This window comes from Oryza sativa, chromosome 4 (assembly GCF_034140825.1).
Source record: "Oryza sativa Japonica Group chromosome 4, ASM3414082v1".
Taxonomy (NCBI): domain Eukaryota; kingdom Viridiplantae; phylum Streptophyta; class Magnoliopsida; order Poales; family Poaceae; genus Oryza; species Oryza sativa.
The window spans coordinates 27,373,442-27,443,108 of record NC_089038.1 but is presented as its reverse complement, the minus strand read 5'-3'; the positions used below and the strand labels follow the sequence as shown (position 1 = coordinate 27,443,108).

Sequence of the window (69,667 nt, the reverse complement as noted above, 5' to 3'; positions counted from 1 at the left end):
TAGTTGGAACCACACAAAGGTATTGGTTTTCTCAACCGGCATCCAAGCAGATGGCACTGATGACTAAAGGCATCGGTGTCGGTTACATAACCGGCACATATAACAATATATAGGTGTCGGTTGTAAAGAAAACATGCACCTATAAGGTTTGAACAACTAACACCAATGACCCTACAGGAGAAAAAAAAACCATCGAGACAGGCTCGAGACAATGAGCCTATGATTAAAATCCCTAAAGAATGAAACAGATATCCAACGAAATTCACAAATTTATAGGATTAAAAGTCACATAATCCATCAACACATCACATAATATTACAATTTTCATCACATGGATTTGAATTTAGAAATTCTAGACAACTCGCGACTGTTGTCCACCATGGAGGAGTCTGCCCACCTGTTGTCCTGTAGACAATTGCCGACAACAAGATCAACAAGAGAGAGGAGGGCGAGAGGAGGGCGAGAGAAGGAGGAGGAGAGTGAAGGAGAGGGGAGTATGGAGTAGGGAGAGGACAAGGGACACTGACCTTTGATGTCGGCGGTGGAGCCGAGGACGAAGGGACTACCCGGCGTTGCCAGGTGCCTCTAGATCTGGCGGAGTGGGCAGCACAGGGGCTACTATCATCATCGTCGCTATTGCCGATGAGGACATTACCTCTGTCGGCGAGGAGAGGTCGACGCCAAGTACCAGGGTCACCAAATCCAGCGCCCATTGAGCTAGAACCAAGGAGGGGGTCAGGCAACGACGACAACGCCGCAGTGATGAGCAATGTCCAGAGGTGGATCCACAACATGGACAACGGGGATGACGTGGCCATCGGTGACGAGGACGGCAGGGATGAGGCGGACGGCTTGGGGAGCCCGTCGCCTCCCTTTTCGTCGGATCTGGCAGAGGGGAGGGCGCCAGCGCCGTCGCGTAGCCACCGTCATCGTGCTGTCGTGCCACCGTCGTCGTCGCTGTCATCGTGTATTCGCGCTGCCATCACCTGGATCCCTCGACAGGGAGAGTAAGAGTGGGAGAAAGGAGGAGCGTAGCAGAAGCATGTGGGGGGAGGCGGCGGTGAGGACGGGTGGGAGTGGGGCGGTAGTGTGGAGGAGGAGAGAGGAGGAAGGAGGAGGGACAGGAGTGGGGTAGCAGTGTGGATGATAAGGATGACTAGGAGTGGGAGTAGATAAGGTTGGTCGGTTCAGTCGGCTCCGACCAATTTTTTTAATAGGTGTCTGTTTATTTAAAATTCTGACACCTATATGATTGTAGGTGTTGGTTCTTAAAAACCAGAACCTATAATATATTATAGGTTCTGGTTCTTTTGAATAAACCAATACTAATATTTTACGTGTTGGTTTTTATATAGAACCGGCACCTATCTATTCACAAAGGTGTCGGTTTTTGCTGCTCCCCCCCCCCAATGAGCACGTGTAAGTGTGAAAAAATACTATCGATGTCGGTTTTAGCTATTCTAGCACCTATAGTGTCTTTCTATAGTAGTGTAACAGAGTAACCACGAGCATCTAACTATCGATGGGTATATCGCCTACGACTGAATGAATAATTAGCCGTAAATACGAGCAGCAACTATGTCAAGTTTAGGACTTGAATCCGAGTAGACTGCTTTCATCACAATGAACCTAATCAGTGAGCTACGCTTGCGAAAAGAAAACCCACGAATTTTGTTACGGTCAACACTATTCATGGTCGAATTTGGTACAGCTTTTTTATTATCAGTATCTGAAAAATAAGAAACAAACGAGCGCACATGCATAGAGTTGTAAAAATTCTTTTCTTTGAAAAGGTGCAAAATCATAGAGGTATAGCCTTATACTCCCTCTGCCCCTAAATACAAGGGATTTTGGTGGGATGTCACACATGTGATGTGTGACATCCCACCAAAATCCCTTATTTTAGAGATGGAGGGAGCAGTACAATCTAAAGTGGATTATTGGCAATTTGGCACGGAAGGGGGGAAGACCGGATCGGAGGGGGGATGGCGGCGGCGGCTGGCTTGCAAGATGAAGCCCGTCGTGCAGCGCTGCGGACACTGGACAGTGCTCCACGCCTCGATTCACGGGCGCGCGCGCGCGTGGCCTCTACTCCGTCGACCGGGCACACCCACAGCATCATCGATGATCGATAAAACAGTGCCCGGACGTTTCCCCGCTGTTACACTACCGCACGCCCCCGGTCACGTAACCCTGCTGCACTCGCAGAGTCGCAGGGCACCGGCACGCCACAGCCCACACCCATACTCCGCCCCTGCTGCCAGCCTAGCTACTCTCACGCGTTGCCCGCCCCGTCCAGGCTGCTACACCCACACCACCCGCCCGCGGCCTCGCCCGCGCGTGCATGTGCCGCGCGCGCGCGAGGCGTCCAAACTACGTCTTCTCGCGTAAAAGAACCGAGACACGCATGAGGCCTGAGGCGCGCGGTGGCGCACAGCTCGTGCGAGCGCGTTGGGGCTTTGCGGGCTATCCTAGATCGGTGCCGCCTGATCGATGCCCACGGTCTCGTTGGTGACTATGTAAGACAACTAGACGTGTCTAGAAAAGCGAGCTTAGCTCCTCTCGCCGGCCGAGCCAATCTGGCCACGCCTTGCTCCACAACTCGCCGGACCGACCAAGCGCAAACGGCCGGACTGATTGAGCTCGCAAACGTCAGACGAGCGCTGCACCACTACGGACGTACGCGCACACTAGCTTTAGGATATGATCGGTGCGAAACTGCATGCTATTCATTTCATTCCTAGAGAAGGATGGATGGAACTAGAAGCGCTATGTATAAATCTATATTATAATGTATTCGTAGATGAAATTCTAGCTAAAACTACTGCTGCCCAGCTTGCGATTCTCGGCACCGTAGTGCTGATTGGTGGATCGAGCACGCAAACAATTTCTCGGCATCGCGCTGCTATTATTGAATCCGTCTGACGTTTCAGACATGCGTACGTGTACGTGGTGTACTCCGTGTTGGTTTATGCTCAACTGAATATCTTTCTTTAACCAAACCTGTTATCGCAGTGACGTCGACGTGGTTGAATTATAGCTATACGGCCGGTTCTTAATTAACTACTCTGTCATATTTACCTTGAGGTCGTATGGAATTTTGCTGGGGAAATATTCATATACAAGGTGCTTGAATTGGAAGACACAATATAAAAGTTCGAGACAATACAAGTCCTTCCAATAAACTTATTAATTAAGTACTCTTCACCAAATCACGCACATGATGACATGAAGGCATCCAACTGAAGCATTTCCTCCAACCTTTTTCTATCATTCCTTTGGAAGTTCCAATACGTTTTCCCTCCATGTCCCTCTCAATCTAACTAAAGGATCATTTTCCTTTCAGCTTCCTCCAATTTCCTAGTGGAGCACCCAATAACCTCTTTTCTCTGATCCATATGTGCTAATTTTATTGATGTGTACCACTAATACCCAACAAAGCAGCATTTTCTCGTTCATATGCACTTTTTCCTACCTCTTACATTGCATATCAAACTTATGAGCACAGGCACTTTTGCTGTTATAGTGCATCATTTGTGGTTCTTTTGCACTTTTAAAAAGAAAAGAGTTAGCACCTAGATGTGGTGCGGTGGTGGTATGCTCTGCTCAATCACATCCATTTCTGCACCATATAGAAGATATTTCCTAGCTTAGCTAGATATACATTTATAGGCATGCTAATGTTGTTATGTCGTTCTCACTCCACAGGATGCATGTTTACAAAGAAAAAAGTTCGCACCTATAGGTGGTTCATTAATTTCCATGCAGTACTTAATTTATAGGATTATTAACTATTGTTTGTATATTTTAACCAACAAAGATCATTTCCATCTAGCTTTCTAAAGAAAGCCCAGTACTGTAAGTGTGTAACTTACTTTTTATTCATTCGACGCACTGAGGCAAAAAGATAGTTTTGGGAAACTATTTTAACAGCTCGAGTGGATGTCCACCCGTTTATTACATGTCATCTAAATGGTTATGAAAAAATTGAAAAAATATGAATAAGATAGATCAATATGTAATGTATCAATCCATAAACATGCAAGTTAAAATTCAACTTCTACAGATTGTAACAAAAATAACAAATAAAACTCAAATTACTATATGTATATTTACAGTTAAATTTGTTATTTTTGTTACAGCTTGTAGAAGTTGAATTTTAACTTGCATGTTTGTGGAGTGATATATTACATATTGATCTATCTTGCCAATTTTTTTTGAAAATTTTTCGTAGCCATTTAGTTGACATGCAATAAATGGGTGGACATCCACTCGAGCTATTAGAATCCATCCCCGCTAGTTTTTGTAAATAAAGGAAAGACGCCAAAAATTGAACAGAAAGAGGGAAAAGAAACGGCGCAATTAAGCCACAATATACACCGATATCTCCTAGTAGTATCAATTGAGCTAATTAAGTTCCTCTCTACCAAATGAAATATAGTAAGCAGTAAGTACTATTGTGCACTTGAAGACACTGATGATGACCACAGCTGTGATGGCGGTTTTCCCTTTCCGGTTGTTCACTCCACGAAATATGCACTACCCGTGGTGGCCACGCGCCTGTCTAATCTTTTTATGCCAGTGGCCGCAGCACATTCTTCAGATTAATAAAAAGAATGCGTCAAGATCGAATCTTAAAATTTTCTTTTTTTCTGCCTCCCACCCAGAGTTGGCTATAGCTTGCTAGCTAGAGCCCCAATGCAAGCCGATCTTGCATGCTAAGTAAGGACTAAGGAGTAATATGCTAGTAAGGAGTAATATTTGCTATGCTTGTCCCTTGTTCCCGGCGCTTGCAATGCCCAAAAGCTCAGAGCCACCGTGTGTGCTAGCTGTGCGTGTGGTGCTTGCTTTGTTCAATTCATTCTTCCTTAATCGTGAATCCGCACTATCTTTAGATCGAAATGAATGCTACTACGTAATTAATCTAACATATAACCGGGGTGGAGTGTAAACCACGCGTGTATCACGCACAGATCGGTGTTCTGTGATCGGATCTTTCGTTATGCATCATCATCAGCATGCATGTGCATGTTCGGTTTGTGCATTTGTAAACTGTTATTTTAAACGTCAACAAACATTTGTTTATTTTTCTTTCAATATTTTACAGTACTTCATTCGTACTACTAACAACTTAATAATACACAGCACATATTGATATATACATATAATGGGGTGATCATTGTGTAGTTTGGAGATGAGATAGAATGACTTAGACTATCCCTCTTTTTGAATGGAATAATCATATCATCTATTTGGTATGAGCGTGTAGTGGTCCTGCATTTTTTAGGAATCGGATGGTATGTGGGGTGATCCTACGTTATTAAGGGATCGACCGGGTGCGGCCCACATGTTAGTGAGAGAGAGGGGTGGATTGGATTAGTCCACCACTTAGGTGTGATCATATGGAATATTTTCTTTTGGGGACCATCTCATCCCACCCATGCTCAAACAAAACACCTACAAACACCCTGACGGTCCAGCATGATCCATCAAATCCATCGAACTAGGTGTGTATCGCATGATAACATAATATAGAGATACAACCAGGCCCACATGTTAGTGAGAAAGAAGGGTGGGTTGGATTAGTCCACCACTTCTTGAGGTGTGTTCGTAGGGAATATTTTCTTTTGGGGACCATCTCATCCCACCCATCCTCAAACAAAATACCCTTGCAATCCAACACGACCCATCCCATCCATCGAACCAAGTATGTATCGCGTGATAACATAATGTAGAGATGCAGCCTAACCCACATGTTAGTGAGAGAGAGAGGGGGACGGATTGGATTAGTTCACCACTACTTAAGGTGTGTTTGTAAGGAATATTTTCTTTTGGGGACCATCTCATCTCACCCACCCTCAAACACCCTGACGGTCCAGCACGATCCACCCCATCTATCGAACCATGTGAGTATTGTGTGATGACATAATACGGAGTTGCAGCCAGCCGTGAGGCACATATGCTTTGTACACGACGAGACGATGGTTAGGGGATCAAACGAGACGGACGGCGAGAAACGCATTGTCACTGTCACATCGTCGTCCGGGTCTATCTCAAAGTGGTCCCGGTCCACGTCGGCATCCGATCCACAAGTCAGCGAGGGGCGCGTGGCCGGCACACGCCGAGCGATCTGGGCCCTCCATTTCGCCAACCCTAGCGGCCTCACCCGAGTCACCCCTATAAATGCCGGTGGCCGAGGCGTGTGGCCGCCACACTGCGATCCCCATCCATCTTCTCCGCACACGCTACACTCCTCTCGATCGATCTTCTCCTCCCGTCTCGATCAGCTGATTCGCCCAGCCTCCGGTAGCTTGCTTGTGCTTCGTATCCATGGATCCTCACCACAGCTCCCACGTCCATGCCGGAGCCGCCACTCCTAACTGCACGTGCAGGTTGCCCAAGGAGGAGGATCTAGCCGCCGCCGTCGTCGTCGTCGACGTCGAGGCGGCTCCTCACTACACGTCGTTGAAGGCGGCCGAGGCCGACGTCGTCCCGAGAGGAGTCGGCGGCGGCGGCGGCGGTGGCGAAGGGGACGGTGGCGAGGAGGTGAACTACATGGCCCGCGCGCAGTGGCTCCGCGCCGCGGTCCTCGGCGCCAACGACGGGCTCGTCTCCGTGGCGTCCCTCATGATCGGCATCGGCGCCGTGAACGAAAACAACAAGGCCATGCTCGTGTCCGGGCTGGCCGGGCTCGTGGCCGGCGCGTGCAGCATGGCCATCGGCGAGTTCGTGTCCGTGTACGCGCAGTACGACATCGAGGTGACGCAGATCGAGCGCGACGGCGACATCGACGGCGCCGATGCCGCGGCCGCGAGGGAGAAACTGCCGAGCCCGACGCAGGCCGCGTTCGCGTCGGCGCTGGCGTTCGCGATCGGCGGCCTCCTGCCGTTGCTGACGAGCGGGTTCATCAAGCCGTGGGGCCCCAGGGTCGGCGTCGTGTGCGCCGCGAGCAGCGTCGGGCTGGCCGGCTTCGGCGCCGCGGGCGGGTACCTCGGCGGCGCCAACATGGTGAGGTCCGGCACTAGGGTCCTCCTCGGCGGCTGGCTCGCCATGCTCATCACCTACGCCGTGCTCCGGCTGTTCGCGACGATCTTTCACGGCATGAACATCTCGTCGTCGGCGTGATGATGCGTGTGACGCAGAAATCGATCTATCTGGAGATGAAAAAGAAAATAATCAAGGGGTTGTGCTAGCTAGCTGTTTAATTAACTACTCTTGGTTTGCCAGTAGTACTGTACCTAGTGGCTGATTATTAACTAGCGAATCCCTGGATACCGAACTGGGAATAATCAGGGGGTGTAAGTGTAATGGTTGTTGTGAATTTGTGATGAGGCAAGACCAGGCAAATGGTCTCAAATGAGAATATTGGTGTTAATTATTGTATACCGATTCCCTTCTCACTTTGCCTCCCGTTTGTTTTTGATTTGTCTGTGTCTCTGTGACAGTTCAGAAACTAGCTGATGCTCTTGGTTGCGAATATCCAGGTGTGCCACTGGCACGTTGAATTGTTTTTGGTTGATTGGCCAGCAAATGCCAAAGAATGCGTTGAAGGTGCAGCCGGGATTGCCAATGGTCAAAGGAACTTGTACCAATGGAAAAGAACAGTTTAGAACACAGAAAACAAGAACAGTGCACAGATTGTCATATGCCCCCTCAGAGAGTCCAGTAAAAGGCCCAGTTCATCTTGGGCCTATTTATGCCACGAAAGCCCATCTTCATAAGGAATATAGGCCTTCTTCTTCCACACTAAAGTTCAGATTTCTTTATATAGAATTAAAGTTACAGACTTGCGAAACTTACACTACAGAAAATTACTTTTGAGGTGTAAAAAAACAAGCACTCGACCGATCCAACGAAAATATCTGGTGATCACAGATCTGATGATCTGTTAGCCTCGAGATATTCTGCACCTGATTTCTCGATCTTATAGCATAGAAAATTATCAATCCAGTGACCCGGTTGCACAAATGGAAGGTAGAATAATATAAGAAAAAGGACGATACAGCTGGAACGTTGACAAAAGAAAGATAAACACGGTTGCTTTCACTACAAATTAAAATGGTATAATACTACTCCACTACCAATAAAAGTTCCGCTACAACCGTACGCAATATTCAGATCTTAGCAAATTGAACTGGAGAGCATTTCTCAAAGAAGAAAACCAAAAAGCCTAACTGAAAGTCTGAAATTCAACTGGAATGGATCTCTCGACGAAAGATTTCATTTTCTTTTGGAGTCCTGAAAGCCAAAAGAGAGAGGCCGCTGGTTTTGCGAGCCATGAGCCCATGAAGGCTACGCTTCCCACGGGATCGTCTGATTCGTCTCCCTCCTCTCGTCGGTTCTTCCCAACCTCTCCCAACTTCTTTTTCTGGATTCTTGTGGCCGCCACGCGCCACCGCGGTTTTTGTACCAACTGGGGTACGAACGAGAGACGACCTCGCGCGCGCGGCGCGAAAGTCGCATGTGCCAACGGCATCGTGCCGGCCTCTTCCACCGGATCCCTCTTTTTCTCTATCTCTCGTGGCGGCCACACGCCTCTTGCTAATTTAAGCCCCCCAACTTGCACGTCGGATTCGTCGCGATCCCCCGGACAGATCGCGTTGTCGCATGGCGGCCACGCGCCCACCGGGTAGTTTATTCCCATCGCGACGAATATTTCGGCCATGTTTCCATCTCGGAGCACGTAATCCGGGATGCTTTAGGTGAACTGCTCCACGCCTCCACGTACCAACTACCACGCCAACGCCAAAGCCAACGCCAAAGCTCACCGTGGTGTGTGGTGGCCCTTTCTTGATGAAAGTCGTCTGCTCCCTGTACAGCAGATAATAATATGCTCGCGGTTTTGGCGCGCCTTATGTTTAAAAAGTTTTATCTTTGAAGAACAGATAATAATATGTTTGAGGTCGTGGCTGGCGTGAGGTTTATGGAAACATTATGTTTACTCTTGGTCGGCTTATTTTTATATATAAGTTGGGACAGCTGGATTCTTATGATATATCTAGATTAGTCGTCGGTTTGCTTGTTACATGTATAATAGTTTAAGGCTCGTGAGTCGTGATGTCCTCGAGCTTAGCTCATGTGGGCGTGGCTAAGGCTCCAAATGAGCTAGGATGAGCATATATATGCAAAAGTTCATGAGCTTGGTTGTGTGATGCAAATAAACTATAAGATTAGGTACAAAACTAGTATTTATCTGCATAATAAAATAGTATGTAGGAGTGTAAAATATCTTTCATAGCATTTTTCTTGTTTGCTAATTTTAAAATTTAAATTGTGGTTTTCCTCCTTTTTATCATGGATTTTTTTTCTATTGGATACAGATATTATCTCATTAACAAGCTTTCAGCCAAGCTCAGATTTCAAATATGTTGAGCTTGAGCTTGCTTGGAAGCTTGAAGTTCATAGTAGGCTTGGCTTAAGTTTTGCGCTGAGCTTGATCCTAACAATTGGGCTCACTCAAGCTCGGCTCGTTAACAACATTCATCACATGACCAGGCATTATAAATATATAATAGTTTCAATCTTTTCTTGACGTCCATAACACGGTAGTTTTCTTTACTCCAAGTTGAGTTAAAATTATTCCTTTAAGTTCTTTAGGATTAATCAGGGAGATGGATTCTAATAGCTCGAGTGGATGTCCATCCGTTTATTGCATGTCAACTAAATGGCTATGGAAAATTTTCAAAAAAAATTGGCAAGATAGATCAATATGTAATATATCACTCTACAAACATGCAAGTTAAAATTCAACTTCTACAAGTTGTAACAAAAATAACAAATTTAACTGTAAATATACATATAGTAATTTGAGTTTTGTTTGTTATTTTTGTTACAATCTGTAGAAGTTGAATTTTAACTTGCATGTTTGTGGATTGATATATTACATATTGATCTATCTTATTCATATTTTTTTAATTTTTTTCATAACCATTTAGATGACATGCAATAAACGGGTGGACATCCACTCGAGCTGTTAAAATAGTTTCCCGATTAATAAGTGGTGAAGTGAATGTAACTCAACTTGTTTTGTTCCTTATGGTGGAACCCATTACCCACCCAAGTTCAAGTCCTAAACTTGACACAGGTGTTTGTATTTACGGCTAATTATTCTTTCAGTGATAGGCGATACACCCATCAACAGCGAGATGTCCGTGGTAATTTTATCAATTTTAAGATATAGCAATCCACTTTTTGGATGTGCTTATAGGGGTAGGATGTACGTGTGTGTGCGCATTCATAGGGATAAGGGTGCGAGCGTTGTGAGCGACTGCGTTGTATTGTATTTCTTTAAAAAAAATCCTTACTAAGTGGGTGTTGCAAAATGTGGAATTAGTGATTTTCTGGAAAATGAATGTGGCCTTACAGACTTTGTGGCTAGCTCATTCAACCATCCACGATTCCACCGTGTGCAAGAGTTATTTATTTTGTCAGAAAGGTAAGAGCAAGCTGTTGAACTTTCGGTTGGACGCTCTGAAGTCTGAACTGGTCAGTGCGTGCTGGAATAGCCATACGGTGCAATGCTCCGGGTGGACTTCTAGTCTACCCCAATAAAATGGACTAAACTGGGCATATGAAGAAAGAGTTGGACAAACATAACTGAAAGAGAGTTGGGGTTATGTACGTATGCAAAACTGTGTTCTGCTGCCTGCTGGTGTGGATATTTCGCCAATTGGATACGAGGCTTGCTACAGATCAAGCTGATCTTTTTCCCTATTCATAGACATGGATGTGCAAAAGCATTGTCACTAATTACTGTTCTGGCTTGGATATCAGGATATTGTATGTCTTGATATTACAGAATCCGTATGGTTTTTTTTTTAAGAAATGGCAGGAGCTCTGCCAATCAAATAAAATGAGGATAAAGAGAGTACCAAGGCCGGCCCCTTTAGATCACAACAGTATATGTTCATTTACAGTTGTTATCCAGAAGCCATAGGAATCAGATAAGGGATTGTTGTCAATATGCAGAATTGCTAAATTAAGAATGTAATAAGAATTGGAGCGCTAACTGTATATTACTCTTAGCTTTATCCAAAGAATACTGGATGTATTGTACCATCTAATACCCCCTAAACAACACCCATATGCATAACTAAAAACCAGAAAACAACAACCACTTGGATATCTTTGCAATCTTTTGTGCTTCTTGCGGGGGAATTAATGGGCCTGTAATATCATAAACCATATTTTATTTCTGAGAGTACATAATATTATTATCCATGACAATGGCGCTTGTAAGTTCATTAATATCCATTACATAAAAACAAAAGGGTAAGTTCAAGTGGAATAATCTCTCCAACTGTAACACAAAGAAAAAGAGAGATACTCCTAGATGAGTTTTCAGTTCAGGCTATTTGATTCCCTCTGTCTTCCTTGTGCTCACACACCTAGTACTACACGATGCAATGCTCTTTTACAACAAATATTCTTGTGGTTGCCACGTGCCTCGCCAGTAATTTAGAGGCTAAGATTCTAGCTATGCATCGAACCATTCAAGCCTTCCCGTGTCAGCCACGCGCTCGGGATTAATATAATGCTAATATGTCCATCACATGAGCTGGATACATCTAACTTGGCCATCCTCCTTTTAGCACCCATTTGCACTAATTAGTCCATCCTTGACTTGGAAAATTTGTGGTCTTTCCATAGCCAAATGACAAAGAGGTGACAAAGGATTAGGTGAGAGTTTACCTAGCTTGTGCCATGATTATAAATAGCTATGAGCCCCTAGATATGTTCTGCCCATACCATTACCATAGACGCAGGTCTTTCTCAGGAAGTGAAGAGAGCAGCAGAGTTGCATATCTTGCAGGGTTTATCAGGTAAGCTCTATATAGGTGGCTTCTTCTCTTCTGAGCTCTTCATTTTTATTTGATTTTCCTTTTGCTAGTGTCATTTTTCTGCTTCTAGAAAATGGAGAATACTCATGAATGTCATTCTGCTCCTGTTTCAATACAAGTCCTTGACCTGTTCTCTAACTAATAAGGAGCTAGGAAGCTTTGATCTGCAGAAGATTTTCCGGCACTATACGGCATGTTGTTGATCATCTGACAATGTTGCCACAATTTCATGAAGTTCTCTCTGTAACCTTTGTTTCTTTCCCAATCTAACAAAATCTCGGCCGGCAATCTTCAGTCAGCCCGGCGAAAACACGATTCCATAGAGTTTATCTTGCGGTTGAATTTCCAAAACTGAAGAATTTAATGCCGATCTTTCAGATATGATCAGTATTTCAACCATCGGTATATGAAATCAGAATGCGCTAATCATCAGTATAAGCTGAAATGGAACCAATAATGCATCTTACTCATGTGCATTTCCTTGTCTGTTATAAAAGTTATGCCCTTTACAGCTTTACTAATGTCTAATGCATGAAATAGCAGAAATTTTCTAACACCTGGTGCTACTGTAATGCAGTTTGCGGCGTAAAAGGAGCAGTGTGTAGCAATTAACTGAAACTCAAATCGTCGACCGCTAATTAACTGAGGTATTCAGACAAAGAATAACAGGCATCATGCAACGGTGGACGCGCAACGGGATGCTGAACTTCTCGCAGCCGGCGTCGTCGTCGCCGTTCGGATTCTACGACGCCGGCCACGGGGCGTCGAGCAGCGGCGGCAGCCGGTCGCACGGCTGCAGGAGCCAGAACAAGGACCAGCGCAACCTGGAGAAGAACCTGACCAAGGTGAGGAAGGAGTGGATGAAGGTGAAGGAGGAGATGGGCTACGCGAGGCTCCTCAGCGAGCACCTCAGCGAGACGGTGACGGAGACCGACCGGAAGGTGGCTGCCATGCTCGAGGAGCTCGACCGGACGGACAAGTACATGCAGGATATACTGTCGTCCCAGCAGAAATAGTAGTGACCCATGACATCAGATATTCAGATGCGTATTTTGATGGATTTCTATGTATTTACCTAGCAGCTAGCTAGATCGTCAGCTTCTTTTCTGGGCATTTTTGCCATTGTGGTATTCGGTTTTTTAGCAGATCGATGTCCCGGTACAGGGTATATATAAATCATATGTTACCGATATGTTCTGAAATGTCGTTAAAATTCTTCAGCTTCGCCTCCCTCTATACATGCCACTTCCTTGGTTAGTTGGTTTGCTTGATGAGTCATCTCATCCGATTACCCATTACGTAAGATAAAAGCTAGCAGCATATATATGCCATTAATCTGCACAAGGAGCAAGTATTTGAAACGCAGGAATTTTTCCGGCCAGTTCTTCTGAAAAAACAAAACAAATATATATAGCTAGGTTCTTGTAAAAAATATTTATAAAAAAAAACTGAAGTTATTGCGTTTCAAAGAGAACGAGGTAACCATCGCGTTGGATCAAGTTCCTCATGTATTTTCGGAGCGATTAGCTTTCATTAGATTTAATGGCACGCATTGTGCGTGCTGATCGAACAGTACAACCTGTACTACACACACAGTACTACGTGGTAGCAGTACAAGAGGACTCTATAAGTGGAAGCATGGCAAAGGCGACGGACTAACTTTGACCCGACCAACAAATCCCCAATTAGCAAACAAGGGAAACGTTAGCCCTTTCTCTTCTTCTCTTTACCGTGCAAGCTAAGTCCAGGAAAGTGAAAGCTCAGGGTGTCGATTACATCATAGCTGACGATTTCTGGGGGGTGGTACGTAGTAGCTAGCTACTCCTAGCTGGCTACCCCTCTCTCCTAGCAAAAGGCAAATTTATCTACTCCGTATGTACAATTGTCAAACGTACGAGGAGACAGCAAAAATATATATATTGTGTGTATGAGTGCGTGTCGCCATTAGTCTAATGGGTGCGACTTGATTAGTGATTACCCACTTGGGAAGGCCTCCCCTGCATTATGCCATTAACAAAATCAACTCGACGACGTCAAAACCAGGCGACTCACCCCGGCCTAGGACGGAGACGATACGGTGGGCGCCGTGCCTGACCTGACGCGCCTCGTTCCCTCTCCCGCCGTATTCAAATGCAAATGGCAGCACGGGCTGGGCTCCATGTACATGTGATGTGAGCATAGTTTATTTTTTGATGCTCCCTCCTTGTTGATGCAGAGATAATGAGTATCTCGTGCGTGTTTCTCCGGAAAGGTAATTTAATCCCGATTTGGCCTTGGATGGGCCAGAGATCCACGTACTTGGATGTTGGCTCCCGCTTTATTTTCTTTTCCTTTTTAAACACTAATTACGTTTTTTTTTGAGAAGGGTTTTAAACACTAATTACGTAAGCTGGACCCCGGGTGTTTCTTTCAGAAGTAAGCTGGGCCAGGTGTGCTTAGTCTCTGGCAGGTCAGGTCCATCTCTACCCCAGCACACGCTTGCTGTTGGCACGGACGGCCCAAAATGCTGTAACTCTACTCCCGGGACAAAAGCCCCCAAAACATCGAAATGGGCTGAGAAGCCCATTTTTCCAATCCGACGAGTGACACCACATCTGACTTCTGAGGAATAAGTTCACTTTAGATCCCTTAATTTGTCGTCTAGTCTGAAATTCATCCCTGGATCGTAAAACCAAATATGACGCGTCCCTCAACTAGCAAAATCAGTGCAAATAAGATCCCAAGGTGGTTTGGACGACGATTTCAGTTGACGTGACGCATACATAGCTGGTTTGACTTGGTCTTTGTCCTACATGGCGGTGATGTGGCATTGGAAGCAAAATATAAATTTCATTTTTATAAAAAATGTGAGGCCCACATGTCATTGGGTCCCATCCTCCTCTCAATCTCCATGGACGGCGGCGCCGAACATGGGCAACGCCCGCTCATCCCCGACAAGTAGAGGATAGCGGCGGTGGCATCCTGCCCCACCCCCACCACGAGGGGAGGAGCGGCAGGACGAGGGATCACCTGGCGACGTGGAGGCGGTGGTGGCATCGATGAGGAGGGCACAAAATCTGCTGGTCGTCGTCCGCCTTGACCTCGCCGAACGTGCCATCCCCATTCAACCTCCCTGCACCCCTCGTGTCGTCCTCGACCTCCACTTCCTTCCCCCGCCCGCTCTCGAGCAATCTCGGTGGGCTGACCAGATCAAAGGCAACAGTGGTGGTGAGTTGGGGTCCGTAGCGGTAACATCAGCGAGGAGGGAGTGGTGGTTGAGGGGGAGACAATCATCGTCCGCTTCAGCCTCGCTGACCGCTCTATCCTTAGCTAGCCTCCCCGCACTCTTTCCCTCCCCCCTGGCGTCATCCTCGACCTCCACTTCCCTCACCTGCTCGTTCTCAAGCAGTCTCGGTGGGCGGACCAGATCAAGACGGCGGTGGCTGCGAGTTAGGGGCAGCGATGGTGACATCGACATTGACGAGGAGGGAGTGGTGGAGGGGGGAGACAGGCAAAGAGGTTGGGGACAAGGGAGAGAGATTGGTCGGAGGGAAGGGTCAAGGAAGGGTGGAGGCTAGCGGCAGAACACGTGGCGTCGTCTCGTCGATCCGGGAAGCGGCGACGACGACGCCCATGGCGAGTTCCATTGATTATGACCAAAGGAGCAAGGTCTCCATCTCCTCCCTTTCAACCCACGGTGATAAGAGGAGAGGGGAGAAGAAGGCGCCGCCGTCCATGGAGAAGAGGAGGGTGAGACCCACTGACATGTGGGTTCCGCTATTCTGTTTTAAATGCCACGTTACCGTTACGTAGGACGAGGATCAAGTCAAACTAGTCACGCAGGTGCCACGTTCGTCGAAACTGCCATCCAAACCACCGAGACAAATGAATGGATCTAAAGTAAACTTATTCCGACTTTTAAGCATCGTTCATGGTAGACTATTTCACGTCTAAAAATAATCATAAGAGAGCGATATATAAACCGGTTTGCTGCTGCGAATTCAGTTGCCAAAATCAAAAGGGAAAATTGTAACCATCACGAGAGATTCTGAAACATGGATCTTGTGGTGCTGCAGCCTCAGCATGCAGATGTACGTTGTCAACCGGACGGTATCTCAACCGGTATAATCTGTATATTCTTGCCGTGAGCGTCACCCGTTAAAAGTTCCCATCGAACTGAGATACGTGGCTTCTCCGGTATCTACCAGGCTTAATTTCTCTCGCTTCAGGTAGAGCTGCCAACTACGTGGCCTGATAGCAGGCCATCAAAATGTCGGACGAATGCATCCGGTGGCACGCGTACGCCGTAAAAAAAGTGGCAACTATAGTAGTACTATTTTGCCAAGCGAAAACACGCGAAATTGGGTGAAAAAGACCGAGAAACTGGCAGTGGGCGCGAGTGGGTCACTGGCTCACTGCGCGCGGGGCGCGGACACGTTGGACGGGTGGAGCCGTGAGATGCTCTGTGTGGTGACATCCGAAGCGTCCAAACCTGTGTACATGGGCCATGGCCCATGGGGCTCGTGGTCGAAAATGCAGAGACGTGTCTGCTTTGCCTGCACTTTTTTATGCTGCTCTGTTTTACTTACTGCTCCATCGCTGCTGATTACCTGTGCGTGAATTGCAGTACAACATGTCAGTTTACAATCGAGTTGTATTCTCATAGTTTCATGTTTTTTCTTGGATATAAAGACGTTCTAGGATGACATAGCATTTTAGTGCAGTCATAACCTCGAAATTACAACATACAGTACTAAATTGAGGACAAGAGAAAATATTTTTTTTTTATTTCACAGTCTGGCTTGGCTATTGGAAATATCATACAGTGTCTTCACTGGAATAATGTTATTTCGCATAATCATTCGAACAGGTAGCCAGGTAGGACTGGAAATTCTGGAAAGAAAAAAAAAGAAAAGGGAAAAAGGAGTAGTTAGGCGGGCAGTCTCCGGAAATGAGGCGCCAATCCAAAACGTGAGACGGGAAACGATCCTCGCAGCCCCGCGGCTGACATTATCCTCCTCACCATCATCGCCACCATCCGCAGCAGCAGCAGCAGCAGCTCGCGCGCATAAAGCCCTCCACGACATCCGCACGCTCCCGCGGCGCGCGCAGGCGGCAGGCTAAGGCAAAAGGCGAAGGGAGGGAGAGCTAGAGCTAGCGCTCGCGGCAGAGGCAAAGGACGAGAAAAGCCGGCCACCTCCGCCCGCCGACAGCCATGGCAGCAACCGAGGCGCCAGTGCTGCGGGCCGCCGGGCCCGCGCGCCGGCCGGCCGTCTCCGCCGCGTCCGCCTCGCGCCTCCTCCTCGGCCACCGCCCCTTCCCCGCGCCGTCGCCCGCCTCGTCCCGCTCCCGCTACGCCGCGGCGGTGGCGGCTGGCGTCCGCCCGCGCCCGCGCCCGCGCCCGCGCAGGCCGCGCCTATCGGTCGTCGCCATGGCCGGCAATGGTGAGCGAGCCACAGTCTGGCGTTACTTGCTGTGTTTGTTCCAGTTCTTTTTTTTTTTGACCCTGGACGTGGGGATGATGGTCTGCAGTGTAAAGTGTGCACTGACGGTGTTCGATGAAATGGGCCAAAAGGATTATCTTTCGTTCTTTCTCAGAGTTGAAGATGATTATCACGCAGTATTATAGAATTTAGGAGTGTTCTATTGGATAGTGTATTAGTTGATCTTTTGCTACTACTAGTTTTGCAAAAGAGAAGGTTGAGGCAGCATGCTGGCGACCGTGCTTAGGATTGTTGATGGGCTGCTGCTTTGTTAGATAAACCATTGATGAAGTTGCTTCTAACTAAAGAGTAATTGGTTTAGAAGCTCTTCTGGAGCTCATAACTACTCATGGCATTGATTTCTGTAAATGGTTGTTGTAGTACTAGAATATCTTCCCAATAGAACAAACTGAGAAGCAAGGAATAGAGAGATGCGAGGATATGGCTCCATAAACATCTAAAATAGAATATACACATAGCTATGTAATTAAATGAATGTCCTCTCCATGTTTGTGTAGTTAGCAAAAAGAATATGGTCGATGGCATTTTGCTCTTACACAATAGACTTGTATGCATGTAACTTATCTTGTCGATGCAACATATTGAATAAATGCTTTACTTTCTTTTAATTGCTGTCTTTTACGCATCTCCTAATGAATATTGTGCAGAAGTGAGTTTCTATTTTGCAGTAAAGTTTGTCATTAAGTTAATTACATAAGATCTGGAAGCCAAGTCTCTTGGATTCCTTTTCACTTTTCATTTTGTAGATTCACAGTTTTCAACCAAAATAAATTACATTGCTTTCTTCAACCTATCGATTACATTAATATTGACATATTTTACTTTTGTATACAGATCGGCAAGTGCCTTTGATGGATTACCGCAATATTGGTATCATGGCACATATAGATGCAGGAAAGACAACAACTACAGAACGTGTTTTGTACTACACAGGAAGGAACTACAAAATTGGTGAGGTCCACGAGGGAACAGCTACGATGGACTGGATGGAGCAAGAACAAGAGAGAGGAATAACCATTACGTCTGCAGCAACTACTGCTTTCTGGAACAAACATAGAATCAACATCATCGATACTCCTGGGCATGTCGACTTCACTCTTGAGGTTGAGCGTGCTCTCAGGGTGTTGGATGGAGCTATATGTCTATTTGACAGTGTTGCTGGGGTAGAACCACAATCTGAAACCGTGTGGCGCCAAGCTGATAAATATGGGGTTCCGAGAATATGTTTTGTAAACAAAATGGACCGCCTTGGTGCTAACTTCTTTAGAACTAGAGACATGATAATCGCAAATTTAGGTGCGAAGCCTTTGGTAATACAGTTGCCCATTGGTTCAGAGGACAATTTCCAAGGAGTTATCGATCTAGTCAAGATGAAGGCTATTGTATGGACAGGAGAGGAACTTGGTGCAAAATTTTCTTATCAGGATATACCTGCTGATCTCCAAGAGATGGCTGATGACTACAAAGCTCAGATGATGGAAACTATTGTAGAGTTGGATGATGATGTTATGGAGACTTATCTAGAAGGTGGCGAAATAGACGAGGAAACTGTCAAGAGATTGATCCGAAAGGGAACAATATCTGCCAGCTTTGTTCCTGTTCTATGTGGTTCGGCCTTTAAAAACAAGGGTGTCCAACCACTGCTTGATGCTGTTGTTGATTACTTGCCATCACCACTTGACCTACCACCAATGAAGGGCACTGATCCAGAGGACCCTGAACTGATCCTTGAAAGAAAGCCTAGTGATGATGAGCCATTTTCTGGGTTAGCTTTCAAGATCATGACTGACCCATTTGTGGGATCATTGACATTTGTTCGCATATACTCTGGGAAGCTGGTTGCTGGTTCATATGTTCTCAATGCAAACAAAGATAAGAAGGAAAGAATCGGAAGGCTTCTAGAGATGCATGCGAACAGTAAGGAAGATATAACAGTTGCTGTGGCAGGTGACATAGTAGCTCTTGCTGGTCTCAAAGATACAATTACTGGTGAAACTCTTAGTGACCCAGATAAGCCTGTTGTGCTTGAACGCATGGAATTTCCTGATCCTGTCATTAAAGTTGCTATTGAACCAAAGACCAAAGCTGATGCTGACAAAATGGCAACCGGACTAATCAAGCTTGCTCAAGAAGACCCATCATTCCACTTCTCTAGAGATGAGGAGACCAACCAGACTGTTATTGAAGGAATGGGAGAATTGCACCTTGACATCATTGTTGACAGATTAAAGAGAGAATTCAGGGTAAGTATTCTGATTAGCTTTATTGTTTCTGTACATGCCCCACTCCCCCACGTAATTACTCTACATTCATGCGCAAATCATATTGAACGGTTGTTATTGTGCTTATAAACCACACCATTTCCTATGTGCTTAGATTTTCCCTTTTCCTCAGCTAAGCTAAGAGAAACTACCTGATAAGATAGTAAAATGTTCTTTTGGTTAGCTTATTTATTTATGTTCTATGACTTAATAGCTCGGTTCTTCAATTATGCCACTTATCTCACCAAATAATCTTATTAAAGTCCTAGGAATAGAAGCATTCCACTAGTTTTTTGTATTCATAATTGCACCCAAGAGTTTTAACTTGAGCTCTTAAATATGCAACTGCACAGGTTGAAGCAAATGTTGGAGCTCCGCAAGTCAACTACCGTGAAAGTATTTCCAAGATTTCAGAAGTACAATACGTTCACAAGAAACAGTCTGGTGGATCTGGGCAATTTGCGGACATTATTGTGCGATTCGAGCCTTTGGAGGCTGGAAGTGGGTATGAATTCAAGAGTGAAATAAAGGGAGGGGCAGTTCCAAAAGAATATGTACCAGGCGTGATGAAGGGAATTGAGGAAAGCTTGCCCAATGGTGTCCTTGCTGGTTACCCTGTTGTGGACCTCCGAGCGGTGCTGGTTGATGGCTCATACCATGATGTTGATTCAAGTGTCCTGGCATTCCAAATTGCAGCCAGAGGTGCATTCCGTGAAGGATTGAGGAAGGCTGGTCCAAGACTCCTGGAACCTATAATGAAAGTTGAGGTGATAACCCCTGAGGAGCATTTGGGTGATGTTATTGGTGATTTGAACTCCAGAAGAGGACAGGTCAATAGCTTCGGGGATAAACCTGGTGGCCTGAAGGTAGCACAAAATATATCCTTTCCCTTTATTAGCCATACAGTTGAAATGTGGCCTGAGACTTACAGTGGTATATTATTATTTGATGCAGGTTGTCGATGCTTTCGTGCCACTTGCGGAGATGTTCCAGTACGTCAGCACGCTGAGAGGAATGACCAAGGGGCGCGCGTCTTACACGATGCAGCTCGCCAAGTTCGACGTCGTCCCACAGCACATCCAGAACGAGCTCTCTGCGGCGAAACAGGAGGAAGCTAGTACTGCTTAATTTTTTTTCCAGATTTTGGTAGATATACTAAACGGCGACACCGGAGCAGGTGGATAATAGGACATCCAAGTGTATGTAGCTTTGTAGCGTCAAGCCCCTCGGGGAGATATTGTTTGCCATTGTTTTGGACCTGATAATGGCCTTGTCAAGTTCTTTTCTTCTTTTTGAAGACTGCCTTGTTAAGGTTTTCAGAAGAGAAAGCGGTACCTATAAAATTTTTGTTTCCTTGCTCTAGCTGAGACGTCCTCTTATTTCTGCCCTTCTGCGTTTCGTTCTGCTTGTTACAATGGTGTGGATAGATTGTGTGCAGTTATTTATATTTTCTTTGTTTTATATTATAAGTCGTTTGACTTTTTTCTTAATCAAAATTCTTTAGATTTGACCAAGTTTATAGAAAAAAATTTAGCAAATATATACAACACTAAATTAGTTTCATTAAATTTAGCATAAAATGTATTTTGATATTATATTTGTTTTGTATTGAAAATATCAGTATATTTTTCTATAAACTTAATCAAACTTAAAAAATTTAACTAAGAAAAAAAATTCAAACAACTTACAAAATGAACGGAGGGAGCATATATTATAACATATTATAAGTTATCTAAGCAATGGCATATAAAGCTGCTTTTAGAGAAATGTAACTAGTTAGAGAGCAGCGATACGTAAAATTCTTAAACCTATATAGGCTGAGAAGAACACCTCCTAAACTAAGCCAAGAGAGCGCGTGTAGAACTCCATTGGTTGCTCTAAAAAATCAAACCAAAGCCAAATTAAAATTTTACAATTTTAGTTTTAAAGTTAATTTTAAGATATTTTAACGTAGTTTTTTTTCCAACATTGACTTAAAAACACATATATAAAAGTTTTAGACAAATTATTTTCTGATCGCTAATAAACCATTACGGTTACAATAAACATGTGAAAGGGCATGTAGGTTAGTGGTTGCAGTGACTTGAGTAGCACCCTAAGGTCCTGAGTTCAAATCTCCGTAGGAGCGAATTTCAGACTAGGTTATTTAAAAGCATGCATATATCCGGTTGGATGTAGAGACCGGGTAAAAATACCCTTCTCTAAAAACACACTTACAAATAAACATATGGTCAACACTGAAGACGTATATGAAAGTTTTACACAAATTATTTTCTGATCGCGACTTTTAAAATAAACATATGGTCAACACTGAAGACGTATATGAAAGTTTTACACAAATTATTTTCTGATCGCGACTTTTAGGTCGTGGTGACTGATTAGGCATTTTTCTGCATAGGACACCATTAATTTTTTTATAACATTTCCCTATTCATCTTATTAAAAAATTTAAAATAAATATGTATATATCAATAAGACGAATGGTTAAAATCGGTTATAGGGTCATGTCAAAAGTAAAAGATCAGCAGTATGGAAATTCGGCTCAGCCATGACCAATCGGAATTTGCATAAACACGATTGTACTGTACAAAAATTCGACGACGAATTTTGCATTCAGAAGTTTCCAGGCACACCGATCAGATTACTCTATCCCTGGCCCTTTCAGCATGTCTACTTCATTTGGACTATCCCTGCACTTACTAGCTTCTGGATCTTCTGCATCACTCCGGGGTTCTTGAGATGCGCCTGAGCAGCCTTCGGATTCTCCTGGAAGTCGGTCAACACCTGCAGAACAGCATTACGATGGTCACTAGGCTACCAGAATAATCCATCACCTACCAACACTTCAATTCAACAGGTCATCTAATTATGTTTACCTGCTGCATGATAGGATCCTTCAGAATGTTCTGGATTTCTGGGTCCTGCATAGCCTTGTTCTGCAAAATAGAAGCGGACACTAAGTTAACATCACTGCTCTTATCTTACCAAACCAAGTTGTGTTTAGGTCCAGAGGGGTAAAGTTTTGGTATGTCACATCAGATATACGGACACACATTTGAAGTATTAAACATAGTCTAAAAACAAATTACAGAATCCGCCTATAAACCGTGGGACGAATTTATTAAGCCTAATTAATCCGTTATTAGCAAATGTTTACGGTAGCACCACATTGTCAAATCATAACGCAATTAGGTTTAAAAGATTCATTTCGCAATTCACACGCAATCTGTGTAATTAGTTAATTTTTTCGTCTATATTTAATACTCTATACATGTATTCAAACATTCAATGTGACAGGGTGTTAAATTTTGTCAGAGATCTAAACAGGGCCCCAGTTGATGCACCTAGGGCACCACTGTGGTTGGAACTGGATTACTGGAAGGAGAGCCTTACCTGTCTTTCTTGCAATTCCTCCTGGCTCAGTTCCCCTCTGCTAGCCTTGTTGATCCGCTGGACACATCTGAAAAAAGACGGGCACAGTTAAGTAAGGACGCTGCACAGTGGAAAGGCGACAGTGCTCGATCTCCTTCGCTAAGCATTGCTTACCTCCTAACACCATCAAGCAACTCCTGGTTGTTCGGGTCATGCTTTAGGCCGGCCTGATAGGTTTCCAGTGCTTTGTCATATTCTTTCATGAAAAATTGGATTGCACCTTTCCTTGTGTATCCCTTGGAGAATGTAGGATCTAGTTCAATGCATTTTTCAGCATCTTTGAGACCTTCAGGCATTGCTCCAAGCTTGGTATAACAGGCGGCCCTGTTGCTGTATACCTGAAATACAGTCCATGTAACCTAAGCTTAGAACCACTGAGACCAAACCCACCATAGATTCATAGAACAACAATGAGGAAGCATGCTTAGCATTTTCAAATACTATGGAGAAAAAAAACCAGATGTTTGACCAATTCACATTATCCAATCTGTTCTCCGTCAGATGTACTCATGCAAACCAACATTGCAGTGAAGTACAGGCTTTAAACAGCTGCTGTGCTTAAGCAATTGAGTAAGAACAAAGAATTTACCCTTGGATCCTTGGGGTTTCTCCTGAGAGCTTCACTGTAATGCTTCACTGCTTCTGGGTATTTCTGCTGCTTGAAGAATTCATTACCTGCACATGAGTGGACCAAAATCAAAGTTTCATCCTCATCACCACCTGCAACAAGAAACACAGTGATAATAACAGATTTGCCACAACATACCTTTCTCTCGCTCCTCATCAGCTATTTTTGGATCATAGTACTCTTGCTGCTCTAGCTCCTTCTTTGCTATTTCAGCATCATTCAGTTTCTTCAGGGTATCTGGGTTTCTGTGCTCAGTCAGAGCCTTTTGGTAAGTCTCAATGGCAACATCATAATCTTTGAAGCACTTAGCAATCTTAGCAAGAGCAGTTCCCTTTCTGGTCAGTGCCCTAGAGATGATCTTGAAATCAGCATGAAGTTCCCTTCCCCTCTCAACAGCCTTATCACAGTCGTTGATGCACTCATCATACTGCAAATTGGGGAAAATATTGGCATATTAGCTTTTAGGACATAACATTACAACATATATAACGCTAAAAGATCCAATAGTTGAACCGCCCCTTGCATCACAATCATTTACATGGCTATAATTCATCACTTTCTTATTTGAAACAGACAATGCATCACTTTCTTAAACGAGGCAAGGCATCTCGACCTGTGCTGCTGAGTGCAAGCATAGCAAACGCATATTCCTTTCCTCACAACATTCAATTGGCTGTCGTCTAAAATTAGAGCACTGCAATCTAGAACTGCTGGTATATGCTAAACCAGGTAAGTATAATCACACTAAACCTCTAGGTAAGTAATCACATTAATCGATTTCATGGGGAAGTACTAATTCTTCACCAAAGCACACAATAATCTGAACTTTCTCGAAAGAAATCAATGGAGGACAACAATTAGCACAGTACAAAAAGAAACACTCACCTTTCCCATCTCAAGGTAAACGGCGGCTCGGTTGGTGAGGTAGGAGACGTCCTCATCGTCGAGCTCCATGGCTTTTGTGTAGTGTTGGATCGCCGTCTCAAAATCCTTCTTGTAAGCGGCGTTGCCCGCTTCTTTCTCCTCCTGCGCTGCGGCCTTCCTTTCCTTCCGCTCCTTCTCCTCCTCTGTCACCTCCATCGGCTCGGGCTCGGGTTCAGGTTCCCTCGCCTTCGTCTCCGGCTGGTGCTGCTGCTGCTGCGGCGGAGGCGGCGGAGTCGACTGCGCCGGCGGCCGCGGAGGCGCGTCATTGTTCGGTAGCCTGAGGTTAAGCATGAGGCTGAGCACCTGGACCATCCGGGGATCGGAGAGGTAGTTGTTGAGGCTGCTGGGATTCCGCTGCACGTCGCGCAGCATCCGCATGAAATCCGGCTGGTCGAGGTAGGGGCGCGTGGTGGGGTCGGCGGCCATCCTGCTCCAGAGCTCGGGGCCCTGGAACACCTTGCCGATGGCGCCGGCGCCGGACGCCGGCGCCGGGCGGCGCGCCTGGCGGGCATGGGCGAGGCCGTCCTTGAGTGCCCCGTTCGACGGCTCGAGGGCGAGCCCCTTCTCGTAGGCCGCCACGGCGCCCGCGGCGTCGCCGAGGCCGAGGCGCGCGGCGCCGAGGCGGGAGCAACCCTTGGCCCAGTCGGGCCTGAGCGCGACGGTCCTCTCGGCGTCGGCGAGCGCCTCCGGGTAGCGGTGGAGCGAGGCGTAGGCCGCCGATCGGTTGGAGTAGAGGACGTGGTTGTCGGGCGCGAGCGCGATGGCGTCGGTGAAGTGCGCCGCCGCCTCCTCGAAGCGGCCGGCGGAGAACGCGGCGTTGCCCTTGGCCTTCGCCTCGTCGGCCATCGCGCGCGGCGGCGGGGCTGATCGATCGGGAAGCGAAGCGGAGCGGGCGATCGAGATCGTTGGATCGGAATCGGTTGGTGGCTTGGTGCGTGTTTGGACGGGGGCGTCGAGGGGGAGAAAGTATATAAAGGTCACGGTTCTCAAGAGTCGCGCGATCTCAACGGTTCTGGAAGATTCCGGAGGGTGGGAGAAAGCCGGGAACTCGCGAGATTGCACGGCGACTACCAGTAGAAGATCTGAAGATGCAATTGGGAGAACATTAAAATCATAGCTATGTTTGGTTTGTTGTAAAAATAGTAAAATACATCATCAAATTTTAGTGTTGCTGAATTTAATCTTGACATAAAGAGAAGGCAGATAAGCTCTTGCCATCACAATTTTGTCATGCTACCATACTGAAATCCGGAACCTTCCACATATAAAACTACACCGAAATTTGCTAAGAACTCAGATCAACCCAAACGAAATGTTTTTGTCTTTACCAAATCTGATAATACTACAGATTTAGCAAAAAAAATGGTACAGTTTATTCCGGCGGTGAACCAAATGTAAATGTGCCTCATGTTTGGATCGGCGTATGCAACAACATGAATTTGCATGGTGAAACTGAAACAGTGAATTGGATGGGAATTCATCTTATTTGCACTAGTAATTGACCCGTGCTAACGCTACGATAATATTTAGTAATGCAAATTAAATTATTAAAGTTTATCATTCTTAAAAAAAAGAATGACAGAGCCAATTATTATATTGTTAATTACATAGCGATGTGAGTAAAATAACATCGTGACTTTTCTATCTTTTGATTTTAAACAATGCAAGCCTATTGTACAACTTCACAATCAGGCATAGACATAGAAGTCCATAGCATCTAATATTTGATCTATATCTGGTTTACGATAGAACTTCAGTCTTAAAGCATTTCCCTTTTTCATTTGATCACCTGGCCCAAGAGAATTTGATCACCTAACCCTAAACCCTAAGAGACCTTGCATCTTCTTTCCCTCAGTAGAACATACAAAGCAAAGACATAAGTTGAGTCTGCAGGTGGCTTTGTCGCTCACCCAGTCACCAAGGTCTTCTCGCCGATCAGAAAGTACTATAAACTTAATGGATCTGGATCTGGGAAACAAATTTACATGTGCATTTCAGCCAATTAAATGATCCAAGTACTTAAGCTGACCAAAAATGTCCAACATGCTTCAGCTTGGTGTCATCTACCTCAAGCTAATGGCGGTGAAAGTTTACAAAATAAATTTCCAGTTCACATATAGTACCAGATGATCTGGAACGATTCACTTTGGCAGCACGGGCCGCGCCTCAATTGATCAATCGATATTAGCCGCTGCATGTTCGGAATTTTAGATTTTCAGACTTTCAAACCAAAGTTAAGACTTTCAGAATTAACTTTTATCAATGAATATTCCAAAGTTTAGACTTTCAAAATCTTAACCATGGTAACTTATAAATTAAACTGCCTTATCATGTGCTTCCATGTATGCCTATTTACATTCTGAAATTTTAACATAGCTATATACATATTCTGAAATATACCATGTGCTGAATGCCTGAATCTGAAACAACAACATTAGTTTTCTGCAAGTATTCATTAAAAAAAATATGCAGCAATCTTGTATAATGTACCAAACTATCCAAGCAAGACAAGCAAGATGATGTTGATTTTAGGTGCTGAATTAAGGTAATGTAATAAGAAAAAGAATATATTTCTAAAATTTAATGATTTTCCTCATCAATTTGACTATATCACAAATATACTCCATACATTAATTTTCAAAGCATAGGCATAAAGCTTCAAAAAGCAAGCCATAGATAAACACTTATAGTGCCCAAAGCACAAATTTATTCCATCACATGTCAAAATAGAGATCATTATATTTTCTCTAAATAGCAAATATGGGGTAAATAAATGAATAAAGTTCAGAAGTGAAACAACCCTTGCCAAAGCCCGCCAAACAACTATGCATTCCAACATTGTGTACATTATTGAGCTCAGAACTAACATATGAATTTCAGTCGATATAACACATGAATCTGTCATGTATTGCAAACTGAAATGCTAATTTTGTAACTCCAATCCAATATGAAGAATCGATGTTTGTTGGTGACAAGAGCGAAGTGGTATTTAGGAGCAAATATAAACAACTTAACCGGGAGATAAGCAACAACCCAAGCGTAGAACCTATCAGGAATATCCTTAACCTTTAGCTACATCTACCTTCCAGCACATCTGAAAAAGTTGCTCCCAGGTTGTACACTGGTGGATAGCAGAGGGCTTCGTGCAAGGGAGAGGTGGAAACAAAATGCAGGAATTGAGAAACACTGTATGAAGGCAGTGACCTGATGTTGGCAAGCCAGCGCACTTGATGACTGATAGCATACTTTATGGAGTAAAATGGACAATTTCCTTAAAAAGAAGAACTGATGAAGAACCACTACTTTAAGTGCATCAGTTGTTAACCAATAGTATTAAATTTAAAAGTAGCAAATTATCATGAGTTGCTCATATAATGCTGAATGTTACCTGACCAACATCGGCACGGTAGAAGTAGGAAGGCCTCGCGGAATCAAAGCTGCATCTCCACGGGTTTCTAAGACCCAATGCCCAAACTTCTAGTTCTAAGTCACTGTCATCAGTGTATGGGTTGTCTTTTGGAATGGAGTAGTTACCCCACAAGCTGGTTAGCAATTTCACTCTGTCCTGTAAAGGGAAAAAAGGGAACAAATTATCAAATACAGTACATGCTGATGCTCCATATATTGCTAATTGTTTGTCTTATGTGAGAGGAGATTTATCACAAATAAATATGTGAAGTCGTTTGCAAAAAATTCAGTTCGTATGTTTGAAGTTCATCATAAACATATTTATCTACCCACCCCATTACCTACTTACACAAATATAAGTAGTGAATCCAGATAACTGGGTTGTTGCTATATAGGAAAAAATTGCAGAAGTAGCAGTACCTATCTCATGACGGTGGAAAAAAGACACTCAAATAAATTTGATTACCTGTATCACCATCCTGTTTTGCAACTCGTAGCAAAATGGAGTACAGTAATAAAATCCTATTACCAGTTGCAATAGTACAATGGAACTTAGCTGATTCCCATAATTTGTAGTATACACATGATGACACAAAGGGATGGATGGGGTCTAGTTGTACAAGAAGGGCTCTGCAACACTATTTTATCTCCATTACCAAATTCTCTGTAACACTATTCTATGTGCATTACCAAAATCAGAACTCAAAAAAAGCAGGAATTCATTCAGATCGTAACCTGGTCAAATTCTTGTGAGCAAAAATTTACCTTGGGCACAGAGGAGATCGGCAAAGGTGGCCACCGGTGACGATGCGGACGGGAGAGATCAACGCTAGCGGAGCAGATCGGTGAGCGACCGTCGGTGGCGATGCGGACGGGAGAGATCGGCTCGGGCGGAGGCGCGGAGGAGATCGACGACGTTGGTGACGCTGGCCGACGGGAGAGGGATGGGCGTTGTTGGCGTGGCGGCGTCTCGATGGCGGATGGCGCTGGATAGGGCGATGGAGCGATGCGAGAGAGAGGAGGCGACGTCGCGATGGCTGATGGCGCTGGATAGAGCGATGGCGGCGGCGTGAGGGTGCAGCGTCGGTGGCGTGCGAGAGAGAGGAGGATGCGTGTGAGGAGCGTGATTGGGGGGATGCGCGTGAGGAAAGGGGAGAGGAGGACGCGCGTGAGGAGCGCGTGCGGAGGGGAGGGTCCGCAACGATTTTGAGGCGTTGGATCAGATGATTCTGGACCGTCGGATTTGATGAATGGGGTTTGTAGGAGTGTAGTTGGTGAGTTATAGGGTAGATGTGTGTCGTGCATGCTGCATACTACTCTGTGCTACAGTACATATAGAGAGCCCTTTTACAACACACAAGTTTGATTGAGTCAATGGTTTTATGGGCTCGTGGCCTGTGTGTGGGCCCAATTTCATTTTTGGTCCCCTTATCATCCACATCCAGTTGACCAGTCCCTCCTAGCCCATACGGCCTATATTCTGAAGGCCCCAGACCAAAGTACTGATGGGCCATGTTCCCAACTCTGTAGACTGTAGTCTGGACTTCCACGTCACGTCCACAATTCCCATTTCACACATTTCATTTGGGCCTCTAAAGTAGAAAGGTCTCAACTTTTGACGTTCCACCGGTAAACAGCAGCAGCAGCAGCAAGGCACCTACTCCTAATCGTCTCATGTAACACGCGAGTTGATCGTGATCATTCCTCCATCACGAAATATCATCTCACGCAAAAGCACGAAGTCCACCTGCCACGGTTCTGGAGCTCCGCTCCTTTTTCCCAAACACAGCAGAGTTTCAGACTTTTCAGCTTCGGTTTCCCTTGTTTCTGATCTTTCTTTCTCCTTCATCAAGGCACGGAACAATGCGATCTCCGCGCGGTGTTTTGCATTTTGCAACCGAAATCTCGCGAAAACCCAAACCCCTCCCGTTCACCGTGCCGGGACTGTACACGTTCTGCGGCCACAAGCCATGGGATTTCCAAATCACGAAGTACAATAAATGGAAGAAACCACAAGTTTGTTCCACGCAATGCCCCCGCGTGATCCACGCGACCACACTTGCGAGGAGCGCGCGAGCGAAAGCTGCCGCGATGGCGAGACGACGTGCCGCGGGTCACGTGTCCTCGTGGCACGCTAACTCGGGAGTGTACTTAAGGCCGCGTCTCACCAACTACTCGGAGTAGTTTGGCTGCTTGACCTTTGTACTGTGCTTGTGCTGTGGTCGCGGACGACGATGGCTGCGCGGTGCTGGGTATGGGGCTTCGTCGTCGCGCTCCTGGCTGTGGCGGCGGCGGCGGATGGGGAGGAGGAGGAGGGGAAGTGGGAGCCGCTGATTCGGATGCCGACGGAGGAAGGGGACGACGCTGAGGCTGCTGCTCCCGCTCCTGCTCCTGCGGCGGCGGATTACGGGGGGACGAGGTGGGCGGTGCTCGTCGCCGGCTCCTCCGGCTACGGGAACTACCGGCACCAGGTGAGCTCGCGGTGATGGAGTTGGGTGTGTTAGGGTCTAGGGGCGGGGGCGGCGGTAGAGATTAGAGACTAGTAGAAAGGAAAGGAACTGCCTTTGGGGGAAAATTGAAGCTTTTGGCAAATTCCCCTTTCTTGTGGGCGTTTTTGCAGCTTGTTTGGATTCGCTTCCCGATTCGGAGGGTGTTTACTGTTAACATTCTTGCTGCAATGCTGCTTCCAATTTGTGGTAGATTTTACTAATTCCTAAGGCAACCCTTGCTCCAAGGCTGTATGTTCTTCTACCAAAGCTCCTGCTATCTGACTACTGAAATCGGCCTATGGACATGTTCTATTTGTTCAGAGGCATGGCTATCCAATCCGTATTGCTACTTGCTTCGCTTAAATTTTGAAAGCTCCATACAGTTATGTTTTCGATAAGAGAGGAACAATCTCTAAGTCAATAATTAGGTGGGAGGCATATTGGTTGGCAACATCAGTTTTGATCGGGCGAAGATTTTTTAAATTGCTATAAATATGACGACTACGACACTACAAATAATTTATTGTCCTTCCTGCATGATTTATGTTTGTTTATCTTCTAATATATTGACGTGCAATCCTTCCGCGCGTTCGAGAAAAAAAGATTTATGTTTGTTTAGTGTGTGATTGATCAAATACGAACAGTTCTTAAGATAACTGAACAATTATATGAGTGCTTGTTTAATGGACGTTGGTGTTTCCTGGTGCATTGCAGGCCGATGTGTGCCATGCGTACCAGATTCTGCAGAAGGGAGGAGTGAAGGAGGAGAACATTGTGGTGTTTATGTATGATGACATTGCCCATAACATTCTCAATCCAAGGCCTGGGACCATCATCAACCATCCTAAAGGTGGAGATGTTTATGCTGGTGTTCCAAAGGTAGCATTTTCCTTTAATTGTAGTTTCAAGAAAAAGAGGGTGCAAGTAGTTCTAGTTTCAGTCTTCAAATTCGATTTCTTTTTCTAGTCATGTTGTATGGATCTCTAATGCTAGTTTTGTATATAATTTGAATGTGTCTGTATTCATGCAAGGCTGATCAACTTAACATGCATTACAGGACTACACTGGTCACCAGGTCACCACTGAGAACTTCTTTGCTGTTCTCTTGGGCAATAAAACCGCAGTTACTGGAGGGAGTGGGAAGGTTATAGACAGCAAACCAGAGGATCACATCTTCATCTATTACTCAGATCATGGGGGTCCTGGAGTTCTTGGTGCATACTCCAGCATATGATATTTTTCTTAGTTAATTTTGTATGGAACTTAGCTTACAATTAACATATTTTAGGTATGCCTAACCTGCCGTATCTTTATGCTGGTGATTTTATTAAAGTGTTACAAAAGAAACATGCTTCCAACAGCTACTCGAAAATGGTATAAGATCATTTTCCCCTTTTCCCTTCCATTTTTTATAATCCAAAATGATGTACTTAGACTGAAATTAAACCCTAATTTCTGCAGGTTATATATGTCGAAGCATGTGAAAGTGGCAGTATCTTCGAGGGCTTAATGCCAGAAAATCTTAATATTTATGTCACAACAGCATCCAATGCAGTTGAGAATAGTTGGGGAACATACTGCCCTGGGGAGGAACCATCACCTCCTCCTGAATATATTACATGTCTAGGTGACATGTACAGTGTTGCTTGGATGGAGGACAGGTAAGCTTCATTTAGTATCTCTTAGGTGCGACATCTTGTGGATTTCTGTTCTTCTATATAATCTTTTTCGGTGTGTCACAGGTATGCCTTAAGGGCTTATGTAATTTACTTTTCAGTTTGCAATACTTACAATAGTTTATACCAGCTACAGTCATGACTGAACATTGTTGGTCCACTCTATGATGTACATGCTCAGTTTATCTTTTTACGCCCTGGAAATTTGTTTCTGCGTTCTGATTTGGGACCACTCTCAAAAGTTGTCTATTTGTCTTTCAACATCTGTACAAATACACAGTACATGTTTTAATATCTGTGTGGTAAGAAGTACTGCCACAAGGCATAATGTATCAACATGTCTTCCTGTAATATTAGTCACCTGACTAAACATAAGTAATCCACAAGTCACTGTTCTTCATAATGGCAACAAAGAAAAGCCTGTAAAATATAGGTGAAGAAAAGTATCAATTGATAGAACAACCAGGTGACAAATAACAAGTGCATGTATTGCTTTGCTGCTTTACACATACTTTTACACTGTAGCAATTATGCTGTGATGCTTGATTCTGAAAGTTTTTGTCCTTTTGACAGTGAGACTCATAATCTAAAGAAGGAAACTATCGAGGATCAGTATGAGCTGGTAAGTCTTGAGTGCACTTTCTCGATATTGATTCATTGTTTTCTACTCACTGCTTTCTTGGGCAGGTTAAAAAAAGAACATCAAATGCAAATAAGTTAAATGAGGGCTCTCATGTCATGGAATATGGTGACAAGACATTCAAGGATGAGAAGCTCTTCCTCTATCAAGGTTTTAATCCTGCAAATGGCAACATCACAAATGAATTGATTTGGCCAGTACCAAAGGCTACAGTCAATCAAAGAGATGCCGATCTTCTTTTCATGTGGAAGAGGGTAAATTCTAGCTGTCTTCAGTTTATTCATTTCCGTCCTTCCTTTCTTTAGAAGTCCAAATTGTATGTATATAATACTGAGTTGTCGTAAACTAGGGTTCTTCCACTACTATAAGTTGGTCGGCGAATATTAATATAAAACTAGCATGTTAACTGAAACATGATCACACACAAGTTACATACTTTGGATGAAACATATAGATTATGATTTTTATTTTCCTTTTTCTTGCTGCCGAATAGAATGGACAGAGGCATGGCCCCTTGATGCATTGACATATATTGCATTCTGACATTATGTTGTTAGGATAATGGTGTTGAATTTGCTAGAGTAGTTTCTTTCATGTTGATTTGGTTGACATCGCCTGTAAGAATTGGCATCATTATCTCTGCATCATTATCTCTTTTATTGTTAACTGGGGCTCTCTTGTTTAGTTCTGATCTTTATTTTCTACTAGAACAAATGCCCGTGTGTTGCAACGGGTGAAGGCTATTTTAATCTTATTATTGTATACGGTTTAACTAAGGTGAAATTGACTGTGGGAATTTGATTGGATATTTTCTTTTTTAAGAAAATCATGAGCTGCAATTAGGAGTCTGCATGCAAGATTTTTTAAAGAGATTTCTTATACGACTCCTTATGTATTTCTAAAAGCAAACGAACTTAAAATCCAACTCAAACACGGATTTGTATTTCCAAAAGCGAACGGACTTTGAAAACCGACTCAAACACGGATGACGTACTAAAATACCGGCAAAAACATCTTCAATTTTTATAATAGTAGAGATTGCTCATGACCTTGGATATTTATTCTATGGACACTTCACCCTTTCTTGCCTCTACTTGTGTATGGAAATAATGGAATACATTTCATATTTGAAAGGGTATAGTGTGATATGCTTCGTATTTAAAAAGGCCATCACATGGTGTACGTGTGACAGCTGATAGCATGATACTATGTGAGCTCCATTTCCGAGAACAGGACTAAGTTAAGATGTCTGAATTTTTAAGCCAGAAATATTTTCAGAGCATATGACAGTTTCATGCTAATGTCTGTATTTACTTTTTCAGTATGAGCAGTTGAATGGGGTGTCTGAAGACAAGCTGAGGGCTCTTAGGGAGATAGAAGACACCATAGCACACAGGAAGCATCTTGACAGCAGTATCGATTTCATCGGGAAGCTTGTGTTTGGTTTTGAAAATGGGCCTTTAGCCCTTGAGGCTGCAAGAAGCTCTGGTCAACCATTAGTCGACAACTGGGATTGTTTGAAGAAGATGGTGAGTACAAGGCTCTTTTTTTTAACTCTGATATAAGCCATCTATAAATATTTCTTGAGTTATTGTCTTCTTGTTGCCTGTTGGCCTTAATTGCACAATGCTATCCTTGGTTCCTTGCCAATTGTCAGGTGCGAATTTTTGAATCTCAATGTGGATCACTCACTCAGTATGGCATGAAATACATGAGAGCATTTGCAAACATATGCAACAACGGTGTCTCTGAGGCCAAAATGATGGAAGCAAGTATCAACGCTTGCGGCCGTTACAACTCGGCGAGATGGAGCCCAATGACTGAAGGAGGACACAGTGCTTGATCCCCGGCTATATACAGGTAAAATTGAATACCAAAGGCCCCGGAGGTTTGCAGACCTCATTTGTGTGAACTTCTGTATATACCATGGAGACAACAATATAGCTAGCGACCCAACAATATGGCCCCTTGTGTGATGGCTAATCAGTAGGTGTCATATGCTTGTTGTACCCAACAATATGGCTTGTGTGTGATGTGGCCCTCTGTAAATTACTCGATTAGCAATCGATCCAAGAATGATTATGACCAAATATGTGCATGATGTTGTCTTCAGACTTGATAATAAACAAGTAGGCCAATTATTAGTGGACGAAAAAACGATGACCCAAAGTAAGGTAGTGCTGCTCCGATAGCCCTACCAAGATCTCGCTTACATATCTATTGCTGGAAAAATGATATTACAAGCGATATGAAGCTCTTGCCAACGTCATGCAAGCGAAGCTCTCTTTACAAGTCATTCTCAGTTTCTCACACAGAATGCGAGGACTGAAACTGAAACTCCTTCCAGACATCAAACGAAGCTAGCCTGCAGTTTAGAGTGATACATCATGTTTATATCAGGTTAGTGAAGCTTGCATATGGAATGAAAGATAACGTGCCAGAGGAGCAGATACAGAGATTCTCCTACTAATTTATGATCTAGTAGTGGTCTCTCCAAAGACAACAAAACAGAGAGGATTTCCAAGTCAAGGGGCTTACATGATTTTCTAAGGAAAGAGATGAACACCACGAGGATCGCCAGCCCTGCCAAGATGCCTACGATTATTGCCACAGTCCGCCCGACGTCATCTTGCGAATAATCTGCAGCACAAAGCCTACTATTATCACCAGAATCCAAAGGAAATCAGACAGAGATTAGAGTAGCACGGCACATATGTACAGGACTACAAAAAGCAGAGTCACTTGCAGAGTGCCCCTTTCCGTTTTGTTTATCGCGAATATATTCAGCATGGGAAGTGGTTGAGTGGCTAAGGCGCTAAGCTAAGCTTATCAGCCGCCGCTCGCCGTCCTAAATAAATTTGATATGCTTAGATTGATTGGAATTTTGTTTAGTGGCCATCACTGGGTCAGAGAACCCCTTTCTAATCGGTATATCCAGTACAAGAAAAGCAGTGGACAATTATCTAGCTTACGGTTTAAGCACTGTCCTGTAGGAAGCTCTTTGCATCCCTGCACAAGAGACGTTGAAGGAAATACGAATCTCAGGATATTTAACAAGTCAGCTCTGTTGGATCAGAGAGAATAATTTGCATTGTTAGTTTGTTACTGTCCCTTGACATCAACTTTTCAGTACTAGAATCATCTTTATTACTCTTCCTTTTTCTAGGATCGGAAAGAATAGCCCCTTTTGTTACTGCCACTTGATCATCTGGTATTCTGATTAATGCTGATGTCCCACCAAAGTGAGTCTAATGATACTGTCATTTGCATGCAGTCCACCAGAAAAGCCGAGGTGATTAGCCGTGCAAATTTTATTAGAGTAAATTTTACAAAACAACATGTGTTTTATGGTTCAAGTTACAGAAAACCACACATATTTTGACACTTGGCACTTAAGTACATATATTTTAGTAGTTTAATTTCACAAAATCACACTATCGATGAATGAATTCACCTGTGAGATGATGTGGTTGTTCCATCTAGGATGAGGACGTGGTTGTTCCACACTCGAAGATGACATGTCCTCGTCTTAGGTGAAACAGTCACGTCATCTCGCGGGTGAATCCATTCATTGATAGTGTGGTTTTGTAAAACTACACTACCAAAATATATGTACTTAAGTGCCAAGTGTCAAAATGTGTGTGGTTTTCTGCAACTTAGACTATAAAACGTGTAGTTTTGTGAAATTTACTCTTTTCTTTATTGCAGGAAAATGACTGAACTGTGTCGTTGGAGCTTCCTGCATATATGACACTGACACTGTAACTTAGATATAAGTCTGTAAGTTATGGGGGGTTGTTGGCTTACAGGCAGTAGTCTATAGCCAGCAAGCTAAATTTTGGTTTGTCAGTAGCGTGGCTGCCTTCAATCAAGTGATTGCTCTCGTCCTTAGCTGAGCAAGCTGAGCAATTTGATCGATAGCCATAGGTGGCTAAATAAATTTAACTATATGTAGTTTACCCATTCTACCTTATCTCTCTATCAACTTTGGTAAGTTTACCCATTGCCCATCGGAATCAATTCCCGTCACAACTTGCTCAGCTAAGGACTCTCCATACTGTACTTTACACGGTTAAACTTACACCATCTAACCGAGATAGCTTAGGACAATTGGCAACTTGCAAATGGTAAGCTTGATCACTTGATCAGGATAGGTTGCTGGAGAATTGGTTCGGGTTCTTGCTCTCTGAAACGCAAGGCTGAAAAATTCTTATTCGTGTTGCACTATTGGGCGTACCTTGTGACGGGCGGAAGTAGAAGCCGTTGGCCCAGTACCTGACGTAGCACTGCGCGAGGTACACGTCGGCGGCCAGCGACGTGCCGCAGGTGCCCTTGAGCTGGCCGACCGCCTGCGCAAGGCACGTCGTGCAGTCGCCGGCGGCGAGGTCGCCGAGGCACTGCGACACACCCTGCACGTTGCCGGAGCTGCTCACCTTGTACCCGTTGGCGAGGCCGCCCTGGAGCGCGGCGAGGACGGCGTCCCGGTTCTTGAGGAAGTCGCCGTCGCCGCTGGTGCTGGTGCTGCACTTGCGGTACACCATGGCGTTGTCGGGCTGGCCGACGAAGTTGCTGCTGTCGTAGCGCACGTAGCACCCCTCCAGCTGCAGCGACGCCGCGTACGCGGCGGCGCACACCTCGTTGAGCTGCCCCACGGCGTCCCGCACGCACGCCGCGCAGTCGGCGTTGCCCAGGTCGCCGCGGCACTGGTACAGCCCGTACGCCGCCGCGCCGTCCCCGGTGCCGTTGCTCCCGGCCGTGAAGCTGTTGTACCCGCCGTTGGGCGCCGCGTTGGCGATGGAGGCGAGGAGCGAGTTGAGGTTGCCCTCGAACGGCGTGCCCGGCTGGTACTTGGACGGCGAGCACCCGGCGTAGATGAACGTGCCGGTGGCCGCCTCGGCGACCGTCGCGCCGATCACGACGAGCACGACGACGGCGTAGCAAAGCCGGTCGAGCTGATGCATGACTGAACTGACGGCTCTCGCGCTAGCTAGCTGCTGGCTTGAAGCGCGCTACGCAACGCCCAGGCTTGGCTGGGTCGAAGCAAAGCGGCGAATGCTTTTTTCCGAGTCCCTGTCGCGAGAGCGAAGAGAAGGTGGTGGGGAGCACCCAGAATAAATGCGAGCTTTTTAGTTAAGCTAACGCTTCCTCGATGGTCTGTGGTGGTGCGCGCGCGCGGCGTCTCTGGAATTTATACGTCGACTCGACACGGCGATGCATCCTCCTTGCACCGGTTGGACCTCGTAGCGGTTGGTCGGGTGACTCTGGTCAGTGGTCTACTGGCTTTGGTCCCTCCCGATAACTATGCTCTGAATGATTGCTTCGGTACATTCAGTTATCCTTGTGCTGTACCAGATTGGGGTAAGACGGTATGGGCAGTGACAGGATGCAACCTATCATAATCTGTGGCATATGGTCTGAAGATAACCAATGCCGTTTCGACGAGTGCACTCGAGCAATAGGCTGTTTGACTGAATGCTCTGCCTCTTCAGTCTAGACTGGGAATCCGGGATACGGGGATGGGAACAGGATTTTGAGTATTTTTGCTTCGCCAATAAGCAACTGCCATTTCCACACAGGCATACAGCTGATTTCATCGCGGCTCCTGCAGGCTGCGGCCCTTTTCACTTGGGTGCGGTTGCGTCCGTGGCTGGTACGGATGATACCTTTGTAATTCTGTATTCCAGCCAACAAGCTCGCAACCCTAAAGTTGACATGAAGGGGTCCTTTGCTGCACACAAACTAACGTGGTAGCGAACGTGTAGCTTCCAGAAGTGTAATAAGCGAATTTGTTTTGGGAAGATTTACCCCCTGCCAAGTGCCAACCGAGAGAGCTAGATTCGTGGAGATAAAAAGAGGAACGCGTGAAGGTGAAACTGTGAAAGGGCCCGACTTTGCGCGCCGAGGTTTCATTCGGGCGCGCAACAGCTGTGGGCGAGAGCGACCGGACCGGTGTCTCGCGTCAATGCGTCATATGGCCACCACCCGCGTCTTTTCAGCTCCTCTACTAGTACCTCACGGCTCACGCTCCCGAACGTTCTCTTCAGGCACAGTAACGGCAAGGCCCACCTGCGTGCGGCGGAGGATGACCAGCATACGCCGCGGCCATGCATTCGCTCGGGCGGACGCGCGAGAATTCCGGCCTCGTTTCGGCCCTGCCGCGCGTCGCGTTGCGGACTAGCGGTTATGCTGCCGCGCGCGCCAGGCGCCACCAACACCGACACGGGCCTCATCGATCGGTACTGCAGGTGCAACCCGGGGATGCTGCGTATGCGCGTCGTTGCAAGGTCTCGTCGCCCGGTCGGGGGATTGTCTTTGGTCGGTCCAATGAAGTAATGAACGGCCAGTTTCACGAGAGCTCAGCAAGTCTCCATCACCACCTAGTCGTATTATTTGGCACTTCTTCTTGGGTACTTCAGATGCCACCACCTGTACGGTGCGTCGGAGCTCGGAGGTGGGCGCATCAAAGACCGCATTCGGTTAGAAACGGTGGACTTAGGACAACCTCCTCTACAAATACTCCCTCCGTTTCAAAATAAGTGCAGTTTTGCACTATTCACGTTCAACATTTGACCGTCCGTCTTATTTAAAAATCTTTTATGATTAGTATTTTTATTGCTATTAGATGATAAAACATGAATAGTACTTTATGTGTGACTAAATGTTTTTAATTTTTTCATAAATTTTTCAAATAAGACGGACGGTCAAATGTTAAACGTGAATAGTGCAAAACTGCACTTATTTTGGGACGGAGGTAGTACAATGTTTCGACGATCTAGGGAAAGTTTTATTTCTATTAAGGCCCGGTTTAGTTCCCAACTTTTTCTTTAAAATTCCAACTTTTCCACCACATCAAAAGTTTTCTACACATATAAACTTCCAACTTTTTTCTTCAAACTTCTAACTTTAGTCAAACTTTCAATTTTGGCGTGGAACTAAACACGCCCTTAAGCGATCGCTTTAAGTCAGGGTCGGATCCAAAAATAGATTAAGACACAAGACGCTCCATAAAAATGTTGGCCAAACACAAATATACATGGTGAAAAAGTGAAAACATATAAGTCCTTGATGGGTCTTCCATCCTTGTCTTAAGCCAATCGCTTGTGGAAACAATGGTATAAGCGTTTTTGGCAAAAGATTCGATGCCGTAAATTCTAACAGCTGATGTTGCATCGGTGCATGAATGTGGACAGAAATAATCTTGGCCAGGCTAGGCTCTTGCCCTAAATCACACGGTTGCGGTATTTTTCTCTCTCGGAAGATGTTCAATCTGACTCTTTCAACTATAGGTCGAGTCTAATCCATATTAAAAAAAAGATGGATATAATTACTCATCCAAGTATTAAAATTGTGTAAAATAATTTTCTTGTCAATATTAAATGGTGGTTTTCACTGATGTGGCATCTACATGGTATGTTGGTATGGTCTGTGTGCTACGTACCGCTTACATGAAATCATACTCAACAAAAAAAAAAAGGACCCACATGCCCCTTCTCACGCGGCTCCCCTCCCCTCTCCCTCGGCTCCAGCATGACACCCCCACTAGCTTGCAGCATTGACAACGGCAATTGCCTCCTCCGCTCCGAGCGGCTGTCTTGCACTACCTCTTTCTTGTCCTCCTCTCATCGCATAACGACGGGTGCCGTACCTTAGGAAGAAGATGTGGCGCGGGAGAAGGGAGGGGTTGTTTGATGACATTTTGTCATTCTATACTAAGCAAGCAAGATTATTTAGCTAAGAAGCTAGCTTGTTGTTTTTGCATGAAATGCATGGGCCATGCAGACTGTGCACGTATTGGTGTATATATGCCTATCTAGCCAACCATATATATGGCCCATATGCATTCTGCTATATATGCATGAACCAGCAAACAATGATTCGAACGATATATAAGCAGCTTATACGTGAGCACTCGTGGCCGTACGCCTATAGTATACGTATACGTGTATGTATACCAAATAATCCTCCCTAGGATTAAACCAACGGCAAGCAAAGGCTAGTACATGGGCTGTATATGGGCCGGTGGATCAATGCTGCATGCTCATCGTACATATGCGGCTGGATAACCACGCGTACACACGTACGTGGGCAGGATTTCTCGCCAACGGCAAGTTACTGATGCGGAGATAACGTCAGTCTTATCCGGTCATCTCGATCTGCAGCAACTGAACCCGGAAGAGCCGGATCGATCTAACGCTCGGCCGCGGCGGCGCCGAGGGATTCGTAGTGTGGGTTAGGGCTCCCTGCGCCTATAAAAGGAGACCATCACTCACTACACAGGAGACGCACACAGCCATTTCACTCTCTTCACACAGCCATCTCAGTCATCTCGACGCAGCCATTTCACTCCTCTCTTCTCACACACTCACTGACGTAGCCTCGCCGGAGCAGCCGAGTGGGATCGGCTCGACGGGAGGAGACTCCGTCAGGAACAGGAGTGGTGCACGTCGACGGCTGCTCGGCGGCTGGAAGGAGAACTCACCGGCGATAGGAGTCGGCGTCAGATCGCAGGCGTCAACAACTTTTGTACGATGGGTGAGAATTCTGTGATTTTCTTGTTGATTCTTCTTTTGCAGTTCACGCATGCATGAGATGGCGACGAGACGAGAATGCCGGAGCACCGCTGCACGGCGCCCGCACGCCGTCGTTGAGTCTGCCGAGTCATGCAAGAGCTGTTCGCCGGACCGGGGAGCAAGCCGCCGTCCGTTGTCTTGTCCGGACGAAGGGCCTCGTCATGCTACCTCGCCGGAATACGCTGCCTCAACATCGCGAACGCCGCCCGCAGAACCATGACGCCTCCCTCGCCGGAGTCGCCGTGCCAAACGTCTCGCCGACCGTCTTCGGCGGTGTTGTCATCTTCCTCACGCCGTTGCGCCGCCGGAACACGGGATATCCTCGTCTGGCCGGTGGCGACCTCTACCTCACAGCGCCTTCATCGGTGCGCGCCGTCATCCTCCTCACGCGCGCTGTCGTCGAGTCCGGACGTGCCATCCTCCACCTCGTCGAGGTTTGCTGGGTTAACCCGGAGAAGGCCATCTCCGTGCCGTCTTGCTGTCATGCCCCGAACTAGTACCGACCGGAACTAGCCCGTGACGCTCCAAATTAACCTGTTGATCGATACCAGTCCCAGAAAACAGTGCTGGTATCACAGGGAGACAGAATATCACAGTAACAGAGGTCTCTTTATTATAGAGTAGATGTACAGTCATGTTGGGCTGCGGACAGATCCCGAGCTCACAACTGCATTACAAAAGAAAAGTGGAAGCCAGGACTTGGACCAAATAACACAGGCGCGACTTGGGAACTAGGCCGAAACCCTAAAACTCATCGTAGCCGGCTTGCTCCTGGAAGAACTCCTCATCAGCAGGATCCGCTTCATCTTCTTCAGCAACTGGGGGGGGGGAATTATTTATATAGAGCAAGGGTGAGTACGGGAGTACTCAGCAAGCCATGGGAAATAAGTGTTTAATGCAGGCTTCAAGGAAAGGCTGATGTTTTTGCAATTAATTTTATTTGAACTCTTTTCTGAAACAACTAAGTAAGTGCTTCTCAAACGACACGGATGAGACAGTGCGTCTCGTCCGGTCGGAGTATGTGCAATGTATCAGTCTTTAGAATTTAAACAAGGTTGGCACCCGGCCAACAGCTTTTACAACGGCCACCCGGGCCAACAACTTTTCAAACGGCCACCCGGGCCTAACTGATCCCATCAGCTACAGATTTTTCAAACACCGAACCCCTTTTCACACAGCAATTTCACAAGCAGTAGTCAAACCAAACTACGCTAGGAATCACCTCACATCCGCCCATGACTGTGGGCACGGCTGTTCGAACAGTTTGTTAACCTCTGCAGAGGGGGTACACTTTACCCACACGACATTACTAACCCGGATCACCCAGCCCGTGGGGATCAGCCACGTCGGGAGACCTCCAAGCTTTCATGACAAGGCATTTTCAAAGCCGACACAGGTTTACCATATGCCGACGAGAGGGGTCCCAGACCAACAACAGGTTAGGTCCCAGACCATACTGTGCCAGGAAGCCCAGGGGTCCTCCCCGACACCACCCCGGCGAATCCACATGTCTCTCGGCATCAAGGCTCCCCTGATAAGCTAGTTACTCAGCCAGGGGTGTCCCATTCCACCCATGTGGTCGTACTTGTCTTATGTTTGGATGAAATTCCAAGGAAACGGTCCTTAAGTGCAAGAGCGGAAAACTGTACATCCGGTACGTTTCCCGGTCCGCGGTTTTGGAAATTCATTTAGTTCGCAAGCACCGACCCAGGTGTCGGGTTTTCCAAGTCTTTTGTAAAACTCCAGTTTTACCCAAGTTGTTACTCAGATTTTAAACTTGAAGGCGACCGTCGATACTGGCACAGGGTGCACGAATATCGAGGCGCAACTGGATGGTTACAAGGGGACATGGTATAGCAATTAACAATGGAAGGATCAAATGCAACAAGTTAGGTAGGTCTGCCAATCTGCCTTGCAGACGGGACAACAGATTATGTGCGATCCTATCAATGCATAATATTTTTCAAGCAACATAATTAAATTTCAAATATAGGCTCAAGATGTTCAAAGGTGGCTTGCCTTGCTCGAGATCTGGAGCTTGATCCTCGAAATCCTCGCACTGCGGGTCTTCGGGCTCCGAAACTACACGCGAAACGGGACAACTCAACAAACGGCAAAAATGAAGCCCTAATAATGACCTCTAAGCGTGCCATTAGATAGATCTCGAGATTTGAGGAATTTTGGAAGTTGAACGGAGTCAAACGGATCTAAGGTTAGGAAGATATTGAATTTCTAAGATTATTAGATTTTTGTCTAAAGGAAAAGGATTTAATTAAATCCTTTTTTGGAAAAAAAAAGAAAAGAAAAGAGGGAGGGATTATAGACTTTTCCTCGGGCGGCTAAGGCGCGGCCCAAGGGAATTGGAGCGGACCGGCCGAGTTAAATGGGCCGGCCGGCCTAAGGCGGCCCAAGTGCGCGCGCGCGCGGGAGGGGAGGAGAGAGAGAGAGCCGGTGGACTGGGCTCACTACGCGTGGTCCCGGGTGGGACCCGCTTGTCAGCGGCTCGGCTCACCGTGCGGAGGGAGCATGCGGCGCGGCGCTAGGGTGAGGTGTGGGGCGCGGTGCACGCGCGCGGTTCGCGGAGGACGCGGATGCGGCGGGCCCACGTGCAGCCTTACGGCTTGCGGTGGACCGCGCGCACGGGGAAGGGCTGATCGGGGTCGGCCCGACCCGATCTCGGCCGAGCTGGCGCCGACGTGGCGCCTACGTGGCTGCCACGCGGGCCGGCGGGAGGTAGACGACGACCCGGCCGCGAATGGACGGCGGGTGGCGGCGGCGAGCGGCAGAGCGAACCACGGCGATACGGACAAAAGCGAGCACACCGGGCGGTTGCTCGTGATGAGGGGAGACGAGCCAACGGCTCGGATTTGCCAGAGGAAGCTCGACGGCGGCGAATCGCGGTGGCGTCAACCGGTGGGGAGGGAAGAGGGAAACAGCGGCGAGGCCACGAGGGGTCGATTCCCGGCGGTGAGAGCATCTACGCGGTTTCGGGAACTCGATGCTAGCGTCGGATTGGACGGAACTACGCCGAGCGAGGCTGGCGACGAGCGGGTGCTACGGAGCTCGAGCGGCGACGGCGGCGAGCACGCGGCGAGCGACGACAACGGTCGGGGCGGCGCCGGCTAACTACGGGGAGTCTACTCGAGCTACTACCGAAAGCTAGGGGGAGGAGATGGAGCGAGGAGGAAGAACGGAGGGAGGCATCACCGAGATGAGGAGGGGCGCTGTGACGAGAGGCCGACGGCGCGGGAGTAATCTCTCCGGCCTCGGGCCGGGGAAGAGGAAGGAGAGGGCGCGGCCGAAGTCCCCTTCCGCGTCCTTGCTCGTGCCGACTCCTCCGACACGCGCAACAACGAACGGCGACGGCGAACAGAGCACGGGGGCGGCAGCTATGGCGAGGAGGCGAAAACGAGGGAGATTGGAGGGGAAGGAGCTGGGGTTTAAAGGGGGGTGGCAATGTCGGTTTGGGAACCGACTTAGGGCGGTCAAGGCGCGAGCTGGCGCTCGGCGGTCGCGGCCAAAGCGGCGACAGGGAGGATGACGCCGGCGGGGGAAAAGGGGAAAAAGGAGGGGGGGGGGGGAAAGGGGCTTGCCCTTTTGCCGATTCAGGAAAAAGGAGGAGGGGAGCGGGGGCGACGCGGCAGAGGGAGGAGGGGCGCTGCCTCCGTCCCTTGGCGGCTTGCGCGCGGAGTGGCGGGGCCGGGCGGTGACGACAGCGATGACGGCGGGCGGTTTGGAGCGGCGCGACAACACGGGCGACAGACGCGTGCAGAGGCTGACGGCGGCGGCGACCGGGCGGTCGGCCACTCGGCACGCGCGCGCGGCTTGCAACGGGCGGCGTCCGCGCGGGCGTGCGCACGCGAACACGGCGCGCGGGAAGTGGCAGCGAGGGAGCGGAGAGGGAGGACTTGTCTCGGCGCGGGCGGCTTACGCAGGCGCGGCAGAGACAGGAGAGGGGAAGGGGGCGCTCGGCGCGGCGGCTCACGCGCACGCGCGCGGGCGGAGCGGAGGAGGAGGAGCACTCGGCGCGGCTCTTCGCGCACGCGCGCGCGGCGCGCGGGCGAGGCGGAGCGGAGCTGAGCGGGGGGGGGGGGGAGCGGAGCGCGCCGGGGGAGAGGAGAGGGCCGGGGGAGAGGGGGAGATGGGCCGGGAGGAAATCGGCCCATCGACCCCCGGGGGAGGCAAAATAGACTTTTGCGGAGGAATTTGATTTGGAGGGATTTGGATTCGGAATTGGACTCGACGATAGATCGGGGATTTGAGATCTTGAGATGGCACGGACACTAGACAACAAGCGAAGAAACAAATTTCGCAATTAGGGTTTTTAAGAGATAATTTTCCCGCTAGGCGCCACGACGGAACGGGCGCTACAGACCAACCCCCCTAACAAGAATCTCGACCCCGAGATTCAGCACCTAAGGGAGCAGCTCCGGGAACTCGGCGCGGAGAAGATCTTCGCGCTCCCAGGTTGCCTCATCTTCAGAATGGTTGCTCCATTGGACTTTGTAGAATTTGGTGGTCTTCCTTCGAGTCTGACGTTCTGCCTCTTCAAGAACCTTGATCGGTCTTTCCTTGTAGGTCAGATTCTTTTCCAGCTCGATATTACCCAGGGGAACTTGCTCTTCTGAAACTCGAAGACATTTCTTTAGCTGGGATACGTGGAACACGTTGTGCACATATGCGAGACCTTCAGGTAACTCAAGCTGATAAGCCACTTCGCCACGTCTGGCGGTTATGAGGTAGGGGCCGATGTAGCGGGGTGCTAACTTGCCGGACATCCCAAACCTCCTCATACCACGGAGGGGTGATACCCGCAGGTACACATGATCTCCTTTTTCGAACTCAAGGTCACGCCTTGGATTGTCAGCGTAATTTTTCTGACGGTTCTGCGCTATCTTTAAACGTTTCCCGATTAGCTTAACTTGTTCTTCTGCTGCCTTGAGTATGTCAGGACCGAATACCAGCGCTTCGCCCACCTCATTCCAGCACAAGGGAGTGCGGCACTTTCTCCCGAACATTGCCTCATTCGGCGACATCTGAATACTGGCCTGATAACTGTTGTTGTATGAGAACTCCGCATACGGCAAACAACGATCCCAAGTGCCTTCGAAATCCAGGGCACACGCTCATAGCATGTCTTCTAGGATTTGGTTTACTCTTTCTGTCTGACCATCGGTCTGCGGATGGTAGGCTGTACTAAAATTTAGATCGGTTCCGAGGGCTTCATGCAACTGCTTCCAGAACCTTGAGGTGAACTGAGTGCCTCGGTCTGACACAATTTTCTTGGGATAGCCAAATCTACATACGACATGGGTCATGTAGAGTTCTGCTAGTTTCTTTCCATCATAGGTGGTTTTCACTGGCACGAAATGAGCCGATTTCGTGAGCCGGTCCACGATTACCCAGATGGAGTCGTACCCGCTAGGGGTTCTTGGCAAACCGGTGATGAAATCCATTCCGATCTCTTCCCATTTCCACTCGGGAATCGGTAGGGGTTGCAGCAGACCAGCTGGCCTCTGATGTTCTGCCTTGACTCTTTGGCAAATGTCACACAGGGCTACGTATTCTGCGACATCTCGCTTCATTCCAGACCACCAGAAGTATGCCTTGATATCTTGGTACATCTTCGTGCTTCCTGGATGAATGGAGTAGGCAGACTCATGAGCTTCCTTTAGGATGAGATCTCTTAACTCCTTCTTGGCCGGTACACAGATGCGTGGACCGCACCAAACCGTGCCTTGATCGTCTATGGAGAAATTGGTGTCTTTCTTCTCCTGTATTCTTTTTATTAACTCTTTTATCCTTTCGACGTCTTTCTGGGCTTCCCGGATTTGCGACTCTAGGGTAGGCTGTACTGTCAAGCTGGCAGGGACACCTGACTGTACCACGGTCAGCCTCAACTTCTCTAATTCTCTGCACAGGCGATCTTGGTCAGGCCATATTTGAGCTACGTTGCAATAGACCTTGCGACTTAGCGCATCAGCGACCACGTTAGCTTTACCGGGGTGGTAATGAATTCCAAGATCGTAATCCTTGATTAGTTCCAACCATCTTCTCTGCCTCATATTTAACTCGGTCTGAGTGAAGATGTACTTAAGACTTTTGTGATCGGTGTATACTTCACATCTGTTCCCGATTAAATAGTGCCTCCAGATCTTAAGAGCATGAACCACGGCTGCCAACTCGAGATCATGGGTGGGATAATTGACTTCATGAGGCCTGAGCTGCCTGGATGCATAGGCCACAACCTTTCGTTCTTGCATTAGGACACATCCTAAGCCTTGTCTTGATGCATCACAAAAGATCTCGAAATCTTTTCGGATATCTGGCAAGGTGAGAACTGAGGCAGTGGTCAACCTTTTCTTCATTTCTTGAAAGCTGTCTTCACAGGCTGCAGACCATTGAAATTTCTTTTCCTTCTTTAACAGCTCGGTCATAGGTCTGACTAGCTTAGAGAATCCTTCAATGAATCTTCGATAATATCCAGCTAAGCCAAGGAAGCTGCGGATCTCTGACACATTCTTGGGCGGGTTCCAAGCAAGTACAGCTTCAACCTTGCTGGGATCTACTTCGACACCGTTGGAGGAGATCACGTGTCCAAGAAATGCTACTCGGTCTAACCAGAATTCACATTTCGAGAATTTAGCGAATAGTTGATGATCTCTGAGCTTTTCCATTATCAGCCTCAGGTGTTCAGCATGTTCTTCCTCATTCTTGGAGTATATCAGGATGTCATCGATGAACACCACGACAAATTGGTCCAGGTATTCCATAAAGATTTTGTTCATTAAGTTCATGAAGAACACTGGAGCATTGGTGAGTCCGAAGGACATTACTGTGAACTCGTATGGACCATAACGCGTTGAGAAAGCGGTCTTCGGAATATCTTCAGACCTGATTTTCAGTTGGTGGTAACCTGATCTCAAGTCAATTTTAGAGAAAACTCTTGCTCCTTTAAGTTGATCGAACAAATCGTCAATCCGTGGCAACGGGTACTTGTTCTTTATAGTTACTTCATTCAGGGCTCTATAGTCGATTACCATTCTCTCAGAGCCATCCTTTTTCTTAACCAGAAGCACTGGGGCTCCCCAAGGGGATGAGCTAGGTCGCACATAACCTTTACTCTCCAGCTCTTCGATTTGTCTTTTAACTTCTGCTAACTCATTAGCTGCCATTCGGTATGGTCTTTTTGCAATTGGTGCAGTGCCTGGTGCCAGTTCTATGGCGAACTCAATCTCTCGGTCTGGTGGCATACTCGTTAATTCTTCTGGGAATACGTCGGGATATTCACAGACTATGGGCACCGACTCCAAGGAGGTGACTTGTAAACAGGTTAGGATAGACCGACTTGCGGTAGGGGTGTTAGAGGTAAAGCGGACTTGCTTTCCTCCAGGTCCTTGCAAGGTGATGGACTTTTCGGCACAATCTATCTGTCCTTTGTGCTTAGCCAACCAATCCATCCCTAGGATGATGTCCAAGCTTTGCGAGTCTAGGACTATCGGTTTGGCTAGGAAGTCAACTTCCTCAATTCTAAGGTTAACTTCCGGGCATACTTGAGTTGCCCTTATATTCCTCCCAGGGGAATGTACTATCATTGGTAAACGTAAATTTTGGGTTTTCCAACCATTTCTTTTCACAAAAGCTTGTGATATGAAAGAATAGGAAGCTCCTGAATCAAACAGAACTATCGCGGGTACGGAGTTGACAGAGAACATACCCATCACAACGTCTGGAGCATCCTGAGCGGTTTCAGCTTGAATGTGATTCACCCAGCCCCGACCAAAGTTGTTGGAAGCACGTGAACCTTGTCCACTTGCCTGAGAGCTAGGACGAGATGGAGCTACCGCGGGAGTAGGAGTTCTGGCAGTGCTGCCATTCGCATGCCCTGAGTTGGTGTTGGTAGGATTCTGAGGGCACTGTCTGGCATAGTGACCCGTCTGGTTGCACCGGAAACACTGAACTGTTGACGGTCCCTGCGGTGACTTGAAAGAGGTAACACTGTTTGGCGCAGTATTGCCACTAGGGGCACGCTGCTGTGGCTGAGGTGCCGGACGGTTCATCTGAGGACGAGGGGTATAGCCTGGCTGGCGGTTAGCTTGAGTGACCGACTGGTGGTATTGCATGGGTTGACCGTAGCGAGGGCGAGGTGCGCCTCGGGAGGAATTTCCCTGATGGTTAGACTTGCGTTTCTTGTATTCTTCGGTAGCCTCTTTTCCGGCATCCTCAAGTAGAAGTGCGTTGTTGATCATATGTTGAAAAGTGGGGAAGTCATGAGCAAGCAAGTGGAGTCTCATTCCAACTGCGATTCCTTTCAAAAATTTCCTGATCTTCTTCTTGTCTGTGTCCACTTCCTCAGGGGCGTACCGAGCCAACTTGTTGAACATGCTTAGGTACTCATTGACACTGCTGTTGCCTTGCTTAAGTCTGTTGAATTCTTCTTTCTTCATGTCAATAGTGCTTTCAGGCACATGAGCTGCACGGAAAGCCGTAGCAAACTCATCCCAAGCAATGTTAGTGGGTTCAGGGTGTGCATTGCAGTAATTCTCCCACCAATCTGCTGCAGGTCCTCTTAGCTGGTGAGAGGCGTAGAGCGTCTTCTCAACCGGAGTACACTGCACTAAGTTGAGTTTTCTATCAACATCTTTCAGCCAATCGTCAGCCTCGACGGGCTCGACGGTCTGAGAGAATTCTGGCGGACGAGACCTCAGAAAATCTGTCAGCTTGGACCTATTGTTGCTCATGTGAGGGTGGCCATTTCCATGCGCATTATGCTGAAAACCGGCTACGACTGCGGCTAATCCTTGCAAGATTTGTGTCTGAACTGCCATTAAGTGTTGCATGTTGTTTTCCACATGAGGTGGGGAAGGGAGGCGTTCTTCTCCAGAATTGTGACTGGCAGTGCGGTGAGAGCGGTGAGACTGTTCCATCTCTGCATCACGGGAAGCTGTGCGATGCGAGCGGTTGCTGCGGCGGGGTTGCTCAACTTCTGCATTGCGGGAAGCAGTACGGTGTGAACGGTTGCTGTGGTGAGACTACACATTAGCTGACTCATGATTTGCTTCCGGCTCGGTTCTACCATCTTCAAAACCAAAGCGGGCTGGTGCACGAGCTGCACGGCGGGGGCGGCTAGCCATCTAAACTCCCAGAAAAGGGCGGGGGAAGAGTCAGATAAGCACTTAGGAGGGCAAGGAGCAAAGTAAATAGCAACTCAGATAGCACACACTAGGCATAAACTGGATTTTTCAAATCATAAAAACACCTGATACAACGGGTGTGGACAAGTCACAGAGCTACGCCGAGCTTGACTGTGCGCACACCACCTAGGAGAACCAGACTACCAAACAACGCCCACAACAAACTCACGCACGCACTACCTCGCGACGACTCCAAAAGAGTTGGCGGCGGAACAAAAGGGCCTAACACACGGACGGCTGCTGAAGACTGCCTCCTCTACTCCTCGTCGGCCTGGCTACCTCCAGTAGTCGGCTCCTCAGTCGAAGAAACGTCGATCGGCTGACGCGAAGGGATCGGCGGAACCTGTCGAGGGCCGGCAGCAGCACGGGCCGCTGGCGGTAGGGGAGCTGGGTAGTGGAAACGGAACACGGTGGAAGAACCAACAACACGCTTCCGCGCGGTGCGGATAAAGCGTGGGCCACGGCGGGAGGAAGCAAGTGGGGTGTGTCCGGGGGTGTAGGAAGGGCTAACTGGGTGCGGGTAGGGGGAGTACACTGGTGAGTACGGCGCACGCGAGCTGGGGGAGCGCGGGCCACTGGGAGTGCGGGCAGAGCCGCGGGAGCTGTGGGAGGACAGGTGGCTGGCGTAGCAGAGGCGACCTGAGTCCCAAGAGACAGTGTCAACTGAGGTGACACCCTCCTCGGCCAGACGGGCCTCCAGAGCGGCGTAGCGGCGGGCAAGGGAGCGGTAAGCCTCAAGGAGTAGGTCGTGCTGAGTGGCCTGAGCCTCCGAAAGCTCAACCATGCGAGTCAGTACTGGCTGAGACTCGCTGTACGGACAAGGGTACCTGGCGTCTGAGTGGCCAGAAGGAAGGCGTGGAAGCTGCCGGAAGGCGGAGCCTCCGAGACGGTGGCTGTAGTCGTGGGCCAGGCGACGAAGCGCAGTCCAGGAGAGGTCCTGGTACGCGATCTGGAGAGTGGGCCTGGCCACAGTGAAGTGGTGCGGGCGAAGGCCAGCTCCGTGTATACCTCCACGGGGGTAAAGGTACACAGAGAGCTCACAGTGAGGGGGAACACGGTCCACAGAGTACCCCGTGTACTCGGGACACGAGAAGCCAAGGAAACGGGCGAGGTCACGAAGCTGAGCGACGTGGTGACCCTCACCAAAACCGTGGGAACTGAAGCTGGCGTTCACTGCCATCTACAATTTTGAAAGAGGGAGAAAGATCAGTAACCATTTTAGAAACAAACTATTGAAAGTAAAGAAAACAAAAGAATCCTTAGCTTTTCGCAAGTAGTTTTGAACTTAGTATCCTTAGGGTCGTCCTAAACGTCGGGTTTCGCCCTAGGGCCAAGCCTGTGCTCTGATACCATCTCTTGTCACGCCCCGAACTAGTACCGACCGAAACTAGCCCGTGACGCTCCAAATTAACTTGTTGATCGATACCAGTCCCAGGAAACAGTGATGGTATCACAGGGAGACAGAATATCACAGCAACAGAGGTCTCTTTATTATAGAGTAGATGTACAGTCATGTTGGGCTGCGGACAGATCCCGAGCTCACAACTGCATTACAAAAGGAAAGTGGAAGCAAGGACTTGGACCAAACAACACAGGCGCGACTTGGGAACTAGGCCGAAACCCTAAAACTCATCGTAGCCGGCTTGCTCCTGGAAAAACTCCTCATCAGCAGGATCCGCTTCATCTTCTTCAGCAACTGGGGGGGAATTATTTATATAGAGCAAGGGTGAGTACGGGAGTACTCAGCAAGCCATGGGAAATAAGTGTTTAATGCAGGCTTCAAGGAAAGGCTGATGTTTTTGCAATTAATTTTATTTGAACTCTTTTCTGAAACAACTAAGTGAGTGCTTCTCAAACGACACGGATGAGACAGTGCGTCTCGTCCGGTCGGAGTATGTGCAATGTATCAGTCTTTAGAATTTAAACAAGGTTGGCACCCGGCCAACAGCTTTTACAACGGCCACCCGGGCCAACAACTTTTCAAACGGCCACCCGGGCCTAGCTGATCCCATCAACTGCAGATTTTTCAAACACCGAACCCCTTTTCACACAACAATTTCACAAGCAGTAGTCAAACCAAACTACGCTAGGAATCACCTCACATCCGCCCATGACTGTGGGCACGGCTGTTCGAACAGTTTGTTAACCTCTGCAGAGGGGGTACACTTTACCCACACGACATTACTAACCCGGATCACCCAGCCCGAGGGGATCAGCCACGTCGGGAGACCTCCAAGCTTTCATGACAAGGCATTTCCAAAGCCGACACAGGTTTACCATATGCCGACGAGAGGGGTCCCAGACCAACAACAGGTTAGGTCCCAGACCATACTGTGCCAGGAAGCCCAGGGGTCCTCCCCGACACCACCCCGGCGAATCCACATGTCTCTCGGCATCAAGGCTCCCCTGATAAGCTAGTTACTCAGCCAGGGGTGTCCCATTCCACCCATGTGGTCGTACTTGTCTTATGTTTGGATGAAATTCCAAGGAAACGGTCCTTAAGTGCAAGAGCGGGAAACCGTACACCCGGTACGTTTCCCGGTCCGCGGTTTTGGAAATTCATTTAGTTCGCAAGCACCGACCCAGGTGTCGGGTTTTCCAAGTCTTTTGTAAAACTCCAGTTTTACCCAAGTTGTTACTCAGATTTTAAGTTTGAAGGCGACCGTCGATACTGGCACAGGGTGCACGAATATCGAGGCACAACTAGATGGTTACAAGGGGACATGGTATAGCAATTAACAATGGAAGGATCAAATGCAACAAGTTAGGTAGGTCTGCCAATCTGCCTTGCAGACGGGACAACAGATTATGTGCGATCCTATCAATGCATAATATTTTTCAAGCAACATAATTAAATTTCAAATATAGGCTCAAGATGTTCAAAGGTGGCTTGCCTTGCTCGAGATCTGGAGCTTGATCCTCGAAATCATCGCACTGCGGGTCTTCGGGCTCCGAAACTACACGCGAAACGGGACAACTCAACAAACGGCGAAAATGAAGCCCTAATAATGACCTCTAAGCGTGCCATTAGATAGATCTCGAGATTTGAGGAATTTTGGAAGTTGAACGGAGTCAAATGGATCGAAGGTTAGGAAGATATTGAATTTCTAAGATTATTGGATTTTTGGTCTAAAGGAAAAGGATTTAATTAAATCCTTTTTTGGAAAAAAAAGAAAAGAAAAGAGGGAGGGATTATAGACTTTTCCTCGGGCGGCTAAGGCGCGGCCCAAGGGAATTGGAGCGGACCGGCCGAGTTAAATGGGCCGGCCGGCCCAAGGCGGCCCAAGTGCGCGCGCGGGAGGGGAGGAGAGAGAGAGCCGGTGGACTGGGCTCACCACACGTGGTCCCGGGTGGGACCCGCTTGTGTAGCGCCCGTTCCGTCGTGGCGCCTAGCGGGAAAAAATTATCTCTTAAAAACCCTAATTGCGAAATTTGTTTCTCTGATTGTTGTCTAGTGTCCGTGCCATCTCAAGATCTCAATCCCCGATCTATCGTCGAGTTCAATTCCGAATCCAATTCCTTCCAAATCGAATCCCTCCGCAAAAGTCTAGTTTGCCTCCCCCGGGTTCGATGGGCCGAATTCCGCTCGGCCCATCTCTTCCCCGGCCCCCTCTCTCCCGGGCGCTCCCTCTCTCTCTCTCTCTCTCTTTCTCGCTTTCCCCGGCGCGTTTCCCCCCCGCTCGCTGCTCGCGCGTGCGAGAGCCGCGCCGAGCGCCCCCTCCTCTCGCGCGAGCTCCCCGCTCGCAAAGCCAGCCCCGCGCGCCGTCGCTCGCGCGCGCGCCCGCGTGGTTTCCCGCCCGAGCCGCGTCGTCTGCGCCATCCGCGTCGCCTGGTCCCGCTGCCCAGCCGCGCCGCCCGTTGTTTCCCGCGCGCGCGTGCCGAGTGGCCGACCGCCCGGTCGCCGCCGCCGTCACCCTCTGCCGCGCCAGCCCGCGCCTGTCGCCCGTGTCGTCGCGCCGCTCCAAACCGCCCCGCCGTCATCGCCCGGCCCCCGCCCCTCCGCGCGCTAGCCTCCAAGGGGCGGAGGCAGAGAGCCCCTCTCCCTCTGCCGAGTCGCCCCGCTCCCTCCTCCTTTTCCCGAATCGGCAAAGGGGTGAGCCCCCTTTCTCTCCCTCCTTTTCCTCTTTTTCTCCCCTTTTTCCCCTCTCGCCGGCGTCACCTCCTGTCGCCGCTTTGGACGCTAGCCGGAGCGCCAGCTCGCCGGCTTGACCGCCCATGTCGGTTCCCCTCTCTCAAACCGACATTGCCGCCCTTTTAAACCCGTCTTCCCCCTCCCTTCCTTTCCTCTCCCATTCGCCTCCTCACCGTTGTCGTCGCTCCCGTGCTCTGCCTCGCCTCCGCCGTCCATCGCCAAGCGCCGGGAGAGCCGGTGCGTTCGTGGACGCGGAAGGGGACTCCGGGCGCGCCCTCTTCTTCCTCTTCCTCGGCCCGAGGCCGGAGAGATCACTCCAGCGCCGTCGGCCTCTCGTCACTGCGCCCCGTCCCGCACGGTAGTGCCTCTCTCCGTTCTTCCTCCTCGCTCCATCTCCTCCCCCTAGCTTTCGGTAGTAGCTTGAGTAGACTCCCCGTAGTTAGCCGGCGCCGCCCCGACCGTTGCCATCGCTCGCCGTGTGCTCGCCGCCGTCGCCGCCCGAGCTCCGTAGCACCCGCTCGTCGCCGGCCTCGCTCGGCGTAGTTCCGCCCAATCCGACGCTAGCGTCGAGTTCCCGAAGCCGCGTAGATGCTCTCACCGCCAGGAATCGACCTCTCGTGACCTCGTCGCCGTTTCCCTCTTCTCCCGCCGCCGGTTGCCGCCGCCGCAATCCGCCGCCGTCGAGCAACCTCCGGCGAATCCGAGCCGTTGGCTCGCCCCCCCTTGTCACGTGCAACCGCCCGGTGTGCTCGCTGTTGCCCGTATCGCCGTGGTTCGCTCCGCCGCTCGCCGCCGCCGCCCGCCGTCCATTCGCGGCCGGGTCGTCGTCTACCTCCCGCCGGCCCGCGTGGCAGCCACGTAGGCGCCACGTCGGCGCCAGCTCAGCCAGACAGGGTCGGGCCGACCCCGGTCGGTCCCTCCGCGTGCGCGCAATCCACCGCGAGCCGTGAGGCTGCACGTGGGCCCGCCGCACCTGCGTCCACCGCGGACCGCGCGCATGCACCGCGTCCCTTCCCTGCCCGCGCGCGTGCGTCGCGTGCTCCCTCCGCACGGTGAGCCGAGCCGCTGACAAGCGGGTCCCACCCGGGACCGCGCGTGGTGAGCCCGGTCCACCGGCTCTCTCTCTCCTCCCTCCCGCGCGCGCGCGAGTTTGGGCCGCCTTGGGCCGGCCATCCCATTTAGCTCGGCCAGACCGCTCCATTTCTCTTGGGCCGCGCCCTAGCCGTCCGAGAAAAGTCTATATTCCCTCCCTCCCTTCTTTTCTTTTTCTTTTCCAAAAAGGATTTAAATAAATCCTTTTTCCTTTAGACCAAAAATCCAATAATCTTAGAAATTCAATATCTTCCCAACCGTAAATCCGATTGACTCCGTTCAACTTCCAAAATTTCTCAAATCTCGAGATCTATCTAATGGCACACTTAGAGGTCATTAATAGGGCTTTATTTTCGCCGTTTGTTGAGTTGTCCCGTTTCGCGTGTAGTTTCGGAGCCCGAAGACCCGCAGTGCGAGGATTTCGAGGATCAAGCTCCGGATCTCGAGCAAGGCAAGCCACCCTTGAACATCTTGAGCCTATATTTGAAATTTAATTATATTGCTTGCGAAATATTGTGCATTGATAGGATCACACTTAATCTGTTGTCCCGTCTGCAAGGCAGGTTGGCAGACCTACCTAATTTGTTGCATTTGATCCTTCCTTTGTTAATTGTTATACCATGTCCCCTTGTAACCACCCAGTTGCACCTCGATATTCGTGCACTCTGTGCGAGTATCGACGGTCGCCTTCAAACTTAAAATCTGAGTAACAACTTGGGTAAAACTGGAGTTTTACAAAAGACTTGGAAAACCCGACACCTGGGTCGGTGCTTGCGAACTAAATGAATTTCCAAAACCGCGGACCGGGGAACGTACCGGGTGTACGGTTTCCCGCTCTCGCACTTAAGGACCGATTCCTTGGAATTTCATCCAAACATAAGACAAGTACGACCACATGGGTGGAATGGGACACCCCTGGCTGAGTAACTAGCTTATCAGGGGAGCCTTGATGCCGAGAGACATGTGGATTCGCCGGGGTGGTGTCGGGGAGGACCCCTGGGCTTCCTGGCACAGTATGGTCTGGGACATAACCTGTTGTTGGTCTGGGACCCCTCTCGTCGGCATATGGTAAACCTGTATCGGCTTTCGAAATGCCTTGTCATGAAAGCTTGGAGGTCTCCCGACGTGGCTGATCCCCACGGGCTGGGTGATCCTGGTTAGTAATGTCGTGTGGGTAAAGTGTACCCCCCTCTGCAGAGGTTAACAAACTGTTCGAACAGCCGTGCCCACGGTCATGGGCGGATGTGAGGTGATTCCTAGCGTAGTTTGGTTTGACTACTGCTTGTGAAATTGTTGTGTGAAACTGGGTTCGATGTTTGAAAAATCAGCAGCTGACGGGATCAGCTAGGCCCGGGTGGCCGTTTGAAAAGTTGTTGGCCCAGGTGGCCGTTTGAAAAGTTGTTGGCCCGGGTGGCCGTTTGAAAAGCTGTTGGCCGGGTGCCAACCCTGTTTCAAGATCTAAAGACTGATACATTGCACATACTCCGACCGGACGAGACGCACTGTCTCATCCGTGTCGTTTGAGAAGCACTCACTTAGACTTTTTAGAAAAGAGTTCAAACAAAATCAATTACGAAAACAACATCCTTTCCTTGAAGCCTGCATTAAACACTTATTTCCCCTGGCTTGCTGAGTACTCCCGTACTCACCCTTGCTCTATATAAATAACCCCCCTAGTTGCTGAAGAAGATGAAGTGGATCCTGCTGACGAGGAGTTCTTCCAGGAGCAAGTCGGCTACGATGAGTTTTAGGGTTTCGGCCTAGTTCCCAAGTCGCGCCTGTGATGATTGGTCCAAGTCCTGGCTTCCGCTTTCCTTTTGTAATGCAGTTGTGAGCTTGGGATCTGTCCGCAGCCCAACATGACTGTACTTCTACTCTATAATAAAGAGACCTCTGTTGCTGTGATACTCTGTCTCCCTGTGATACCAGCACTGTTTCCTGGGACTGGTATCGATTAACAGGTTAATTTGGGGCGTCACGGGCTAGTTCCGGTCGGGACTAGTTCGGGGCGTGACAAGAGATGGTATCAGAGCACAGGCTTGGCCCTAGGGCGAAACCCGACGCTTAGGACGACCCTAAGGATACTAAGTTCAAAACTACTTGCGAAAAGCTAAGGTTTCTTTTGTTTTCTTTATTTTCAATAGTTTGTTTCTAAAACAGTTACTGATCTTTCTCCCTCTTTCAAAATTGTAGATGGCAGTGAACGCCAGCTTCAGTTCCCACGATTTTGGTGAGGGTCACCACGTCGCTCAGCTTCGTGACCTCGCCCGTTTCCTTGGCTTGTCGTGTCCCGAGTACACGGGGTACTCCGTGGACCGTGTTCCCCCTCACTGTGAGCTCTCTATGTACCTTTACCCCCGTGGAGGTATACACGGAGCTGGCCTTCGCCCCCACCACTTCACTGTGGCCAGGCCCACTCTCCAGATCGCGTACCAGGACCTCTCCTGGACTGCGCTTCGTCGCCTGGCCCACGACTACAGCCACCGTCTCGGAGGTTCCGCCTTCTGGCAGCTTCCACGCCTTCCCTCTGGCCACTCAGACGCCAGGTACCCTTGTCCGTACAGCGAGTCTCAGCCAGTGCTGACTCGCATGGTCGAGCTTTCGGAGGCTCAGGCCACTCAGCACGACCTACTCCTTGAGGCTTACCGCTCCCTTGCCCGCCGCTACGCCGCTTTGGAGGCCCGTCTGGCCGAGGAGGGTGTCACCTCAGTTGACACTATCTCTTGGGAGTCAGGCCGCCTCTGCCACGCCAGCCACCTGTCCTCCCACAGCTCCCGCGGCTCTGCCCGTACTCCCAGTGGCCCGCGCACCCCCAGCTCGCGTGCGCCGTACTCACCAGTGTACTCCCCCTACCCACACCCAGTTAGCCCTTCCTACACCCCCGGACACACCCCAGTTGCTTCCTCCCGCCGTGGCCCACGCTTTATCCGCACTGCGCGGAAGCGTGTTGTTGGTTCTTCCACCGTGTTCCGTTTCCACTACCCAGCTCCCCCACCGCCAGCGGCCCGTGCTGCTGCCGGCCCTCGACAGGTTCCGCCGGTCCCTTCGCGTCAGCCGATCGACGTTTCTTCGACTGAGGAGCCGACTACAGGAGGCAGCCAGGCCGACGAGGAGTAGAGGAGGCAGTCTTCAGCAGTCGTCCGTGTGATAGGCCCTTTTGTTCCGCCGCCAACTCTTTTGGAGTCGTGGCGAGGTAGTGCGTGCGTGTGTTTGTTGTGGGTGTTGTTTGGTAGTCTGGTTCTCCTAGGTGGTGTGCGCACAGTCAAGCTCGGCGTAGCTCTGTGACTTGTCCACACCCGTTGTATCAGGTGTTTTTATGATTTGAAAAATCCAGTTTATGCCTAGTGTGTGCTATCTGAGTTGCTATTTGCTTTGCTCCTTGCCCTCCTAAGTGCTTATCTGACTCTTACCCCGCCCTCTTCTGGGAGTTTAGATGGCTAGCCGTCCCCGCCGTGCAGCTCGTGCACCAGCCCGCTTTGGTTTTGAGGATGGTAGAGTTGAGCCAGAAGAAAATCATGAATCAGCTAATGAGCAGTCTCACCACAGCAACCGTTCGCACCGTACTGTTTCCCGCAACGCAGAGGTTGAGCAACCCCGCCGCAGCAACCGCTCGCATCGCACAGTTTTCCGTAATGCAGAGATGGAACAGTCTCACCGCTCTCACCGCACTGCCAGTCACAATTCTGGAGAAGAACGCCTCCCTTCCCCACCTCATGTGGAAACCAACATGCAACACTTAATGGCAGTTCAGACACAAATCTTGCAAGGACTAACCACAGCCATAGCCAGTTTTCAGCATAATGCGCATGGAAATGGCCACCCTCACATGGGCAACAACAGATCCAAGCTGACAGACTTTTTGAGGTCTCGTCCGCCAGAGTTCTCTCAGACCGTCGAGCCCGTCGAGGCTGACGATTGGTTGAAAGATGTTGATAGAAAACTCAACTTAGTGCAGTGTACTCCTGTTGAGAAGACGCTCTACGCCTCTCACCAACTAAGAGGACCTGCCGCAGATTGGTGGGAGAATTACTGCAATGCACACCCTGAACCCACTAACATTGCTTGGGATGAGTTCGCTACGGCTTTCCGTGCAGCTCATGTGCCTGAAAGCACTATTGACATGAAGAAAGAAGAATTCAACAGACTTAAGCAAGGCAACAGCAGTATCAATGAGTACCTAAGTCAGTTCAACAAGTTGGCTCGGTACGCCCCTGAGGAAGTGGACACAGACAAGAAGAAGATCAGGAAATTCTTGAAAGGAATCGCAGTTGGAATGAGACTCCAGTTGCTTGCTCATGACTTCCCCACTTTTCAACATATGATCAACAAGGCACTTCTACTTGAGGATGCCAGAAAAGAGGCTACCGAAGAATACAAGAAACGCAAGTCTAACCATCAGGGAAATTCTTCCCGAGGCGCACCTCGCCCTCGCTACGGTCAACCCATGCAATACCACCAGTCGGTCACTCAGGCTAACCGCCAGCCAGGCTACGCCCCTCGTCCTCAGATAAACCGTCCGGCACCTCAGCCACAGCAGCGTGCCCCTAGTGGCAATACTGCGCCTAACAGCGTTACCTCTTTCAAGTCACCGCAGGGACCGTCAGCAGTTCAGTGTTTCCGGTGCAACCAGATGGGTCACTATGCTAGACAGTGTCCTCAGAATCCTACCAACACCAACTCAGGGCATGCTAATGGCAGCACTGCCAGAACTCCTACTCCAGCGGCAACTCAGTCTCGTCCTAGCTCTCAGGCAAGTGGACAAGGTTCACGTGCTTCCAACAACTTTGGTCGAGGCCGTGTGAATCACATTCAAGCTGAAACCGCTCAGGATGCTCCAGACGTTGTGATGGGTATGTTCTCTGTCAACTCCGTACCCGCAATAGTTCTGTTCGATTCGGGAGCTTCCCATTCTTTCATATCGCAAGCTTTTGTGAAAAGAAATGGTTGGAAAACCCAAAATTTGCGTGTACCAATGATAGTACATTCCCCTGGAAGGAATATAAGGGCAACTCAAATATGCCCGGAAGTTAACCTTAGAATTGAGGAAGTTGACTTCCTAGCCAAACCGATAGTCCTAGACTCGCAAAGCTTGGACATCATCCTAGGGATGGATTGGTTGGCTAAGCACAAAGGACAGATAGATTGTGCCGAAAAGACCATCACATTGCAAGGACCTGGAGGAAAGCAAGTCCGCTTTACCCCTAACACCCCTACCGTAAGTCGGTCTATCCTAACCTGTTTACAAGTCACCTCCTTGGAGTCGGTACCCATAGTCTGTGAATATCCCGACGTATTTCCAGAAGAATTAACGAGTATGCCACCAGACCGAGAGATTGAGTTCGCCATAGAACTGGCACCAGGCACTGCACCAATTGCAAAAAGACCATACCGAATGGCAGCTAATGAATTAGCAGAAATTAAAAGACAAATCGAAGAACTGGAAAGTAAAGGTTATGTGCGACCTAGCTCATCCCCTTGGGGAGCCCCAGTGCTTCTGGTTAAGAAAAAGGATGGCTCTGAGAGAATGGTAATCGACTATAGAGCCCTGAATGAAGTAACTATAAAGAACAAGTACCCGTTGCCACGGATTGACGATTTGTTCGATCAACTTAAAGGAGCAAGAGTTTTCTCAAAAATTGACTTGAGGTCAGGTTACCACCAACTGAAAATCAGATCTGAAGATATCCCGAAGACCGCTTTCTCAACGCGTTATGGTCTATACGAGTTCACAGTAATGTCCTTCGGACTCACCAATGCTCCAGCGTTCTTCATGAACTTAATGAACAAAATCTTTATGGAATACCTGGACCAGTTTGTCGTGGTGTTCATCGATGACATCTTGATATACTCCAAGAATGAGGAAGAACATGCTGAACACCTAAGGCTGATAATGGAAAAGCTCAGAGATCATCAACTATTCGCAAAATTCTCGAAATGCGAATTCTGGTTAGACCGAGTAGCATTTCTTGGACACGTGATTTCCTCCAACGGTGTCGAAGTAGATCCCAGCAAGGTTGAAGCTGTACTTGCTTGGAACCCGCCCAAGAACGTGTCAGAGATCCGCAGCTTCCTTGGCTTAGCGGGATATTATCGAAGATTCATTGAAGGATTCTCTAAGCTAGCCAGACCTATGACCGAGCTGTTAAAGAAGGAAAAGAAATTTCAATGGTCTGCAGCCTGTGAAGACAGCTTTCAAGAAATGAAGAAAAGGTTGACCACTGCACCAGTTCTCACCTTGCCAGATATCCGAAAAGATTTCGAGATCTTCTGTGACGCATCAAGACAAGGCTTAGGATGTGTCCTAATGCAAGAACGAAAGGTTGTGGCCTATGCATCCAGGCAGCTCAGGCCTCATGAAGCCAATTATCCCACCCATGATCTCGAGTTGGCAGCCGTGGTTCATGCTCTTAAGATCTGGAGGCATTATTTAATCGGGAACAGATGTGAAGTATACACCGATCACAAAAGTCTTAAATATATCTTCACCCAGACCGAGTTAAATATGAGGCAGAGAAGATGGTTGGAACTAATCAAGGATTACGATCTTGGAATCCACTATCATCCTGGTAAAGCCAACGTGGTCGCTGATGCGCTAAGTCGCAAGGCCTATTGCAATGTAGCTCAAATACGGCCTGACCAAGATCATCTGTGCAGAGAATTGGAGAAGTTAAGACTGACCGTGGTACAGTCAGGTGTCCCTGCCAGCTTGACAGTACAGCCTACCCTAGAGTCGCAAATCCGGGAGGCTCAGAAAGACGACGAAGGGATAAAAGAATTAATAAAAAGAATACAGGAGAAGAAAGACACAAATTTCTCCATAGACGATCAAGGCACAGTTTGGTGCGGACCACGCATCTGTGTACCGGCCAAGAAGGAGTTAAGAGATCTCATCCTAAAGGAAGCTCATGAGTCCGCCTACTCCATTCACCCAGGAAGTACGAAGATGTACCAAGATATCAAGGCATACTTCTGGTGGGCTGGAATGAAGCGAGATGTCGCAGAATACGTAGCCCTGTGTGACATTTGCCAAAGAGTCAAGGCGGAACATCAGAGGCCAGCTGGTCTGCTGCAACCCCTACCGATTCCCGAGTGGAAATGGGAAGAGATCGGAATGGATTTCATCACCGGTTTGCCAAGAACCCCCAACGGGTACGACTCCATTTGGGTAATCGTGGACCGACTCACGAAATCAGCTCATTTCGTGCCAGTGAAAACCACCTATGATGGAAAGAAACTAGCAGAACTCTACATGACCCATGTCGTATGTAGATTTGGCTGTCCCAAGAAAATTGTGTCAGACCGAGGCACTCAGTTCACCTCAAGGTTCTGGAAGCAGTTGCATGAAGCCCTCGGAACTGATCTGAATTTTAGTACAGCCTACCATCCGCAGACCGATGGTCAGACCGAAAGGGTAAACCAAATCCTAGAAGACATGCTACGTGCGTGTGCCTTGGATTTCGAAGGCACTTGGGATCGTTGTTTGCCGTATGCCGAGTTCTCATACAACAACAGTTATCAGGCCAGCATTCAGATGTCGCCGAATGGGGCAATGTTCGGAAGAAAGTGCCGCACCCCCTTGTGCTGGAATGAGGTGGGCGAAGCACTGGTATTCGGTCCTGACATACTCAAGTCAGCAGAAGAACAAGTTAAGCTGATACGAGAACGTTTGAAGACAGCACAGAACCGTCAGAAGAATTACGCTGACAATCGGAGGCGTGACCTTGAGTTCGAAAAAGGAGATCATGTGTACCTGCGGGTATCACCCCTCCGTGGTATGAGAAGGTTTGGGATGTCCGGCAAGTTAGCACCCCGCTACATCGGCCCCTACCTCATAACCGCCAGACGTGGCGAAGTGGCTTATCAGCTTGAGCTACCTGAAGGTCTCGCAGATGTGCACAACGTGTTCCACGTATCCCAGTTAAAGAAATGTCTTCGAGTTCCAGAAGAGCAAGTTCCCCTGGGTAATATCGAGCTGGAAAAGAATCTAACCTACAAGGAAAGACCGATCAAGGTTCTTGAAGAGGCAGAACGTCAAACTCGAAGGAAGACCATCAAGTTCTACAAAGTCCAATGGAGCAATCATTCTGAAGATGAGGCAACCTGGGAGCAAGAAGATCTTCTCCGCGCCGAGTTCCCGGAGCTGCTCCCTTAGGTGCTGAATCTCGGGGTCGAGATTCTTGTTAGGGGGGTTGGTCTGTAGTGCTCGTTCCGTCGTGGCGCCTAGCGGGAAAAAATTATCTCTTAAAAACCCTAATTGCGAAATTTGTTTCTTTGCTTGTTGTCTAGTGTCTTGCTTGTCGTGGCTCGATGGGCCGAATTCCGCTCGGCCCATCTCTTCCCCGGCCCCCTCTCTCCCGGGCGCTCCCTCTCTCTCTCTCTCTCTCTCTCTCTCTCTCTCGCTTTCCCCGGCGCGTTTCCCCCCCCGCTCGCTGCTCGCGCGTGCGAGAGCCGCGCCGAGCGCCCCCTCCTCTCGCGCGAGCTCCCCGCTCGCAAAGCCGGCCCCGCGCGCCGTCGCTCGCGCGCGCGCCCGCGTGGTTTCCCGCCCGAGCCGCGTCGTCTGCGCCGTCCGCGTCGCCCGGTCCCGCTGCCCAGCCACGCCGCCCGTTGTTTCCCGCGCGCGCGTGCCGAGTGGCCGACCGCCCGGTCGCCGCCGCCGTCACCCTCTGCCGCACCAGCCCGCGCCTGTCGCCCGTGTCGTCGCGCCGCTCCAAACCGCCCCGCCGTCATCGCCGTCGTCATCGCCCGGCCCCCGCCCCTCCGCGCGCTAGCCTCCAAGGGGCGGAGGCAGAGAGCCCCTCTCCCTCTGCCGAGTCGCCCCGCTCCCTCCTCCTTTTCCCGAATCGGCAAAGGGGCGAGCCCCCTTTCTCTCCCTCCTTTTCCTCTTTTTCTCCCCTTTTTCCCCTCTCGCCGGCGTCACCTCCTGTCGGCGCTTTGGACGCTAGCCGAAGCGCCAGCTCGCCGGCTTGACCGCCCATGTCGGTTCCCCTCTCTCAAACCGACATTGCCGCCCTTTTAAACCCGTCTTCCCCCTCCCTTCCTTTCCTCTCCCATTCACCTCCTCACCGTTGTCGCCGCTCCCGTGCTCTGCCTCGCCTCCGCCGTACATCGCCAAGCGCCAGGAGAGCCGGTGCGTTCGTGGACGCGGAAGGGGACTCCGGGCGCGCCCTCTTCTTCCTCCGTCCCTTGGCGGCTCGCGCGCGGAGTGGCGGGGCCGGGCGGTGACGACAGCGATGACGGCGGGCGGTTTGGAGCGGCGCGACGACACGGGCGACAGACGCGTGCAGAGGCTGACGGCGGCGGCGACCGGGCGGTCGGCCACTCGGCACGCGCGCGCGGCTTGCAACTGGCGGCGTCCGCGCGGGCGTGCGCACGCGAACACGGCGCGCGGGAAGTGGCAGCGAGGGAGCGGAGAGGGAGGACTTGGCTCGGCGCGGGCGGCTTACGCAGGCGCGGCAAAGCGAGGAGAGGGGAAGGGGGCGCTTGGTGCGGCGGCTCACGCGCACGCGCGCGGGCGGAGCGGAGGAGGAGGAGCACTCGGCGCGGCTCTTCGCGCACGCGCGCACGGCGCGCGGGCGAGGCGGAGCGGAGCTGAGCGGGGGGGGGGGGGGGAGCGGAGCGCGCCGGGGGAGAGGAGAGGGCCGGGGGAGAGGGGGAGATGGGCCGGGAGGAAATCGGCCCATCGACCCCCGGGGGAGGCAAAATAGACTTTTTTGGAGGAATATGATTTGGAGGGATTTGGATTCGGAATTGGACTCGACGATAGATCGGGGATTTGAGATCTTGAGATGGCACGGACACTAGACAACAAGCGAAGAAACAAATTTCGCAATTAGGGTTTTTAAGAGATAATTTTCCCGCTAGGCGCCACGACGGAACGGGCGCTACACTTGCCGAGGCATGTTGAGAATCATCAAAACCGCCAGAAATGTCATCAAGCTGCCATCATCGTCGTTGCTGTGATGCCGTCGTCGCCATCGCCGTGATGCCGAGGCGTCTTCAAGCCGACGCTCTCGTCTACACCGCCAGGCGATGGAGATTGCTGTCCATGCGATCCCGCCGGAGGTTGCCGGCAAGCCATCGTCGTTACATCGGTCTTCGCCCATGCCGTCCAATGGAGTGGAGTCGCCGTCAACCGGGAGGCCATGACATCCACTTTGTCATCGACGCTCTAAATCTCGCCAACCTCGTCGAGCCGCCAGTGACACCGTCTGCCGAAGGCCATCTCGTCGGAAGACGCCTTCGTGCCGTCATCGCCGCACCACCGTTGGACTCTGAGCATGTCTCGTCATTGAGACTCCGCCGACCGGCAACACTTTCACGCTCGTCGCGGTATCTGAGGCGCTGCTGATGTTCACTTGATCGTGTTCGACGGTGCTGTCTCCTCCCTCACGTGTTCTCCGTTGCTGTCGTTGCCGGCGCCGTGTGATTCACATTGCCGGGGGCTGCCGTGGAGCCGATGGCCAAGCCTGGAGAAGAGCACGCCATCTGCAGCAACTATGGCAAAAATCATCACACGCTAATGTTTCACGTGTGCATGCATGCTACTGTGCGCACAGTGACAAGCAAACCAATAAAATGGCTTATTGCTAAGCTATACTCATTTGGCCATGAGGATGTGTATCGTTATACACTAATTTCTCAAGTGCAAGTATAGTTTGGTGGTCTGCATCGACCATCTCCTACTACTCCTTTCTTTCCTAATATGATCCCGATGCAATTGTTATGACGTCGAGCCGTCCAAGCTACGCGATTCCATGCATATCTTCTTCAAGCAATCTACACCGACACGTCGTTCAAGACCGACGAGGCTAGACGACGAGGGCGGGCGAAGCCGACGCTAAGGCTACGTCACCAACACCGGCGCACGGACCGACGAGGCCGTGGATTGCTGCCAGTGCCCACATCTACATCACCATGACAACCATGCATGGAGAATGCGAAGCGAAGACGATGAGACGACCACTAGCAGCTTAATCGGAGGTTCTCTGCAGGCCTAGACCTGCGGAGGTAATTAACCGGGAGCTTTACGAGGCCCCAGGAACCAGGAGACCACATTGCTCAAGTCAGATATGTCCAATTACAGGCTATGAAGTGCGTATCATTATATGGGAATTTGTATTTATAATCCTTGAGATTAATAAAGTGCATGTTCCCTATGTTTTGTTTATTGTGTACTTAGTTACACTGGCACGCCTGCACATATACATATCTCTAAATAAAGAGATCATAGACGTTATTTTCCACCCTAAACAAATTGGCACGCCCGGTGGGACCTGGTTCTCCTCCCATCTTTGCCGCGCTTCAGTGGTCGTCAAATTCGTCTTCGCCAACATCTCCAACCATCACCAGCATGCTGCATGATGATATTTGGTGTGAATATCTCATGACTAAGGTCTCCTTGCAGGAGGACCTTCCATCATCGAGAACACTCCGATGCCCTTTGTGATCCAATTTGGGTCGCAACCACCAGCGGCGGTCTTTGAGTATGGCTCCAAGATCTATTTTCAGCAAGCCTAAGACACGGCTTAGTTCCAAGAGATCCAAGCTAAGAAGCAGCGCAAGCGTGCTTCTGCCAAGGCTAAGAAGGAGCGACGTGCCCTCATGCTTGAAGTCCGGACCCTTTTGAAGGAGTTCGTTGTAGCTGAGATCAAGGGAGACATCCAGGCTGCGCAAAAGCTGCGCACAAAAGCGGCCAACAGGTGTTCAAGTACTGCATCCCTGCGCGCCTCTACTCCGACTTTTGCTCCAAAGCCACCCTCCCCAACTGTGCAACATATGGAAGTGGGGTTGCTTGAAGCTTTGGAAGCCGTCTCTGACAACCTACATCGACACATATCCCATGCTCGACACATGGATAGTCCACATCCTCTGCGCAACTACAGGAGGAAGTACCACAAGGTGCAGCGTCTACATCAACTGGTTAGTTCGCGCATCGCCCAGAGTTCTGTCCCGGAGGAAGATTGGTCTCTTGACACATCCATCCTCATCGGCAAGGTGTGCAAATATCCGAGCATCTTGGAACCACCCTATGACTTGTTCCCTGATGAATGGGCACATGAGCCAACCAAGATCAAGGAGAAAGTCAGGCGCGCCATCATGAAGGAGTATTGGAAGCGGCGTTATGGGGAGCACATTCTCCTTCCCGGACCAACGATCTCCTTCGACTACAACACATACGCCCCTTGCCAGCAGAGCACATGGGAGCCATGCCTCCACTTGTCCGCGGTAGGAGGATCGTCCGACTACAACAACAACAGGTTCGTTGTCCTGAGACCTGAGGCACCTGCTCCAAGAAGTGAAGACTTACGACAAGAACTTCACGAGTTGCAAGACCGGATGGCTCAACTGGGAAGGCGGCTACAAGACCATGAGGCACCATCAACACATGCTGGGGGCAGATCAAGACGATACCAACCAAGCTATCGTCCTCAACATAATAGCCGCACATTGGCTCCTCGGCATACACCCCTGCCAGCCCAAGTGACGAGGCAAAGGCAGACGGCGCCACCACCACGCTGGAACCGGTGGTTAAGACGCCAAGATCATCACGCATCTTCACGCCCTGCTCAAGAATGGCGAGTTCGAGGGGCTCCCCCAATTCAGGCGCCGCCTCACGTTCCATCTTCTCCAAGACGAGGAGTCCAAATACAAAGGTGACAGGAAACATATGCATCTACCGCAGCCGCACGACAAGTTGCGCCTCCTCTCCTACCAACACCACCAATTCCACCAAGACTTCAACATGCACCTACCGAGAACCAACGCAAGCGGGAGCGGCGTCGCAACAACCGTTACGCCCTCTACCGAGAGCTCGAAGACTTGGTGCTGAAACACACCCAAGTTCGTGTTCATCCAGATGGAGAAGTTCGTCAAGAAGATGAGAGGATTACGTTCCGCATCTCCCCCAACTTGGAGAGAGACGCAAGATATAGCTACCTTATAGCTCGCTTGACCCCAAGACCACGAAGGGTGAGACCTGTGGTTGATGAAAAGAGGGAGACGACGGCTATCCAACCTCGCCCCGTAACCATCTTGCAACGATCCAAGGGTCAAGCACAAGTTTCCCCAAGTACATCATCACCAAAGAACCAGTTTGAGCGGAATGAATCTACTCCAATGGAGGGAGTCGAGCGGGCACCAATAGAACATGTTGACATGGCGCCGCGTCAAGTTGATGCCATCCTTGAGAAAGATCCATCCCCCGTTACTCCCTTCGGAGTTGAGCAAAAGATGGGAAGCGAGAACCGGGAAGAAACACAAGAGAATATTGTCATGTGCGGCGCATTAGTCGCACACTCCGAGATTGAGTCTAGTGCTATGTGGGTTCCTCCACCTGTCACGCAAGAACTCACTTACCCTTCTGATGAGGAGATTATACCAAACCCAAGGGTGAATTTCTCCAAGACATTTCTTCCACGATTGAACCAAGTTCGTTCATGGTTCAGCTCAGAAGACTCGAGACAAACCACTATTCCGTCTCAAGAGGAGGCCAGAGCTTCGGCCCCTTGTCTTCCCATTGGCATAGGAAAGGGATCTTCGTCCAAAGGAGATCAAAATCTCCAGTCAAGCTGCCTACCCTCATCGCTACGTCGACATCACAACGCATCTTCCCCAAGACCAAAGTGATCTAGCACAAGTTGCAAGTCGACCTGGTGCTAATACTCGTGTGAAGTCCATCGCAATCAGAAGTGTTGAAGAAGTTATATCTCAGGCAAGGGAAGAGCAGGAAGATCACATTAAGGATGGAGAACTTACCGAACCAGAATCATCATCATCATCAGCATCCTCCTTGGAGATGAACCTTAATCCTCTTCATTACAATGATCTCAACCTGTCCATACCTTCGGATGGAGAACGTTATCCGGCTAACTTTGATAGTGCACCGGCCCATATGGTAG

The 69,667-nt window shown here is 48.9% G+C and overlaps 6 protein-coding genes and 1 long non-coding RNA gene across 7 annotated transcripts; 4 read left to right on the top strand and 3 right to left on the bottom strand.

The window, feature by feature from the left end:
- Positions 1–6,215: 6,215 nt before the first annotated feature.
- On the top strand, positions 6,216–7,399 carry LOC4336526 (vacuolar iron transporter homolog 2-like). The gene is given in 1 exon segment (NM_001419719.1): positions 6,216–7,399. A coding segment is annotated over 1 exon segment (570 nt). The 5' UTR covers positions 6,216–6,555; the 3' UTR covers positions 7,126–7,399.
- A 4,341-nt stretch (positions 7,400–11,740) lies between these two features.
- LOC9271011 (uncharacterized) lies at positions 11,741–13,032 on the top strand. Its single transcript, XM_015779801.3, has 2 exons — positions 11,741–11,822; positions 12,418–13,032. Exon 2 carries the CDS (start codon positions 12,515–12,517, stop codon positions 12,854–12,856), a length of 342 nt encoding a protein of 113 aa, XP_015635287.1. The 5' UTR covers positions 11,741–11,822; positions 12,418–12,514; the 3' UTR covers positions 12,857–13,032.
- Positions 13,033–16,777: 3,745 nt separating this feature from the next.
- On the top strand, positions 16,778–20,946 carry LOC4336525 (elongation factor G-1, chloroplastic). Its single transcript, XM_015781040.2, has 4 exons — positions 16,778–17,263; positions 18,158–19,566; positions 19,938–20,450; positions 20,539–20,946. The coding sequence occupies exons 1-4, from the start codon at positions 17,035–17,037 to the stop codon at positions 20,710–20,712; spliced, it is 2,325 nt and encodes a 774-aa protein (XP_015636526.2). The 5' UTR covers positions 16,778–17,034; the 3' UTR covers positions 20,713–20,946.
- A 1,168-nt stretch (positions 20,947–22,114) lies between these two features.
- On the bottom strand, positions 22,115–25,509 carry LOC4336524 (hsp70-Hsp90 organizing protein). The gene is made up of 7 exons (XM_015781039.3): positions 24,530–25,509; positions 23,783–24,071; positions 23,606–23,691; positions 23,131–23,354; positions 22,978–23,044; positions 22,461–22,520; positions 22,115–22,368 (listed from the first exon to the last, which is right to left on the bottom strand). Exons 1-7 carry the CDS (start codon positions 25,412–25,414, stop codon positions 22,255–22,257), a joined length of 1,725 nt encoding a protein of 574 aa, XP_015636525.1. The 5' UTR covers positions 25,415–25,509; the 3' UTR covers positions 22,115–22,254.
- A 1,028-nt stretch (positions 25,510–26,537) lies between these two features.
- LOC107280793 (uncharacterized) lies at positions 26,538–29,123 on the bottom strand. Its single transcript, XR_001545554.3, has 3 exons — positions 28,742–29,123; positions 27,957–28,133; positions 26,538–26,759 (listed from the first exon to the last, which is right to left on the bottom strand). It is a non-coding gene; the product is annotated as an uncharacterized lncRNA (long non-coding RNA).
- A 1,030-nt stretch (positions 29,124–30,153) lies between these two features.
- On the top strand, positions 30,154–34,967 carry LOC4336523 (vacuolar-processing enzyme beta-isozyme 1-like). The gene is made up of 9 exons (NM_001419714.1): positions 30,154–30,447; positions 31,180–31,344; positions 31,523–31,679; positions 31,754–31,839; positions 31,927–32,126; positions 32,715–32,763; positions 32,829–33,035; positions 34,104–34,310; positions 34,439–34,967. Exons 1-9 carry the CDS (start codon positions 30,211–30,213, stop codon positions 34,622–34,624), a joined length of 1,494 nt encoding a protein of 497 aa, NP_001406643.1. The 5' UTR covers positions 30,154–30,210; the 3' UTR covers positions 34,625–34,967.
- LOC4336522 (cysteine-rich repeat secretory protein 15) lies at positions 34,867–37,889 on the bottom strand. The gene is made up of 3 exons (NM_001419716.1): positions 37,019–37,889; positions 35,320–35,421; positions 34,867–35,146 (listed from the first exon to the last, which is right to left on the bottom strand). The coding sequence occupies exons 1-3, from the start codon at positions 37,740–37,742 to the stop codon at positions 35,142–35,144; spliced, it is 831 nt and encodes a 276-aa protein (NP_001406645.1). The 5' UTR covers positions 37,743–37,889; the 3' UTR covers positions 34,867–35,141.
- Positions 37,890–69,667: the final 31,778 nt, after the last annotated feature.

What these genes read in the sequence shown, in the direction of transcription:
- LOC9271011 (XM_015779801.3), top strand. Translation starts at nt 12,515, where the DNA reads ATGCAACGGTGGACGCGCAACGGGATGCTGAACTTCTCGCAGCCGGCG.
- LOC4336525 (XM_015781040.2), top strand. Translation starts at nt 17,035, where the DNA reads ATGGCAGCAACCGAGGCGCCAGTGCTGCGGGCCGCCGGGCCCGCGCGC. An exon ending in CGTCGCCATGGCCGGCAATG is followed by an intron (nt 17,264 to 18,157) that starts GTGAGCGAGCCA and finishes TTTTGTATACAG; the next exon opens with ATCGGCAAGTGCCTTTGATG. An exon ending in ATAAACCTGGTGGCCTGAAG is followed by an intron (nt 20,451 to 20,538) that starts GTAGCACAAAAT and finishes TATTTGATGCAG; the next exon opens with GTTGTCGATGCTTTCGTGCC.
- LOC4336524 (XM_015781039.3), bottom strand. Translation starts at nt 25,414, where the DNA reads ATGGCCGACGAGGCGAAGGCCAAGGGCAACGCCGCGTTCTCCGCCGGC. An exon ending in TTTACCTTGAGATGGGAAAG is followed by an intron (nt 24,072 to 24,529) that starts GTGAGTGTTTCT and finishes CCCAATTTGCAG; the next exon opens with TATGATGAGTGCATCAACGA. An exon ending in TGATGAGGAGCGAGAGAAAG is followed by an intron (nt 23,692 to 23,782) that starts GTATGTTGTGGC and finishes ACTCATGTGCAG; the next exon opens with GTAATGAATTCTTCAAGCAG.
- LOC4336523 (NM_001419714.1), top strand. Translation starts at nt 30,211, where the DNA reads ATGGCTGCGCGGTGCTGGGTATGGGGCTTCGTCGTCGCGCTCCTGGCT. An exon ending in TTTATGCTGGTGTTCCAAAG is followed by an intron (nt 31,345 to 31,522) that starts GTAGCATTTTCC and finishes CATGCATTACAG; the next exon opens with GACTACACTGGTCACCAGGT. An exon ending in TCGAGGATCAGTATGAGCTG is followed by an intron (nt 32,764 to 32,828) that starts GTAAGTCTTGAG and finishes TTTCTTGGGCAG; the next exon opens with GTTAAAAAAAGAACATCAAA.
- LOC4336522 (NM_001419716.1), bottom strand. Translation starts at nt 37,742, where the DNA reads ATGCATCAGCTCGACCGGCTTTGCTACGCCGTCGTCGTGCTCGTCGTG. An exon ending in CTACTTCCGCCCGTCACAAG is followed by an intron (nt 35,422 to 37,018) that starts GTACGCCCAATA and finishes TTTGTGCTGCAG; the next exon opens with ATTATTCGCAAGATGACGTC.